Below are 72089 nucleotides of genomic sequence, written 5' to 3'. Positions count from 1 at the left end.
AATAAATCCTCTTTTGAAATTCTGTTCAATAGAACTCCCAATTATGACCATCTCCATGTCTTTGGTTGTCTTTGTTATGCACAAACACTTAGTGCTCACCGCGACAAATTTTCCCCCCATGCCACTAAATGCGTCTTCCTTGGCTACCCGAGCACATATAAAGCCTATAAACTCTACAATCTCCAAACTCAGTCCATCTTCTACTCTCGCAATGTCACCTTTCACGAACACACATTCCCTTTCCAAGATCTTCATAACACTCCACCTCCCCCCACCCCCATTGTCCCTCTTCTCGTCCCTGACCCTATTATGTCCCCTGATCCTCTTGGCTCTTATGTTTCTCACGTCTCTCTTTATTCCCCTACCCTCGCGCCATCACCCAGTCCATCTCCACCATCTCCTCGCCCTCACCGCACTATTACTCGACCTACCTATCTTCATGACTATGTTTGTCCCACCTTACATGCAGAGCCCCCGGCATCTACACCTGCTTCGCCGGCTTCGGGTACTGCTCATCCTTTGTCTGATTTTCTTTCATATTCAAGTTTTTCTCCCTCACATATTACTTATTTGAATGCTCTTACATCTTGTCCTGAACCCTCTTGTTACACTGCTGCTATCCGCCACTCTCATTGGTGCGAGGCAATGACTGCTGAATTTCGTGCTTTAGAGGATAATTCCACCTGGACTCTTGAGCCACTCCCTCCTGGTAAGAAATCCATTGGGTGCAAATGGATTTTCAAAACCAAACTCAAAGCCGACGGATCTGTCGAGCGTTACAAAGCTCGGCTCGTTGCCAAAAGATACACTCAGGATGAAGGCCTTGACTACCATGAGAATTTTTATCCGGTCGCCAAAATGACTACGGTCCGCTGCTTCTTGGTCGTTGCAGCTACTAAAAATTGGATTATTCATCAGCTCGACGTCAACAATGCCTTCTTGCACGGCGATCTTGATGAAGAAGTCTACATGACCTCACCTCCCGGCTATTGTCCTAAGGGGGAGACCCGCGTTTGTCGCCTCCGCAAATCCCTCTATGACCTCAAACAAGCTTCCTACAACTGGTTTTTTAAACTATTCTCTGTGCTTCTTGATGCAGGTTTTCACTCATCTTAGGCAGATCATTCTTTATTTACCCTCACCACTTCCACCAGCATCGTTCTTGTTCTTGTTTATGTTGATGACATCCTAGTTGCTGGTAACAACCTTTCTCAAATTGAGATTTTTAAGAAAATCCTCTCCACTCACTTCAAAACAAAGGATCTCGGTTCTCTACGCTCTCCCACAAGCATCTTTCTTAATCAACGCAAATATGCCCTCGACATTCTCTCTGATAGTGGAAAACTTGGTGCACAGACTGCTCTTTTTCCTATGGAGCAACATTTGAAGCTTACTACTCAAGCTGGAAACCTCCTCCCTAATCCTGGCCTTTATAGTCGTCTTGTTGGTCGCCTTATCTATCTGACCATCACCCGACCAGACATTGTTTATACAGTCAACACACTCAATCAGTTTATGCACGCTCCTCGGGTTCCCCACATGACTATTGCTATCAGAGTTCTCCGCTACATCAAAGGTTGTCCGAGTCAAGGCATCTTCTTTCCTTCATCCAATAGTACTCATGTTTCAGCTTATACAGATTCTAATTGGGTCAGCTGCCCCACCACCTGCCGCTCCACCACCGGCTACTTTATCCAGTTAGACACCAGTCCGATCTCATGGCACACCAAGAAACAAAGTACAGTTTCTCATTCTTCTGCTGAAGCTGAGTATTGTGTTATGGCTGTCACCACCTGTGCACTCACCTGATTAAAACAGCTTCTCACTAATCTTGGTGTTCCCCATCCCGAGCCTTTTACTCTCCATTGTGACAATCAATCTGCTTTGCATATTGCCCACAATCCTGTGTTTCATGAGAGTACCAAACACATTGAGATTAATTGTCATATCATTTGTGACAAAATTTGCTCGGGGCTCCTCAAAACTGTCCACACTTCTACAAATGAATAACTTGCGGATATCTTCACTAAAGCTTTAGGGCATGAACTTTTTCATCATTTCTCACGCAAGTTGGGCATTACGGATCTTCATGCGCCAACTTGAGGGGGAGTATTGACAGCTATCCATTGACAGCTTTCTTACCATATCAAGACTTGCACAATTTCTGTAATTAGCTTGATTTTCGGACTCCGTCACATTAGTCTATTTTCCTTTTGTATAAACTTTCCTTACATAACTTATTGTACGACTATTTATTTGTACATCTTAATATGAAATAGACAATTTACGTAGTCCAATTTTATCTCCTTCTCTCTTAACAAAGGATATGGGGTTGCATTTTATGATTCTGGAAGGTGATGCTCAACAAGTAGTTCAAGACCTTAATCAACATACTGAATGATGGGATAGTATGGGATTGATCTTACATGACACTAGAGTAATATTATCATGTATTAAACAATGGCAAGTGGCCTTTGTAAGAAAAAGTGGCAACTATTCTGCTAACTGTCTAGCTAAGGAATCTCTTGAGCTAGCTGAGGATGTGATTGAACTTATCGATAGTTTAGTTTTTTAATCATTTTCCTCTTCTGTTCTTGATATCAATAAAGTTTGATACTTTCCTTTCAAAAAATCTAGTGATGAATAAAGAAAGGAAAACATTGATGAAGAAATTAAGGTAAGAGTTGATGGAGGAAAGTTATATATATTTTTTAAATAATTTACTGGATTTATATACCTTAAAATTATATCTAGCATTATTCTGAAGATAAATCATGATTTTTTATGTCTTAATTTATACTGAAATGCGTACACCTATTTTGAATCCCCAAATTCCTATTTGACCTTTTGGTCAAACAAAAATCTCAACAACATAATAAGGGAATGAGAGATGTGCTTTCCAGGTACATACAACTCCACATACAGCCAATCTTCCTACTTAAAATATTATAAGTTGAAGGCATACTTTCTTGGTAGGGAAGCTAAGGTTAAAGCGGTTTCACTCATTTTAATGATGTTATTTTGTACTCATGGGCGCATTAGAAAAATATAGCAGCCCTTATCTTTTTGGCTAGAAAAAGAGCAGACCTGCTCTCAACTTTTGGGTTAATGTTTGGTTCTCTACTAGTCTCTCCAGTATAAGTTACTTGGAAAATGTTATCTTACAATTCATGCAATCCTCACGATATATATACTTAGCTGAGTTTTAAGTTTGTTTGGACGGTGAGATACGAAATTTTTAAAACTTCTTATCATTTCATTTTTAAGTATTATTTAAATACAAAATAATTTTTAATTTTTAATTTTTTTATTTAATCATTATGTAATTATTATCTAAACACAACTAAATATAATTTTTTTTCAAAAATCAAAAAGCGCCTCAGGACTCTACGAGGCTTCTAAAAAAAAAATGAACATATGGAAACACAAATATAGTCAAATGGATAAGCAGTGCACTTCGCTTGCCGGTCTTAATCAATGACGTCCAGACATCCTAGGCTCAACTACGAGTCCTAATACATGCAAATGAAAACAAAGACGATAACCTTCATTAAGCAAAAATCACTTAGCGATGAATAATATTCGTCAAGCAAAAATTGAAAGTAGCAACTAAATGGCCCGGTTGTCAATTTCAAGCAAATGTTGGGATACTTGACTCGAGTTTACAACTCTCAAACTCATGCTTTGGATCATTTATACTAATTAGTTTGGTTTTTGGTGAAAACTTCTCATAATAATGGTTGGGTTTCTCTGGAGTTAAGCAATCAGACCCTCCATAAAACAAGGCTATCACGACCTCGCAACCAAAGCAGTCGAGCACAACTCTCATCACAACAAAGGAGGTAGACATACTCCTTCACCACAGCTGTTGAGAATACAGGATACAAGTTCATCTCCAATACTTACGGCTGCACCAGATTAATAGAATGAGAAATATTCTGTTATAGTTTGTTACATGAGCTGTAGTTTATTGCATGAGCTGGAAATTAACTTGCATTATTTTATTCATCTGTAAATCTGATATATATATATTAGTAGTTGCCTAGTAAACACACGAGATACATGAATATGAAAACTTCATCTTCAACCTCTGTTTTCTCCAGTATTTCTTCATCTGCGCTGCTATCAACATGGTACCAGAGCCATGAATGAAACTTCTTCCAATACCGACTCTGAATCTGATTCTTCAATGTCTTCCAATCCTGAAACCAACTCCCCTGAAACCAACCCCCACCATCCCGCCAGTCCATACTATATTCAACCCGGAGAAGGAGCTTCCTCTCCCCTAGTTCCCGACCTCCTCACTACGGAGAATTATGTGACCTGGGCGCGCACTATGCGACGTGCTCTCAACATCAAAAATAAACTCGGCTTTCTTGACGGAAAAATCCCAAAACCCACTCGTGACTCTGATCCTCTTCTTGCCCCATGGGAGCGCTGCAACGATATGATCATCGCCTGGATTCAACACTCTGTTGGTTCAGACCTTCGCTCCAGCATTGCACATGCTGACTCGGCAGCCAACGTTTGGAAGGATCTTCGTGAGCGATTTTCAATCCAAAATGCTCCTCGCATTTTTCAGATAACCAAATCTATCTCATCACTGATTCAAGATACCGATTCAGTGAGCCAATACTTCAACAAGCTCAAATGCCTTTGGGACGAGTTGGAAATCTATGAACCAATGCCTTCGTGTATCTGTGGTTCACTCAAAACCTTGCTGGAAAATACACATCGCCACAAGGTAATGCAGTTTTTAATGGGTTTAAATGACTCTTACGACTCTATTTGTGCTCAGATTTTACTCCATGATCCCTTACCCCCGTTGAATCGAGTGACTTCTTTGGTTCAACAAGAGGAGCGCCGAAGACAATTACATACTGTCCCTGCACCACTTGCCATGGTTGCTCGAGCTCCTGATCAGCGTCAATCATCACGCAAAGAACGGCTGTTCTGCACCTATTGCAACGTCCCTGGTCACTCTCTCGAAAGGTGTTTTAAAGCAAATCCGAATCTCCCAGTGTGTGCTCACTGCCGTATCCCAGGGCATACAAAGGATAAATGCTATCGACTCAATGGATTTCCACCTGGACACAAGACCAATTTCAGATCCAAATCTTCAGCAAATCAATCTTCTGTCGAGCAGGACCAGCTCACCAATGGACCACCTATTACTCAGGAGCAGTACAGCCACCTCCTTGCTTTGCTCAAACAATCATTCATTCATTCTTCACCAGCCGTGAACCACGTGCAAGCTAGTTCCACTACTTCTAACACGTCTCCCATGTCTGGTATTTCTTATTCAAATTTCACCAATACACATCACAACACCACTACCTCCTGGATACTTGACACGGGCGCTACAGATCATATGATCTGTAGTCCCCATCTCTTTACTCACAATCTCACAGCTGTTAATCACACCATCAAGCTCCCTAATGGTCACAACACGATAGCCACACACATTGGTGATGTGCATCTTTCTGCTTGTTTAATTCTTAAAAATGCCTTATGTGTTCCAGATTTCTCTTTCAACCTCATTTCTGCCAAGGCTTTATCGACTCACTCAAATTGTTGTCTAATTTTTACTTCTACCTCTTGTTTCATTCAGGACCTTTCAGCTTGGAGGACGATTGGAGTGGGGACTGTACTTAATGGCTTATACCATCTCCAGCTGCCCCAACCACATACCACGGCCTTACAATCTGTTTCTCTCCCTGTATTACGTCCTTCTAGCACAGCTTACACTTCACACAGCACAAAATTTGACATATTTACCTTATGGCACTATCGGCTTGGACATAGCTCCATGACCAAATACGTATTAAATGACATTTCAATTTTTAAATCCAAGCCTCATTTTGATCACAACAATCCGTGTGCCATATGCCCACTAGCAAAACATCACAAATTACCATTCCCTCAATCTGAAAATAAAGCAACTAAACCTTTTGAATTGGTTTCGGTAGACATATGGGGGCCAAATCAATCTGCCGCTCACGATGGGACTAAATATTTTCTTACTATTGTCGATCAATTCACTCGGTGCACTTGGATATACTTGTTAAAATCAAAATCTGAAGCTCGCCTCTCCCTTCAGAATTTTTTTTCTCTAGTTCAAAACCAATTTGATACAAGTATCAAGACCATACGATCCGATAACGGTGCCGAATTCCAAATGCCATCTTTTTACCAATCCAAAGGTGTTTTACATCAGCTCACATGTGTGGCTACACCCCAACAAAATGCCTTGGCCGAACGTAAACATCAACATATCTTGAATGTGGCCCGTGCGCTCAAATTCCAATCTGGCCTCCCTATGCAATACTGGTCCGAATTCATCATCACAGCAGTCTACCTAATAAACCGAACACCCACATCACTCCTTCATTACAAATCTCCATTTGAAGTTCTATACAATCGCAAACCTCCATACTCTCATCTCAAAGTCTTCGGTTGCTTGTGCTATGCCTCTACCCTCTCTCACACACGAACCAAATTTGATCCCCGAGCACGCCCATGCATCTTCATTGGCTACCCTTACGGAGTCAAGGGCTACAAACTCCTTGACATTCACACCAACCAAATATTCCTCTCACGTGATGTCATCTTCCACGAAGACTCTTTCCCTCTCAAACAAACCACCCCTCTTCCCTCCACATCTCAAACGGACCAACCTGCCCCCATCCCAGCTACATTACCATCTACCCCATATACATTCCCAGAAACTTACGTCGACAATACCTCTCCCTCAATTGACACCACCACATCATCTCCCACTATCACTTCCCCTCCCACCCAATCCACTCCACCTCTCCGCAGATCAACTCGGATCCGAAAGACTCCCAACTATCTCCATGACTTCCATTGCCAACAAGTCACAGCTTCAACCCAATCTTCATCCACGGTGAAAGCTCTTGATGAACACACGACCAAAGGTAAGCAAGTATCTTTTCCTCTTTCTTCTTTTTTGTCTTATGCTTCCCTCTCCCCTACCTTTAAAGCATTCACCACTTCCGTATCTCTTACCACTGAACCATCCACTTATTCCCAAGCCGCCAAACATCCTCTTTGGTGCAAAGCAATGGAACAGGAGCTCACTGCTTTAGAGCTTAATGAAACTTGGTCCATCGTTGACCTCCCTCTCGGCAAGAAGCCTATTGATTGTAAATGGATCTACAAACTTAAATTTCATGCTGATGGAACAATTGAAAGAGCTAAAGCTCGTTTGGTCGCAAAAGGATTCACCCAACGTGAAGGCATAGATTTTCATGACACCTTCTCGCCGGTTGCAAAACTGACTTCTATACGCTGCCTCCTTGCTGTTGCCGCCATCAAAGGCTGGGATCTCCAGCAGCTCGACGTCAACAACGCCTTCTTGTATGGCGAACTTGCTGAAGAAATATACATGAAGCCTCCTCCCGGCCACCCTGCAGCCTCCTCCAGCAAAGTATGTCGTCTTCAAAAAAGTCTATATGGCTTGCGGCAAGCGTCCAGATAGTGGAATTCCAAGCTCTCTTCCACCCTTGCCAAGTTTGGCTTCACACAGTCCAAATCGGACTACAGTCTATTCACCAAACAAACACCTACATCCTTTGTTGCACTCCTCGTGTATGTCGACGACATCATCGTGATGAGTTCAGATGTTACTTCCCGAGAAGCTGTCAAGCACTTCCTGGCAACCAAATTCAAAATCAAGACACTCGGTGCACTCAAGTATTTCCTTGGCATGGAAATTGCATGTTCACAACATGGTATTCAACTTTGTCAACGGAAATATGCACTGGATATTTTATCCGAAACTGGTTTATTGGCTTCCAAACCATCACCTCTTCCCATGGAACCAAACATCAAACTCAGCAAAGATGATGGAGAACCTTTTCATGACCCTGCATTGTATCGGAAATTAGTTGGCAAGCTGCTGTATCTCACAAACACAAGGCCCGACCTCAGCTATAGCATCCACTTGCTTAGCCAATTTATGGAAACTCCCAGAATACCACACTATAACGCCATTGTCAAAGTCATCAAATATCTCAAAGGAACCCCAGGACAAGGTCTGTTTTTTCCAGCTTCATCCAAACTTGCACTCGTCGCTTACTCAGATGCCAACTGGGGAAATTGTCCAGACACACGGCGCTCCACCATAGGTTTTTGTGTTTTCATCGGCAACTCCCTCGTTTCCTGGAAGTCCAAGAAACAGCACACTATCTCACGTTCATCTGCCGAATCCGAATATCGCGCTATGGCTTCTGTTGTATGTGAACTAACGTGGATTCGCTACTTGCTTCATGATTTAAACATAGACATTTCACAGCCAGCCACTCTGCATTGTGACAACCTTGCGGCACTCCACATTGCGGCTAATCCCGTGTTCCACGAGCGTACAAAACACATCGAACTAGATTGTCATCTAGTTCGGGACAAAATATTAGCTGGTCAGATCGTTACTGCACATGTTTCATCCTCAGCCCAGCTCGCAGACTTACTTACTAAGCCATTGCACTCCCCCACTTTCAATCGGCTGCTGCTCAAGATGGGAGTAATCAACATTTACTCTCCATCTTGCGGGGGGATGTTGAGAATACAGGATACAAGTTCATCTCCAATACTTACGGCTGCACCAGATTAATAGAATGAGAAATATTCTGTTATAGTTTGTTACATGAGCTGTAGTTTATTGCATGAGCTGGAAATTAACTTGCATTATTTTATTCATCTGTAAATCTGATATATATATATATCAGTAGTTGCCTAGTAAACACACGAGATACATGAATATGAAAACTTCATCTTCAACCTCTGTTTTCTCCAGTATTTCTTCATCTGCGCTGCTATCAACAATAGCAGTCAAGCCTAGCAACATGCAGGCTAAGCTCTGGGTAACAAGGAATATGTACGCCACCGTAACAATAGCATGGTCGAGTAAATATCTCACCATATTTACTGTCGAGCAAGCCTCCCATTACCTCAACGAGAAGCTTTAGTACGTGAATGCTACCAGCACTACCTCTTGCCATAACTGAAGCCTATGGGTCACCTCTAGAAACAAGCCTTTGAGCTCCATAACGACCCTATAAAAGTTGCATTCAAGAACAAGTCGACGAGCTCAACAACTTCCTAAGATGGACCCAGGGGATCAACGAGCTCCTTGATCGACCACTTAGCTCAGGTTACAACAAACACACTCAAACTTTAACACTAACATAAAAACATCAATGCAAAATTGTCTCGAAGGGGCAAGAAACGATCACCAAGAAAGAAATACTCGCTCTTCACTAACGATAAATAGTCAAACGAGCATCAGTAGGCTCAGTTATCATATAAATACTCGTAAAAAAAAAAAAAAAAAAAAAAAAAAAAAAAAAAAAAAAAAAAAAAAAACATCTTAGATGCCCATTCTCAAATGCCCTTATAAAGATTTACATGTCCTCGTGGTCTGTCCTCAAAGATCTTCATTGCATCACACGAGAATGAAAAACTAAGGATAAGTTACCATAATTTATTTTTCTATAGCTTTCATAAACTATCTTTATTATAGTTGACTTGAAAATTCTCAAAGTCTTCTTGTTAAACAATTCAACATTAAAAATTACGGGCATATGTTGGATATAAAATGAACTAGGTCCAGTTTAATGGAAGTCCATTACCACAAATAAAAGGAAGAAATAAGATAAGGAATAGATAAAACTAAAAGATGTTGACTTAGATTAAAAATGATGAAAGTGATATAAAACAAGTAGGACTCAACTACTCCAAATAATGAAATAAACTTTTATAAAAATGGAAATATCTACAAATCAAGGCAAATTCATTGGTTCTCTCCTCAAGATTTATACAACGAATGCGTCTTCTTCAACCTCCCTTCAACATTATTTTTCTCCATTATATTGAGAGCAATGTAAGGTCATGTGAGATTATAAAATATCAAATGTAGCGGATTTTGTCTCCAAATAACTTATGAACATAGATTTTTATGACAAATTACGTAAATATTTATATCTCTCTCTATTTACATTCTATATAATATATTTATTATTTATTTCACGGATGAGCATCCGAGTATCATATCAATATTGAAACCATTATCGTGAACCATTCAACTATATTATTAGGCTTTGACCGTTCAAAAAAATGCATCCCCAGTGAGAATAAATAGTAATTTTCTACTTAAACATACCTGATCAGCTAGCATTTACTATTTTGTTAGGGCCGTGGATGTAGCATGAGAATAGCTCCCGAGGAGAGCAATTACTCTTTTTTATTTGTTTTGATTTTTTTATTTATTTTTTCATATCTTTAAATATTTTTTAAAAAAATTATAATATTATTAGAAAAATACTTCTTTTATTAAGTAAAAAAAAAAAAAAAAAGAAAAGATTAGCAAAATCAACGGGATTGATCCTCGGTAAGAGTATCTTTTCTCACTTTGTTAAGCTGACATTTACTATTTTGTTCAGATCTTGATAGGTGGATATGCAGTGGGCCACTTGATTTAGATATATTGCCAATGTAGGCTAGATGTCACTAAAGACAACTGTCCCTTTGAGATTCCAAGGAACCAAAATCCTCTGGGTCTGGAGAGTACTTATCTGTGCACGTAACACGTTTCCATCATCCGCTTAGGGTGGAAAAAGAAGAGCTTTTCTTGCAACTTTTCCATAAAGGAGATAGATAGGGACAAAGTAGCATATGCAGCAGTAAAATGAGATCGATGTTGGGGAAATTTACAAAAGTTGACCATTAATGATGAAAAAGTTAGCATTATAATATATATGTTTAATTTGTGATATATGCAGGTAAAATAGATAGACCAACCAAATTAACAGATCAATAGCTCAAATGATTGCACTTAGTAAAATAAGTAGAGAGAGAGTGAGAGTTGGATGCATGAGGATGAATGATTCTAATGATTCTTGCACAGAGACAGCCATAAGGCATCTTCAACGAGGCCCAACCCATGCAGTTGTTAAGACCACCAAAGCGTAGAAAGAAAGGAAAGCATAAAAAGAAGAGAGGAGACAGCAAAGTAAGGCAGTCCAATTCTAGCATCTGCAGTGTCACCGATCGGTCATATATAAATATTCAAAAATAATCATATATATATATATAAAATAATAATATGACTATTAAATATATCTATTAAATTTATTCACTCATAATTTTTTTTTTATTTTTTCTTAATAATTAAGAAATTAATAATTAAGGATGTTTAAAAAATGTTTTAAAAATAAAAAGAAAAAAATAACTCATTTACACTAACGTGCACATTTAGTAGACATATTTAATAGGCACCTTAGCATTGTCATATATATATATATATATATATATTTGGCTAAATTTAGTAGGGATGCTACCCACTCTACAAGGCGAGGTGTCGTATCCAGCACCCCGCCCTGCCCTAGCGGATATGGGATTTCCATCTAGAATCCAGCCCTGTATCCAGAGGTCGGGGCCAGTCTTGGTGACGGGGGAGGATTTGGACCCCCTAGTCCATCCCCCCACCCCTCCCCCTCTCTCGATCCAATGCAAATGGGCACAAAATTTCTTTCTGAGCCCAAAAATAGCCCAAAACCTATTTTTAGGTCATTTTGGATCCATAAAAATCAAAGTATTTTAAGCTATTATAATATTACAAATTAATCTAAAAATATTAGAAATTATCAAATAATTGAAATCAATAATATGAAAATATTACATGGCAATTTGACTCAAGATGACTTTGAATCTTGAGAATCTGAAATTGGAATTTGGGGATGGTGGGCAAGTGAGAATGTGAGATTATAAAACTTGAAACACCAATTGGAATACAAATTAGAATTACAAACAATATAATGATTTATATCTATATATATGTAAAAAAGTTAAAAACATAAAACTATAAATACAAACCAAGTGAGACTATCAAAGATTGCAGATTAAATCATTGGGAGTTTGGAATAGGGCTGGAACTTGGGCAAGGGAGGGTGTAAGACTATAAAACCTTAAAAAGAAATAATAAAAAAAATCATAATTATAAACATTATATTGATATGTGATAAAGTTAAAAATTAAAATTACAAACCAAGATGAGATCATTGTGATTAGGCATCATGTGAGAATGAGACAATGAGATCATTGTGATTGGACAAATGACAATGAGACAATAAAAGCTAAAAAAGAAAATACAAGAAAACCAATTGGAATTACAAATAATAAAAAGCATATACATACTAAGAATACATGAGAGAATCATTATACAAATCAATAGTAATGGTGAATTGAACGAAATAGTCATTTTGCTACCGATGTAAACGTAGGCGCATTTGTGAAAGTTCACCCTACAACAATTAAATTTGAATATAAGTAATAAAACAATATATTATAAACAAAAACAATATTATAGCAATATCAAAGGTAAGAGCGATTAACGGATGCAAGTTGTGAACCACCCGTCTCTTCCTCAATCTCCACAAGGTCTATTGCATCTGGAATACGATTTGGCTACCTTTTGATCTAGTTTTGAATGCAAATTAATGCTTTCATAGTGGTAGGAGACAATGAGCTCCATAATGAGGCAAGAGAGAGGAACCTGGCTCTGATACCATATGAAATGATCACTTATACTAAAAGCTTAACCTGATACGAAGAGGTAAATTTTATTATTTATTTTATGTCTTTACAGTCTATGTAGGCAATGAGGCAAGAAAAAGAGAGAGTTGAGGGAGTTTGAGAGGGGTGCGGGAGATATGCGGACCAAGGCCAAGCCCCACCATCTGCATTAGGCAAACAAGGCCATTGTCGATCCGCCCTGCTGTGGTAGAGGTAGGGTTGGGTGAGTTAGTAGGGGGCGATGCCTCGCTACCCTCCCCTAAAACTTAGAAAGAGGAGGAGCACAAAATTTGACATTTTGTATTTTGAAAATGAAATCAGTTTTATTCCAAATTACTATATTATCGTTTCTTTGTTATTTATTATATAATTCAAGTTCGTAAAAGTTTATTAAAAATTATTAGTTAGCTTTCATGCCTAACCTCACGTATTTAAACCACTGAGGGGGGTGGGAGCTACGGCTCCCCCCTCCCTCCACCCAGTTTGTTTAGGTTAGTTTTGCTTGTTTTCCAGTTTTAATAAGCGTTGGTTGGCGGTGATCATGGTGGCCGAAAAGTGTTTTCACCACATGGTCAAGGACATGGAAACCGATTACCTTTTTTCTTTCAATCGGACGGGATGGAAGCGTTTTTACACGATGAAGATGGAGGGCTTTGATGTCGCTGGTCTAGGGCTTTGAAGCCGTCTACCTTTTATTTCAATCAGACGGGATGAAAGGCATTTTACACGATGGAGGTGGAGCGGTTCGATGTCGTTGTTTTGGCCGTGAGTGTGATTCGGTTGAAAGAGTGACCACCATGGACAACCACGTAGCTGGGCGTGGTGGTAAAGGGGAGGGTTTCCAGTGTGTGTAGAGCCATGGATTTTGAGTTCAGAAGCTTTGGTATGAATGTTGTTCTGGGGTATTCTCCCGACGGGTTCATTGACTCTGTTTTATCCATGGAAAATAGAGGTGATTTTTGGGATGAACGGCTGAAATGCATGGGGGTTGATGGAGGTTTCTGGGGTAAAAGTCCATGTTGAACTTACGATGGAAATTCTCTTGGTTGGTGGCTGGATTGGGGGTGACGCACCGTTTCTTTTTTGGTCTTGTTGTTGGTTTGCTGTTTAGTTTTTGTATTAGTTGATGGAGGTTGTTGTTGGTCTCTGGCTTTTGTATCTGGTCTCCGTCTCTTCTAGCCGAAGTGGAGAATGGCTGGTTTTTGGAGGTTTTGGGCTGGTGTCGGTGACGATGACGGAGCTAGCATTGGTGAGAAGCCGGTTGCTCAGCGTAGTGAAGAACTGGGGTAAGGCTGGGCAAACGGCGGCATGAGGGGAGGGCCGGGCCGATCTTTCAATGATCTTGTGATGAGGCCTTCTCGTACGCTGGTGCAGGAGACTCGGCGGGGGAAGATGCAGAGGAAGGAAAGAGGAGATACGAATGGCGGCGGCAGATGTTGTTTTGGAAACCCTAATGGGTTTGGGTCGAACCCCCACAAGTACTTAGTCTGGACTTTTGTCACAGACTGGGCCATCTAATTTTACAGCCCATAAGCCAGTTTTATTTGCTTTTTGTATTTGTTTTGTTTGTTTAGTTTAGTTTAGTTTTTTAATAAAAAAGAAATAGATTTGTGTCCCACTCCTCTTTTGGAGGAAGAATGTGGGTGTTAGTCATACTCCTCCTTTGGAGGAAGGTAGGTGTTTGTACTCTTCCTCCTTGGGAGGAGAGAGTGTGGTAGTACTCCTCCTTCTTGGGAGGATAGAGCGTGAGTGTACCTCTCTTCTTTGGAAGAAAGGTCGTTAGCTCTGTTTTGATAGAGCGCTTTCTCTTTTGACTGCTGTCAGGAGAGAAGGTGTAGAAGTTTAGACAATGTCCGTCACAAAGAAATTTGTTGACGGGGAAGCTCCTGAGTAGTTGCGTTAGTTGACTTATAGTATGGTTTTCCTGTATTGATAAGTCACAGTTGTAACTTCGTTTATGAATGAATGCAGATTCATATTCCCATAAAAAAAAAAAAAAAACCTCACGTATTTAGCAATGCGAAACAAATGTTACTTAATTTAGACAAGAATGTAAGTAGTAAAAAATTATTTCTCATCTCTTAAACGGGAAATGACAAAAGATCAACGGTTATGTTTGGGGAGTTAATGAAAAAAAATATAAGGCAACTGGATTCTATAAAGTTTCAAATGGAAAGTTTACACGTTGTTGTTAGTTTTAGTTATTTATTAATTAATAAGCGCCAACGTAAAATACAAATTCGTATCCATGTATAGTAAGAACTAAGAGTGTAATTGGTCTGATTTTAGATAAAATTTAAAATCAAATAGGTATATAACGATTTTGCATTTTCAAAAACTGATTACGCATTGGTTATCTCCCTAAACTAATACATCCGATTTTACCAGTTGGGGTCCGGCTTTTCAGTTTTAATAAAATGTAAATTTGTAAAAAAATAAAAAAATAAAAATAAAAATCTGTTTATAAAAAAAAAAATTTTAAAAATTTAAAATTTAAAAAAAAAAATGCCAGAAAAAAAAAGATAGGGTATACAACCCTTGTATTGATTACTAGACCAATGCCTTTTAGGTTCTTAAGTTCATGCAATGCCTCAAAAGACTCCAATACACACAGCAACCAATGCCCTGTATTCCTCATTTGACCATGTTAAATATCAAAATATTTATTCCTTGTATCACAGCTAGCCATAAACAAGAATGAGGAGAAGATCGTATGGATCAAGGGTGTTAGGCTATGAAATGCATGTTTTGCATCGAGAGCTGTATCTCTTTAAAAAAAACATTTGAATCTTGGGATGATATATACTTATGGTATATGACAATATGTGCCACACTGAAATACTGTTAGACATCAAATGCACCATTGAAGGCCTCTTTTTTTTTTTTTTTTTGAAATGTGAAACACTGTTACATTCATTAAAGAAGCGGACAATTACAACTTTTGACCTGTAAAATACAAATCAAATTCTAACATTTTCTCGCTCTCCAGCCCACAAATTTCTTTGCAGCTGACAGGGTCTTGTCCAATGCCTTCAGATTAACAGTCTGAAAGACAGGCCTCCAGACTAATCATTTGAGAGACTTAACTCCGTCTTAGACTACCGTCTAAGACAGTCCACACAACTCCCCCTCCCATGGAGTGGAGTACAAAACTCTACGGACCCTTAGTCCTAGAAACTGTTTCCTACTACTACTTAAAACAAACTAAAAACTGAAAATACAAGAAAAATCTTCAAAAACGAGTGATACACTGAGCAAACTATAAATACATGGGCTGAAGCCCAGCCTAGCCCAACAAAAGCCCGGCCCATCGGGAGAGCCACTTAGGGTTTCATCGCTTATTCCAGCTGCTCCCTCTCCGTGCCGCGTTCTCCCTCCAAGCAAGTGCAGAGGCCACCAAAAGCAGAGTTCTCCTCCAAGCTCACGGCTCCAACACAACCTTATACATTAAAGCAAAGCTGAAGAAGCACAACAGGGCCCTCCTCCTTTCTTTTCTACTGTTGTGCAGTACATGAGCTGCTGTACCGACCACCACGAAGCACGGAGAGCACCCCGAAGCCTTTCTGACGTGACCCTGAGTCGCTACTCGTACCACCAACTCTTTGTTCTTTCAAAACAGAGCAGCACACCTCTCTTTGTCTTCTTTGGCTACGGATGTTCCTCTCCTCAAGGCGGCGCCATAACTAGGGAGCAAGAACCTGTCACCCTTAAGCCACCATAACCCCCAAGCACTAACTGGAACTAAACCAAAACAAGAAAACTAAAAAAACCGACAAAAAAAGAAGAAAACGGGAAAAGCATGAAAACACAAGAGGGGAGGTGGGAGCGCTCCCACCTCCCTCTGGGAAGGTTTTTTTGATAAGCTTTCTAGAGAGAAGGAAGACTCTCTCTTTCTATCGGATGGGAGCTTTTTTCATTTTATACCATTGAAGGCCTCTTGATGTAGAAGCAAGCAAGCGAATAAACATATAAAGTCTTCAAATCACTAATAACAGTAAGTTGTATGCTGAGGTGGCAAAATCTGAATCCATTTATTAAAATTCAAAGAAACGTTATTTCATCATGTTTAAAATTAAACTTTTATTTTATAAATTATAATAATATTATCTTATATATAATTATAATTTATATTATTATATTATATATATAAATTATATATAATATATTTTTAAAAAATAAATTAAAATACATATTGAATAGAATAGGTTCGATGCTGTCCAATCCTAAAAAGCTTATTCTAGCCGGTTTTTCCATTATGGAAACCAATTCCGAATTGATTTTTGAAAATTTTTTACATCCCTAGTAACAACTTCAAGCATGAAAAATGTATGCATGAGGCTGAAAATCAATAAAAGAAGGTTGACTCGATACGAATGACTCGAACTTGATTGATGATTCATTTTACTTATAAAGGTCAAGTTAGGGTTGATTCTTTTATGATTCGAATCCAAATAACTTGACACAACAAGAATTACCACCCCGGCCTGTAGTTTAGTTTAGGGCTACTTGCAAATTTAGTATCTCAATTAAATATAATAAAAACAAACATTTATGACAAATTATTTACAACAAAAATAACTATTTACAATAAAAATAAATTTATTTTAATAAGAAATAATAATTTTTACAGAAAATAATTAACCAAAAATAAACAGTTTTTAGATATATGATAATTTGTTTTGAAATTTCTAAGAGCGGTTCATAGTTTACCCTTAAAAAAAGTTGATTCCATTATCTTATCATCATCAAAAATCAAAATGATGTTAACATATAGTATGATAACCTTTCCTCATGTGTATTAGTCGATGCAAATGAATAGTGAAAAAGTGTTTGATTTAATGGAAATTAGTTACCTATTTCAGATAGATGAATTATATTCCTGCTTTTTTGACCTCTTAAGTGTGATTATTTGAGCTTTACACGCAATCCAGATTTGTTTTGTGTTTGTTTGTAAAAGATTTGAAATAGTTGCAATCTGTTTAAAGTTATAAATATATATATATATATATTTATATGTACGGATGATGCTAGCAGGCCGTCAGCATTTACCGTTGGGGATACCACTAGTTATAATATAAAGAAAATTTTTTTTATCATTTTTTTGTAAAAGTTTTTTTAATATATATATATATATATATATATATGAAAAAATGAAATAATATTTACACTTGTAGAAGTGTAAGGATCGCGCATTTATTATTATTTTTTTAAAAGAAAGTAAATATTAAATTTATATAAAGAATTAATTTTTTAATAATAAATCTTAATTTATTTTTCAAAATAAATATATAGTATTTATATAATATATAATTGTATCTAATATTATTCTATAAAATATTATATACATACAATATTATACAGTAAAATGTCAAATCTATCCCAAATAAATTATTGATAAGACTTTTTTTTTTTTAATTTTTTATACAAACCTCAACTTATTTTATATATTCTAAATTATATTTTAATTTATTTTATACCTTCAAATATATCTTAATGGAATTATAAAACACTGTTATCGGCGTCCAAACTCACCGGGGGAGGGGGGGTAAAGAATCTAACCAAGTCGTGGCCAATTGCACGGTCATCGTCCCCACAGTAACTGCTGGCTATCTCTCTCTGTTTTCTTAACTTACCGTCCTGCTTTTGCAATTAATGCAAGGTCCACCAGCACCACTACCTTGCTTCATGCATTTATATTATCAAGCCCACCTCTCTCCCTCTCTCTCTCGCTCTCTCGTTCTGATCCCAATGCTTCAACTTGTCAAAACACCAAAGGTATCCAATCTGCCTACTGCTACCCAGACGCGTACCTTTCAGTTTGCATTTTGGCACCACTCTCTATAATCCATCTCTTCCAAAACGAACTTTTCCTTCAATGTTTGCATGCTTCTGATTTCAAAAAAAATGTTTGCATGCTTCTGTTTTTGGCCATTTCACTCCTCTTGTCCTATTTTCTTAACCAGTTTTTTCTTTTATTAATGTTTTCAGATATTTAGCTGTTTTTCATAATTGGCATATGCGTAATTGCTTTTTATTGCTTACGGTTGCTGCTTAGTACCGTTAAGCTTACTTGGTGGCATTTGTAATGAAAGATCCTCATGTACAAGCAACAGATTCTACGTTTATTTTATTTTCGTTTTGGGTTTTAGTCCTCTTTGGTGGCTGGGGAAAAAATAATTAATGTTAAATCAGTTGTGTTTATGGATTTCATGCTTTCGGCTGCTTTGATTTTCCGAAGGTAAGCTTTTAGCTCAGGTAGACTGATTGTAAGAAAATTTTTTAAGTTCTTAAATTTCTAAGTTATTTTGTTTACCGCAACATTTTCTCAGTATACAAACAAGGAAGCGTTCATCTTTGTTTAACCTGTTTGGTTTTGTTATTCTGTTAACAAAAAAAAAAAAAAGACTCAATAATTGCCTCTTTCCGCTCTGTTTCCGGTTATTCTCGAGCATTTTCTGAGTAACTTCTGGGTAACCAAACGGCACATTAGGCACATTAGCACTGTGGGTGTAGTTTTCCTTTTTCTTTTTACAAAATTTCTGTAGTGATATAATTAAGAAACATTTACTTTGATCTCTTATGCTCTTTTTTGGGTCTGTTCTTTGATACGAGTTTGACAAAATTGTACCTTTCGTTTGTCCTTTTCTGCTTTTCAGTCTTTGCCTTTATCTCTTTTGGTTCTTCTCAAGTTGGATTTTAAAAACTTGCAAATTTTTTACATTCTCTCTCTCTCTCTCTCTCTCTCTCTGTGTGTTTAAAAAGTAGTCCCAGGTCCAATCCTCCGCCCTGTTTGCTTGCTAAAAACCGAAAGGGAAAACCAAACGTTAACTGAGGTTTTTTTCTGTCGATGAGTTTTCAATTCAGTTAAAATTGTTTTCCTATATTTTCTTGGCTGCCAAACGGAGGTTTACAGCTTTCAATATGGATCTGTTGCGAAATTTTGTCACTGAACGCAATGATTTCTGTCCTTAGCTCTTTATGCGGATCTATGTGTCCGTGAAATATCAACTTTGACCTGATAGGTAGGTTTTATGAGGATTACTTGGATATTCTTTTTCTTGTTTTTGTTCTTATTTATTCGGAAGCAATAATAGTAGCAGACATCTTTTTTATGTGTCTATTTGTAAGTTTGTCTCTGATTTTGTTTGGTTGGTAAAAAAAAATGCTTCTTGATCTTCGCAACGAGGAAACTCTAGTTGCCTCTTTTTTTGTTTTTTATGAATGGCTCTAGCTGCCTGTCGAATGTGCGTTTTTGTTGTCTTTGGAGATACCATTAGCATGATTCGTAATTTATCTTGCTTGATGAAAAGACGAAGTTATTTGAAAAGTCGCCCTTTCTCATTCCAGGTGTGTTCTTAGTTTTTCTATTGATTATGGCTACAATGCCTGTTTTACGGAGTTTGTGCTTGAATGGCTATGAATTATCACCACTTGTTTTGTGTTGATGTGAATCCTAATGGAGCGCAAATGATCATGAAAGCCTTAAGTGTATTCATTTCCTCATTCACATGGGTGGCTTTTCAATACAATTACGGCCATTACTTGGTTCTGTCATACAATACATTAAATTATTCCATAAGCTGATATTTTCTTGTTTTGTTCAGTTGGAACTAATGCTTGATTCCGTGACTATGGATTCAATTATTCAATAAATTAACATTTTCTTGTTCTGATCAGTCGGTTCCAATGTCGATTTAACCTCCAACAGCTTGCACATTTGACTCGGATAAAATGAGGCCTGTTTTCTGAAGATTTGTGAAGTGGCTTGTAGTTTGACGTGTTGGAATCTTTGCTGTTTGGCTGGTCTTTATCGCTTGGTTGACTATTATTGTGATCTCAGAATTTCATGTGACTTCTGGCAAAGGAGATAGTCCCCTATGTATGTCTGATGTAATGTCATCATTCTCGGGCTGAGCTAATGGGGGGTTGCGTTTCAACTAGTACTCAAAGTACTTGTAGTAGCAGGAGCAATGGAGAGATGGTCTCTTCCTCTTGTTTTTGCGGGCATAAGAGAACAAGAAGAACATTCTCTGATCATATTGTTAGCCTCCAGCATTTAACATCCATACCAAGCCGGATTTTTATGAATGGAAAGAGCCGTACCTCTTGCATATTCACGCAGCAGGGCCGCAAGGGTATAAATCAGGATGCCATGATTGTATGGGAAGTGAGTTATGCTCCTTAAATCTTAGTGATAACTACTTATATTTGATCAATTGTTCATAGTCTGGATTTAAATTTCTTCAGGATTTCATGTCTGAGGATGCGGTATTTTGTGGTGTCTTTGATGGACATGGTCCACACGGCCATCTTGTTTCACGCAAAGTGAGGGATGCCTTGCCGATAAAGCTATCATCATTCTTGCATTCTTGTCAGTCAAGGTGGGATGGATCAAAGACAACTTGTTTCAAAGGGAATCTCAATAAATCCGATGCTGGAGATTCAGAGCAGTATTGTTCTGCGGAGGATAGATTGAACTCCATATGGAGAGAAGCTTTTTTAAAGTCATACAAGGCAATGGACAAAGAGCTGAGATCTCATCCAAATTTGGACTGCTTTTGTAGTGGCAGCACTGCTGTCACTTTAGTCAAACAGGTGCACCTGAAATCACTATCCATACTGGTCCTTAATCCACTAGTGTTGCTTCTTCTTATTTGCTTTTATTTATAGGGTTCAAACCTTTTTATGGGATATATTGGGGATTCTCGAGCAATTATGGGATCTAAGGACAGCAATGATTCCATGGTGGCAGTCCAGTTGACTGTTGATTTAAAACCTGATTTGCCAAGTATGTCTTTGATTATTCTATTATGTTAATTTCCCTGAGTTATGGGGTTGCTTTTGTGCTTAATTCCGTTGATGGGATTCAAATTTCTATAGGGGAGGCAGAAAGGATTAAACGGTGCAAGGGTAGGGTTTTTGCCTTGCAAGATGAACCTGAAGTGTCTAGGGTATGGTTGCCATTTGATGATGCACCTGGATTAGCAATGGCTAGAGCATTTGGGGATTTCTGTTTGAAGGAATATGGGGTGATCTCTATACCTGAAGTCTCTCACCGGATACTTACAGAGAGAGATCAATTCATTGTTCTTGCTTCGGATGGGGTAAGTTCTTTATTCTCTGTTGCTTGCATTTATTTATTTTATTTTTTTCCAACTTCTGCATTAGTTCAATTGACCTCCAGTAAATCCACTGCCAAGGGTAGACCTATAATTTGAGATCTATATTTGCCATTGCCAAGTCCTTTATTCAGCAGAATCTAAGAACTGCTTTCTTCCTTATTCAATATCTACAGAACACTTCAAATCTCCATGCAGAAGGAAAAAAAAACTATACAATTAATAATGACCCCTTCTTACTGATAATCCAGTGACAAATAGAGAAAAATATTTTTCTTATTTGGAGCATCAAATGAAAAGGTTTCCTGAATTAACGTTTGAGCAATTAAATTAGAAAGAATCTTTCTGTGACCTATACCAACAAACATGAAAGGTCGGATGAATGTGTCTGGGCTAATGAACCCACTGTTTGACTTTTTAGGTTGGTGTTGAAATGAAGTGTCAGGTTGGCTACTTTTGATGTAGGAATTTTGTGATCAAGGGATTGTGATCTGAAATTGTGCAGTTTGATTGATGCTCTTGATCTGTTTAATGGCTTCACAAAACTTCTTTCCTTCAAACTATTGACAATTTCTTTGTATCATTGCTCTGCAAATTCGTGTTTCTTGGCTCTTGTATCTGTAAAATACAATAATTTCGATGTGATTTTCTTATAATACATATTGTCTGTTATGTCAGTTGACAGTGATTTCAGATACGACATTAACATTCAGATGGCCACATATTCATCATCAGTTATGTTTGAAAGAAGCAGCATGTCTATAAGTTGCGACATTGAATAGTTAAATACCATTGTTTTTTAGGGTGTTTTACAGTTTTTAACAGGTAGGGTCAGCTTAGCTGGTGGAAACCCTCCAAGCAAATTCTAGAGCACTGTCAAGTTATGTCAGCTTAGTGTTCTCGTGATGCTCGGTTGTGGAGTTCCATGGATAAGGATGAGAGTGAAAATCAATTTCAAGTTATTCCATCCTTACATGAAAAACTGGATTTCAATATTATTTTTTAAACCAAATAAGTTCAGTTGTCAAGTTGGCAAATACTTAAGACTGCTAGTACTCAGCTTCACCAGTCGACCAAATTGGTCTGGGTGTGAGGACACAACTGGGCTGACTTGTTATTTGTATGTGTACATGCATCTGGACAGATGTGGATGCTAGTGTGCTAGAGATGTTCGTGCAGACACAGTCAATTTAGAGTTGAATAGCTTTTTGGGAAATTAGCTTAAAAAGGGGAAATAGTTTATTGCTCTTTTAGTAATGCTCTACCTCTCAGTCAAGGTTTTTGGAAACAATTTAAATGACTTCCACAATTTATTCTAGGATTCTGTACATGCAAGTGCCATCAGCGTCTATTAGATTGCTGAAAATGAAATCAGAAATCTTATTCAACACTTAGAAGGATGCATGCAATTCCCCAGAACAATAGACCCTCAAAATTGTAGGTAATTAGATTGTAAACCTGGTGGAGTATCGTAATAAAAAAAACAGAGATCTAAAGCTGCATTATGTTCGTTCTTACTTTGTATTCTAGTTTGTATACCCAAAAGAGTTCTTTCTGGCATAGATAGTGGTATGTCCAATATGGAACACTTGATCTTGAGTTCACAGATAACGGCTGTTTTTCTTCAAAACTCTCTAGTGACTGTCTTTCGAATGCTAAATTTCCCTATTTCTGCAGAGATTAATCTTTTGCTCATTTCTTTGAGTTCACCTTGATTTTTAGTCTTGAAAGAATAGTATTTATTTCTTTTCATGCTCAATTGTGTTATCTGCTAAAGTTGTTGCCACCACATCATTATTCTATCAACTAGAAATTTTGTGAGTATATCAGAGGTAAGGAATTCCCTTAGATGAGTCCCAGTAGATTTAGATATAGAATATCCACTGGGATAGGATGATTTCTTAGATATATCATAATGACGAAGCAGTAAGTTAACTGGAACAATACAAATTATTTTTGAAATTAAAAAATTTAGAGCTGGTGTTGAAGAAAGAAATTACATGGCTTTCGTGATAAAAAAATTTATGTTGAGATTTCAGTGTCCTCGAGGAAGGGTGGTAACTGTTGAAATCATTTCATTGGTTGATTGCTTGCCAGTTTTCCAGAGAATTTTGTCCGTTTATTCTTTGAAGCAATTCTGATTTGGTTCATTACAGGTATGGGATGTCTTGAGCAATGAAGAGGTGGTTGAGATAGTATCAACGGCTCCAACCCGGTCATCAGCTGCAAGAATCCTGGTGGACTCAGCTGCTCGTGAATGGAAGCTCAAATACCCAACTTCAAAGATGGATGACTGTGCAGTGGTTTGTTTATTTTTGGATGGGAAAATGGATGCTGAATCTGATTATGATGAGCAAAACTTTTCTTCTGCAACCCTTCAGAGCAATCATTCTGGTAATGCCATTGAATCAGATGATGGCCAGAAGTCTGAGCCATCTTTGCAAAGGAACTTTACGGTCAGATCATCAGAAGAAAATGATACATATGGAAGACTGCCTGTTGACGTGGAAGGGAATGAGGAAACAGTAGAAGCTGAAGATCAGAATTGGTCAGGTTTGGAAGGTGTCACCCGAGTGAACTCCCTTGTTCAACTTCCTAGATTTTCTGAAGAGAGGCCAAACCTTGAAGTTTTGTGATTTATTTAAAGGTGGTATGGGGCTGGTTCTGTTGTTTGTGTCTTGATGTCCTTTGCACCTTGCAAAATCAAAGAAAACTTTCTGGGTTTGTGGCATTGTCACTAACGTTTGTGCTGTACATTTAAAGCGACAATGTTTGTTCTTTTGTATTGCTGGAAATTTAGTGGCAGATCACTTTCATCAAGGAAAACCTAAATCAGCATGCTCAATTTTGTGCAATATATATACAATTATTGTATTGAAAAGTTGCATAAAGTAGTCACGTATGCATTGTTGTGTTTAACACTATAATTAGGAGGTCACCACACCCTGTCGGTTGTATATGTTGTGTTATTTGGAAGATCATGCAATGCCTGGTTTGTGTATATTGGTGTTCCCTGAGAGAAGATATGCCCAAATTAGTCTCAAACACAAGTGGAGTTTCAGGTTATCACCTAGTTACATTTTTATGTTTATAAATAGTTCATTTTGTTTTACGACTGTGAATTTGTACAAATTGCATTTGATTCTTTACAATTGGCACATTCAAATTTTTCAGTTAACTCAATTGTTACAGGCCATGTACCAGAATTTCTGCTGGCGCTTCTGCACTGTGAAGACAAGGACAAAGTAGTCTTTTGACAACGGTGAGACCACACAAATGACCAAATGCCTTTTTTAATTTAGGAGGTATAGGGATTTTCTTAACATCTCAAGCAAGTTCTCAACCGCAGAGATCATCATGTCCACACAATCTTTGTTACCACTAGCTCATTTTGAGCTTCTTTTTTTTTTTAACATTTTTTTAATATATTTAAATATTTTTAAAAAATAAAAAAAATATACCAATACACTTAAAATTACTTCCTCATTAAATAAATAAAAAAATTGCAAAGCGGTCACATGGAGCTGTCAAAGTTAGTGGGCATAGTAGCCTTTTTCTAAGTGAATACTAATAAAATAGTTTGTGAATAATGTGAATTAAGATATTTTATTAAATTTTAGAAAATAAGAGAGAAAAAATTGAATAAAAATATTATAAAATTAAAATATTGTTATGATATAATTTTTTAGTATTATTTTTGTTTTGAAATTTAAAAAAGTTGAATTATTTTTTGTATTTTATTTGATAGTTTGAAAAAGTTATAATGACTATATAATGATTAGATAAAAAAAAGTTCAAGATTTAAAATTAAAGAGTTTTTTTTTTTTTTTCTTTTTAATAAAAGGCCGTTTTATTCATATGACTCTCATAAGAGAGGAAGAATACAAGTAGAAATTTCATCCAGTACAATAAGAGAATTGTTCAGACCCAAGGCATCTTGACCAAGGGCATGAGCAACTTTATTGTTCTCTTACTGTGTGCTGCACAGACCATGAATCAAAGTTTGTCAAAAGAGATCTTGCATCTGCTAGAATCATTCCAGTGAATTGTTAAGCTCTTGGACTACTTGCAAAGAAACACCTTCCATTATAATGTCCCTATAGCCAAAGTCTTGACAGAAGATTATAACTTGTAGTGAAGCAACTGCCTCAGCCAAAAGAGGATTGGAAAATAAGCTTCTGGACATCCTCAAAGTAGCCTTGATATTGCCCTCCCAATCTCGTATAACAGCTCCAATCCTCACCTTACAGTGTATACTATCAAGAGCAGCATCCCAATTCAGTTTGAAAGTTCCTTGAGGAGGTGCTTGCCATGTATTACTAGCTACTCTGCTAGGCATGGTACTGCCCGAGTGTTCAGAGGAATGAAAATAAAAAATAAGGTCCTTTGCTTGCTGCAGTACTAGAGTAGAGGGATGAGCAAATTTGTTGTTAAAAATAAACTCATTTCTTCTTTCCTAGATCAACCAGCTGATCAAAGCAAATTCCTCCATCTCATTTTGATTTAAAGTAGCAAGCATCTTCTCCACTTGATCTCTAAAGACCTGACTGTGAGATCCACATTTTTTAATACTAATAGCACATGTTCCACTATTTCAAGATACTGTTGGCATACTGGACATTCAAAACTAGCATCTAAAAAACTGTTTATGTTTGAGTTATATATGTTTAGACGATGGCATCTAAACGCATTAATAAGTTAAATAAGTTTAGGTGATATGAAAACCATCTTAGGAGGATAAACTTGTAAGATCCATTCATAAGGCATGTCCCACATCTTCTTCCTCATTTATACACCATTCATAAAGAGCATCCTGCAATATATGCCCATCTTTCATATTCCTTCGACTTGGAAGCCCATTTCTGCAAGCTCTCCATGCAAAGATTTTGACTCTATTGGACACCTTCATCTGCCAAAGTTTCCTCCATAGCTTACTCTGATCTTCTGCATTTGAACACTCACCATCTTGCTTAGATTGCTTCTGAAAGAAATCATATGCACTCTTTACACTAAAAGTCCTAGACTTTTCATGCTCCCAAATGATACAGTCAAGCCTACTCTCTAAACTAAGCAGCACTTTGAAGACCTCTTCTGTTGCTCGAGGGGTAGTAATTTTCTAACCTTTTCCACATTCCACCACCTTGTTTCTTCATCAATGAGACTAGCTACTGTTAGAGAATCATGATTGTGCCCATGAGAGAAGCTTTGTATAAATCTATGCCTAGGCAGCTAATAATCAGTCCAAACATTAATGAACTTACCATCCCCAACTCTCCATTTTCATCCATTTAACAAGAGTTTCCTAGATTCCTAAATTCCTCTCCATACATAAGAAGGCCAAATCCCAATTTTGAATCACATAAACCTAAAGCTAGAAAATACTTGGCCCTTGAAGAGCTTGTGCAGTAGTGTTGTCTCCATTGTCATAATCCTCCAAGCCTGCTTTGCAAGAAGGGCTTGATTAAAGATTCGTAAATCCTTGATTACTTCTATCATTATTATTAACTATAATATCTGTTATTATGATTATTGTTATGACTATACGTACGTACCTATTGGTATTATAGTTATTATTATTACTACTATCATTAGAATTTATTATCAATATCATTGTTATTGGTATTATTACTATTATAAATTTATAATGACGTTATCATCATTAAAATTATTATCATCATCACTATAATTATTGTTATTAGTATTACAATATCATCATCATTATTATTAGTATTATCCATACACAATTATTATTATATCATTGTTAATTATTGTCATTATTTTGATTATTATATATTATTATTACAATTGTTGTTTGTTATTATTATTGATGTTGTTATCATCATAATAAGAGTAATACTACTCATAATCGTCTCATCATCCTTTGATGTGACATTATATGATTGAAAATTATTTTTATATTTCACTTGTAAACCTATCATTTAATATCACATTATGGGATGATGAGATGATAATAAGAAAATGGATGATAAGCAAATTTTTTCTTATTATTATCATTATTGTTGTTATTACTATTATTATTATTCTTTATCATTATAATAATAAATATTGAAACAAATGTTATCATGACCATTATCATTAAAATTATTATAATTGTAATTATTATGGATGAATCATGAATGGGGTGGAGTTGAAATTTTAATTATACTAACAAGTGCACGAACCGTGTTGAAGTATAGTTTAACAAGAATGAGGTCTTAACCCACATAAACTTGTAAAAACGTAAGAAACCAATCAAATATCTTTCTATAATAATAAGTGTCTATCCCATTGCTACAGGAATGAACAGTAAATTTCTCATTCCATTTTTTTTATTCGTGTGTATTGTGTAGTCTCTTTTTTAGCCCTCGTGTTGTGCTTTTGTGACCATATAAAAGTAGATGTTTTGGTCTTTTACTGCAACCATGTTAAACAGTCAGCATGAACATGAAAAGAGAGAAGGAGGCGGGCATGGAGGCTCACATCAGACCTGCAGATGGAGAAAAACCAGATGAAAACAAGGAAATTTGGAGTAATATTTCTGAAAAACAAAGGACTTATTTACAAGATGATGAACATCAAGGATGATGGCTGGAAAATGGTGCACGACATGGAAGAAAAATAACCAACCAGAGACTAAAAAGAAGTGCACGGATTGGGGCTAAAACAGGGCAACAATCAGACCAACACAAATGGAAATGCAAGAGGATTTTACAAACTTGAACACAAAATAACCAAGGGAGGAATTAAGAGAGAGAAACAACATGGAGGCTCACAGCTTTGGGGGAGAAAATAGGGCACGAAAATGGAGCTAGAACAAGGAAAGGTTTGAGGCCAAAAACAACCAAAAATGCAAGGGTTTACTCACAAGCTTGAACACGAAAATACTAAGGGAAAATAAGAGATAAAACCGAACATGGAAATGGGGCCAAAAAACAGAGCAAGGTATCACGGACAGATCAGACGAAAAAGAAGAGGAGTTTCGGCAATCCCATTTTGCAGATAAAAAAACACGAAAATAAAAAGAAGAGGAAGAAGAAAAGCAACCGTGCACAAGGAAGTAGAAAGAACAAGAAATGAAGGAGAAGAAGAGAAGCAGCAACAGCAGTACACGGATTTGCAGAAAAATAGAAACCAAACAAGAAGATTAAAGTGCAAGGAATAACCTAATGAAAACGGAGGAAGTAAGCTGCAGCAACACCGATTGCAAAAGAAAAGAACACAATAAAAATGAAGAAGAAAAAGGAATGGACGGCGTGCAGGAGAAGAAAAAGAAAACAAACAAGAAGAAGAGTAGTGTGCGGCATGAGAAAGGAGGAGAAGAAAAGAAATTGAAAGAAGCCCTAAGGCAAGGCCGAAATGCACCATTTAAGGAGAGAGGGCTGGGTGAAAACAAGATTTAAAACCCAAGAGCTACACGGCTGGGCCCAAAACGGGATTGAAAACCCACTAAAAACAAACTCACCTAAAAATAAAAGGGTTCAACAAAGAAAAATAGTACAATAAAAACATTACAACTCAATATTAATAAAATAAAATATTTAAAGTCCAACAATAAAATAATTTAAAGCAAAGATTAATTTAAATGTAAAACAATAATTAATATCAAGAAAGTACATTAAAATAAATTTTACAATTTAAAAATCATAGATTAATGAGTTAAATTTAAAATAAGAGAACCATTGCATGGAAAGTAATATAATTAGAACAATTTAAAATTTTAAGTAGCCCATCTAAAACTTTTATCACAAATGATTTATAGTATTTTTTTTTTCTTTTAAATTAATACTAATTGTTAACAAAATTTTTATGATAAAATAACTTCTGACATGTTAGATTATAGTTTAGATTATAAATTTCATAAATTAAAAAATATATCATGTCTAAATTAAAAAAATGTATAATAATTTTGAATCATAAATTAATCCTACAAATTTAACAAAAATATTTTAAATATTGACATTTCTATACTCTTGATGATAATACATGACTCTTACAAGTCGATCATGCGTAGATAAATATGGGTTTGATTGTATTCATGGTTAATCAAACTTGATTTCATATTTTTTAATATTGACCATGTTAGGCTAATATATATTTCTATATAATAAATGTGACATTGTTTTATATATTCTTCTTCAACATATAAATTTATTCATCTATAACACTAATATTACATTAATGGAATGGGGGTTAATTCATTTGTAGTCATCTGATCATTTTTTTTTCTTATATTAATGGAATTAGTTTTTTTCCTTTATATTTTACGGTTCAAGCAGTTAGTTAGGATATTGTCTTATTTTTGTTATGAGAACATGAAGTTAGATAATTTATTAATCATTTTTATTTTGCAAAAAATTTAAACTAGGCAAACGTCCCTTGGACGTTGCTCTATTACTAGTAAACTAAATAAATTCTAATCTAATTCAAAAAAAATGAGTTCTAAAATAAATAATAAAAAAGAAATTAAGAACTAAACAATAAATGAATCAAAGCAAAAAATAATTAATTTAATAATCTAATCAAAATATAAGAATTAAAATAAATTCTAAAAATAAAATTAATCTAAACAATGAATAAACTATTAATGGGAAATTATCTAAGGTTTTGGAATCCACCTCATTAATTCATAGTAATATATTTATGATAATTGATTATTCCCTCAAGTCTACATAATAATCTAAAAATCAATCTTATTATCATGAAAAATATTATCGTTAAAATCTTTTTTTGAAAGAAAATATCTAAAGTATGTTCTTCTTCACTTAAAGGTATAAAATCAAGTATATGTTAAAATATATCACAAAAGATATTAGATTTTATTTATAAAAAAAAAATGGATTATGAATCAAGCTCTCAATTGATTAAGATTATATTAGATGGCTTTATAAACAAGCTTCTTCCCTATGCTTATTCTTCATTTAAATAGAAAGAAAGATAAAATGATTGCATTTTAATTTTTACATTATGTACTTGACATTCTGTTCAAGATACTATATCATATATTATGTTTGCTTTTCACTACAATTAATATCCATATATGATTGCTTATATTTGTTATATAATGTATTATATGTCAGTTCATAGATAAATTGCTTTGGAAGTGACACATTTACAAATTTAAGAGATGACGAAACTACTACTCATCTGAAAAGCTAATCACATATGGCTTGAAATATTAACTTATCTAGTAACACTGATCTCCCTCCTCTTAAGAGATTTTCAATGCGATCCTATTACAAGATCTTTTCAGGATTTTCTAATTATCATACATTGTGAGGTGACTAGGTTGTTGTGGGACGAGAATCTTAAGGGACTAGTGTAGCATTGGTTATGCCCGGAAGAGTAGTGGATATTTTTTAAGTGTTGGACAGGGCTTAGGGATCATGTTCACACCGCCATTGTATGAAAAATGATCCCTCATTATATCACATGGTGTTTGTACACCGAGAGAGAATGAAAACCATGAGCTGCTGAGCATTCCTTAGAAGAGCTAATTCCTTTTTAACACATTGTTTACTTGGCTTCGGTCATTGTTTGTAACGGACAACTTTCATAATTTGCATGTATCCATCATTAGTGCTTAGTGGTTATTACTTATTAGACGTATTCTATATATATATAGACCCTCTGTGTACTTGGCTATATTTTTTTCTATTAATAAAATTTTACTTTTACTTAAAAAAAAATGCTAAGGAGAGAGAGAGAGAGAGAGAGAGAGAGAGATTCATATGTTTTTTTAAAAGAATTAGAAGATGGTCCGCTCAAGTCGAAACAATTCGGGAAACAAGAATTTGTTCTGATCTCGGACCCCTTTTATGGAAACATGTAGAGCTGTAATCAATCCAAGTGGAGTCAATCCTTTTTATTATAAAGTCGAGTTAGATTCAAATCACCTAAGTTCGAGTTTGAGCCAGCCGTGCCTAGCTGAGCTCGATATGATCAAATACAAACTTTAGTCGAATCAAGTTATTACTTTAATTTTGTTCATATCCTATTAAATATTTTTAATTTGTTTTGAACAAGAGGATAATTAAAATACCAAATTACAAAAAATATTATAAATTTAGGGAAATTTTTAAAACTAATATATAAACTTTATATTGAATTATAAGATTATAACATTTTTATGCTCCCTCCAGGACTTGGTAAAAATTCTTAGAGGTTGGTTTAAATGGTAAAGGCTTTGATCTTGTTAATATGCTCTTTCCAGGTCTAAGGGTCAACGAACTGGGAGAACGTCCCCTTGAATTACTCAAGTTGCAATTGCAAGAAACTCCTTGATAAAAATGTATAAACCTCCCAGATTAGTCGAGACTTTGTTCTTGAACACTAGGTATCAATTAAAAAAATATTTTTATGAATATATTTCATATATGTTTCCTTCGTTGTAATATATGAAACGACTAAGCCCTACATACTACTATTATACATATTATAAAATAGCTAGTATAATTTAATTACTTAGTACTTAACTAACGTATAATTATGGACTAGATATAATATATAAGAATGAAATCGACACCGGGGGTCCCTCTCTCTCTCGTGGTTCTTTGGAGTGCGAGTAGGGTTAGTGCCATTGTCTTTCGACAATCGGCTTCGTCTCACTGGTTGAGATTGTAGATTGGTTTCAGTTTAAAAGCAAGGATGGGTGAAGACGACCTAACTAACCAGTGGGAAAAACTCACTTTATCAACGGAAGAAACAACTGTCCTTCAAGTCAAGACTGAGGGGCTTCATGATGCATCCTTCCGAGGAAAACTCTGCATCATTGGCAGAGTACTCTTTGAAAGAGGGGTCAACAATGAGGCATTTAGAACCACCATGTCGCAGATATGGCGACTAGAAGGCTGGGTCCAGTTCAAGGACCTGAACGAACAATGTTTCCTTATAGAGTTCCAGAGTAAAAAAGATAAAGAAAAGATTCTTAGTGGTAGGCCATGGTGTTTTGATAGGAACTTATTAACCATCCAAGAGATGGATGAATCGATGTCCATCAATGCTGTTAACTTCCAGTATGAGCCATTCTGGGTCCAATGCTATAATGTTCCTCTGGCTGCTATGAATGAGAGGATAGGGAAGAAGATAGGGGAGTGTCTCGGACACGTTATCAGAGTAGATGCTGACTCTGATGGATCTGCGTGGGGTCGCTGCCTTCGCATCAGGGTGGCTGTGGACCTCCATAAGCCCCTCCTTCGAGGCAAATGGTTAGGCTTTGAAAAACAAAAACTTTGGATTTCATTTAAATATGAACGCTTGCAGAATTTTTGTTTTCATTGTGGAGTCCTGTTTCATAAAGGAAAAGAATGTGTAAGACCATACTATGAATCTCAAAGTGAAGAAAAAGCAAAAATGCAGTTTGGACCGTGGCTCAGGACACAACCAATCAATAACTCGATTTTCAATAGGCGTAAATATAGGGGAAAGGGGGAGAATGAGGAACAGAAACCCTATAAACCTGCAAGGGAAAAAGATGTTAGGGGTGGGAAACCTGCTTAGCAGGAGGAATATAAGAAGGAAAACACCACTGAGGGTGTAAGGGATGAAGAATAGGAGGTGGAACAAAATGGCCTCAAAAGGGGAGTAAGACTAATGGCCAGTATACAGGAGCAAAGGCCTTAGTTATATGATGGACCTTGACCTTGAGATGGATTGAAATAATATCCATGCCATCAATGCTAGGGATCTGTCCTTTAGTACAACCCAAGCTACCAGTCAAAAGATGTTATGCTCACAACCAGATGTCAATCCTTGTATTAATGAAGACCACAAACCTACACTGTCACTGAAGGCCAACGTAACTGATAGGGCCCCTACACTAACCAGCAGTCATATGCAAGATAAGAGCAAGAGTGGTAGATGGAAAAGAATGGCCAGAGACAAAGAGCACACTAATAGTACCTTGAGTGAGATCACCAATATACAACAAGAGGGTAGTCAAAAGAAGAGAAGTACACGGGGTGGAAAGGAGGTGTTTCATCCAGCTAAAAAGACAAGATTAAGTGGAGGTGGAACTGAGAATTAAAATGACAAGGCAGTGGCTGGATTCCAACACTGCCACCTCAAATGAGCCTCCTGTCATGGAATTGTTGAGGGCTTGGGAACCCTCGAACAATTCGAATCCTTAGGAAAATCACTAAGGAAAAGTGCCCCAATTTAGTTTTCCTTGTGGAAACTAAATCCAATAAGACTAGAATGGAAACAGTAAGACAAGCTCTCAAGTTCGATGGGTGTTTTGTAGTTGAAAGTGTGGGCCTATGTGGAGGAATAGCAATCCTATGGAAGGAAGAATGGAAAGTCAGAGTTATTAATTATACTAGGTGGCACATCAGTGCCATAATCATGGATAAAACTGATTGTATACCCTGACAATTTACTGGATTTTATGGGCATCCTGAAACAGGCAAAAGAAGTGGGAGCTGGAAATTATTGAAGATGCTGAAACCTGAACCAAGGATACCCTGGGTGTGTGCAGGTGACTTCAATGAAATACTACACCAGAGAGAGAAAGTAGGAGGTCAGGGCAGGCCCTACAAACAGATTGAGAAGTTCAAACAAGCTTTAGAACAATGTGGTATCCGAGATCTCACTTACTCTGGCCAAAGGTATACATGGTCCAATAATAGAAGGGGGGAGGGTTTTACAAAGAAATGATTGATAGAGTTATGGCAAATAAAGAATGGTTGGAGCTATTCCCATCTGCACTGTGCAATGTGCTGGCAGCAGTTAAGTCAGACCACTCACCCCTAAACATCTCCATACTTCATAACAATGGAGGGGGAAGTAGGAAACAAAGAATCTTCAGATATGAGGTAGCCTAGGACCTCAGAGAAGATAGTGCACTCGTGCTAGAAAAAGCCTAGAAAAGGAATGGAATGGGAGGTGACTTAGCTGAATCATTGAGAGTGAAGTTGGAATCATGTCAAAAGGGGCTAACCAGGTGGGTTAAAAGCCACAACCAAGATGAAAAAAAGAAAACCACTCAAACCTGGGCCAAGATCAGTAGGCTACAAGACAGAGGTGATGGGGAACATATTACCTTAATGAAGCAACTGCAGAAAGATGTTAAACTGTCCCTGGCAGAAAATGACATGAAGTGGAGGCAGCGTGCAAAACAGCATTGGCTCAAAAATGGAGATAGAAATACAACCTATTTCCATATGCAAGCAAACCAAAGAAGGAAGACCAATGCCATCACAGCCATAAAGGATGGTAGTGGTAGAATTGCCTCTAACCAAAGGAAGATAGGTGACATTTTCACAGGTTCTTTTTCTTCTCTTTTCAGTTCTTCAATGCCTATTAACATTGATACATGCCTCAATGTCCTTAAGCCAAGAATCACTCAAGCAATGGGAGAGGGGTTAGTCCAACCTTTTACTATGGATGAAGTCAAAAAGGCCACTTTCCAAATGAATCCATTGGGATTCCCTGGTCCTGATGGATTTCCAACTCAGTTCTACCAAAAACATTGGGAGTTAGTGGGTAGAGAAGTGAGCGAATTTGCCCTGGGTGTTCTGAACCATGGAGGGTCTCTGGATAAGGTTAATGATACCTATATTGTCCTAATTCCAAAAGTTAAAAACCCAAAGAGAGTAACAGACTTTAGACCCATTAGCCTATGTAATGTCCTGTACAAAGTGGTCTAAAAAACCTTGGCAAACAGGATGAAACTTATTCTACCTCAGATCATTTCAGTAAACCAGAGTGCATTGGTGCCAGGGAGACTTATTTCTGATAACACCCTTGTAGCCTACGAAGCTCTCCATTCAATGAAAACAAGGATAAAAGGAAAGAAATGTTTTATGGCACTCAAGTTGGATATGAGTAAAGCATATGATAAGGTGGAGTGGGTTTTTGTGGAAGCTGTGATGACAAGAATTGGCTTTCCTCCTCAGTGGGTAAATCTGGTCCAGAGATGTATCAACTCAGTGTCCTACTCAATTATGGTGAATGGGGAACCTCAACAGAGATTCACCCCTACAAGAGGCATTTGTCAGGGAGATCCCATCTCACCCTATATTTTTATCCTATGTGCAGAAGTATTGTCAGCTCTCTTGCATAAGGCTGAAGAGATGGGGAAAATTACCAGTGCTCCCATAGGAAGAGGTCCAATCAAAGTGAATAATATGTTCTTTGCAAATGACAGCCTGTTATTTTGTCAAGCCTCACCAAAAGAGCTTATTAAAGCGATAGAGATTCTGGACACTTATGAACAAGCCTCGGGTCAGGTGCTCAACAAGGACAAATCATCAGTCTTTTTCAACAAGAAGACTATGAAAGAGGGACAGGACTTGATACTACAGCTAGCAGGCATAAAATCTAATGGATCTTTTGAAAAGTATCTAGGCCTTCCTACAGTTTTAGGAAGAGCTAAACTAGCAGCTTTCCATTCACTCATAGATAGAACCTGGCCCCGAGTAGTGAAATGGAAAACCAACCACCTATCTTCAGCAGAGAAAGAGATCCTACTAAAGGCAGTGCCCCAAGCCATTCCTACTTACTCAATGGGGATGTTTCTACTGCCACATTCCATCACTCAAAGGCTTAATCAACTCTTGAGGAAATTCTGGTGGAGCTTCAATGAAGACTCCTCAAAAATCCATTGGGTCTCGTGGGATCAACTAAGCTCAGCAAAGGATATAGGTGGCCTTGGTTTCAAGGATTTCAGAATGTTCAATCTAGCAATGCTAGCAAAGCAAAGCTGGAGGATGATACAAGACCCCAACTCCCTTGCCTCGTGTGTTATGAAACAGAAGTACTTTCCCACAGGAAATCTTCTAAAGGCAAAACTAGGTTCGAGCCCTTCATATGTGTGGAGAAGTATAATGGTTGGCCTATCAATCCTCAAGTTTGGACTTAGATGGAGAGTGGGAAATGGCAACAGCATCAACTTATGGTCTGACAAATGGATTCCATCTCTCCCTCCCTCCCTTTACATACTTCTCCAAGAGAAATGGACTGTTGGTGTGAAAGAGTGAGTGATCTAATTGACCCTAGACAGAGAAGCTGGAAAAAAGAGCTTTTGGTAGAAATGTTTTCAGAACCAGAAATCCAGGCCATATCATCGATCCCTATCAGCTTAGGAGGGAGGGAGGATAAGCTGGTTTGGCAATTTACATCAAATGGGAAGTACACTGTCAAGAGTGGATACCATCACCAGAGACAAACAGAAGCAGAAATTGAAGGGGAACACTCAAGAAGGCAACTGGATTCAGCAATGTGGAAGAAAATATGGCAATTGAAAGTGATTCCAGCAGTAAAACATTTCATTTGGAAAGCCTGTAGTGAAGCCATTCCCACCCTTGCTAACCTAAAAAAAAGGAGAGTAGTGGAAGATAATGTATGCATGATTTGCAAGTCTGAACCTAAAACCACTAGCCATGTCCTGTGGGGCTGTGTAGCTGCTAGAGATGTTTGGAACCAGGGGTGCATAAAGATCCAGAAAATGACTTATCATAGTGACCAATTTTTTAGAATCTGGGCCATGCTAGCAGAAAAGCTAGAGAAAGATGAACTTGAAGAAGCAGCAGTTACTATGAGGGGCATGTGGACCCGAAGAAATGAGCTAGTGCATGGGAAAGAGTTCAGACACCCAACTAGTTTGCCTAAGGGTGCTAAGTTAGAGGTCCTAGCCTTTACAGAAGCACATCTGTCCAAGGAGATCCCTCTGCAGAGAGAAGAAAGGAGAGCACAGGCATGGTCCAAGCCTACTATAGGAACTTTTAAAGTTAACTAGGATACTGCAGTAAGGGTAGATACAGGTAGAGTTGGGTTAGGTGTCCTAGTCCAAGACCATCAAGGGCATGTCATTAGAGCTTTAGGGAAGCCAGACCACTAAACGGGAGATCCTATGAAGCAGAAGCACATGGCCTACTACTGGTAGCAATCTTCTGCAAGGAGTTGGGACTCAATCATATCTTGTTGGAGGGGGACTCGAAACAAGTAGTTGACCAACTTATTGGACAAGAAACTGACTGGAGCATGGGAGGGTGGTTAGTTGAAGACACAAAGCAAGTGTTGGCAAGTGTGAGAGAGTGGAGAGCAGGTCATGTCTAGAGAGAAGCTAATTATGCAGCCCATGTCTTAGCAAAATCTGTTGTTTTGTTGACAGAGGATTTGTACAACATTGAAGAATGCCCTACGTGCATTTGTTCTATTGTAGCCTCTGAAATGTTATCTATTTGATTAATGAGATCAGATTTATTTCAAAAAAATATATATAAGAATAAATCACTAGGCATAAGTAACTAAGTTACATGCTATATATTTAATTATAAAGGCAATTATTTTTTTGATAAGTAATTATAAATGCAATTATACTTATATTATTAAATTTAATATGTATAGAGCAATTATTTACGTATGAGTTCTAATCAAGTCGAGCTAATGAGCCGAGTCAAACATAAATAAGTAGGTCTTAATGAGTTTTAACCGAATCAAGCTAAATATATGTTATTTGCTAATCGAGCAGATTTTTACTTTCACAATTGAGTTTCTTATTTTTTGTGCACGAGTCGAGCTCGGTTCGCATTTAGCCAATGAGTATTGGGCCAGCAGTCGTACCAAACAATTCATGCCCTAGAAATAGGAAATAAAAACTCCAAAGTCCAACTTGTTTTTCAGAATAGTGTTGAGTCAAAGTTTCTAGTTGAACCGGAATGCGGAACTAGACAACCCTAAATTTGAGAATGGATTGATTTGTTTTAAATTTTCAACAAATAAAACAAATGACCAAACCAGGATTGAGAAAAAGGGTTGAACCCAAGGCCTCGTTTACTTTCAAGAAATATCTCAACTCATCTCATCTATTCATTAAAACTTTCTCAAATTCCTAAATAAAATAGAATAAATAATTCAATTTTTCCAAATCCTAAAATAAAAATAATATTCTAATAATATTTTATTCAACTTTCATCTTATCTCATTATCCAAACCCGAATATCCATATGCCGATTTGATACAACAATATTTTTTGTGTAGAGCTTAACAGATCTGGGTGCAAATTATGTTTAAAATGGCAATCAAGAATTTCGATAGCTTTTGAGTGTAATCTAGAAAAATAGAAAAACGGTTACTATCTAGCGTCCAAAATAAAAGGTAACCGATGCTTCCATTCATTTTTAGTCCTATAGCAAACATATTAGAGCATTGGCAATAGTCCCGCCATTGCCCAATGCAAGTCTAAAATAAATAGAATTCTACATAAAGTTGTTTGCAATGGCCTAGTCAAAGTTGGTAAGTTTGACATAAACGCTACTGTTATTCTTAAGAGCTCTTCAAGTCGGGCGAGACACTGTACAAGGAGCAAACAATATTTTATCAATTTTCTGTTACCCGCTCCTCTCTCTTTCCCTCAGATTCTCGTTCATTCTTCAAAATCCTCCAAGTCTCTTTTCTCTTTCTTTCTCCCGAACTTGATTCTTTCTTCTTCATCTGTCGCCCTTCTTCAGCCCGCAACCCCTATTCAGGTCCAGCGGACCCCATCGTCTTCAAGCTCTCCAAAGTAGCCGCCCATCAAAGCACACAAAAAAGAAGGAAACACAACTCCGCACGCATGGCAACGGTCCCTGCTCTCCTCAACCCCTCTTTCCTCTCCCCAAAACCTCCCGAGAGAAGAACCGTTATCTCCCTTCCCAACCCCTTTCTCACCCTACCTCTTCGTCCTCCTCCTCGTCGTTCTTTTTGTAGGCTGCAACAACGAGTTTTAGCAACTAGACCAATTGCTTCGTCAGTAAAGGTTCTACTCTGATCGTGCCCACCATTTGTTTGTCCATACAATGTATATATTCAACCGCTCCTTTTGTTCTGTTTAGGAGCATTTGGGTCGTCTCAGGAAGACATGGAGTGATGTCATGAGTTTAAACCACTGGGTTGTGCGCGACTATGACCGTCTAGTGAAGTCCGTGAACGTTCTCGAGCCAGAGATTAAGAGGCTTTCTGATGGGCAGGTTTCTGGGTTTAAATTGGTTTTTGCTAAGCTGTATTTTTTTGTTTTTGATGTACTACTTTATAAGGGGGTTGCATTTGTTGTGATAGCTGACTGCAAAAACTGAGGAGTTCCGAGGCTGATTGAGGCAAGGGAGAGACGCTGGCCCATATTCAAGCTGGTTAAACTTCTATTTAAGTTTCACAGTTTTAGGCAGCTGAATCTTAATTTTTTTTAAAATACTATTGATGTTTGTTTAATTATAATCTCTGAAGAGGCATTTGCTGTTGTTCGTGAAGCTGCAAGGAGGAAACTTGGAATGCGTCACTTTGATGTGCAGGTCTCTCTCTGTCTCTCTCTCTCTCTCACGCACGCACGCACGCACTCATATCTGCTTAAAATGTGCAAATCGGCTTATATATGTTTCACATTTCACGATAGATTATTGGTGGAGCGGTGCTTCATGATGGATCTATTGCCGAGATGAAAACAGGGGAGGGAAAGACATTGGTATTCACATTAGCAACATATCTTAATGCCCTGAGTGGTGAGGGTGTTCACCGTACGTGGCCTATCATAATCTTTTTTTTGATAGTCAATAAGAGAATTTTATTCCAAGTAAATAGGCATAACCCAAGTAATCAGGAAGTATACAAAAGAATACACCTAAATACAAGCTAAAACAGAACACGAATAGAACAGAAAATTACAAAAGTTCCCACCCCTTACAAGATTCTTCACCCAAAGACTTAAAGTACCATAGAAAAACTCCCTAAGTTCCCCCATAGAGAGTTCACAATCTTCAAAACACCTTCCTTCCTCTCCAACCATAGGCACCAAAATAAACACAAGGGTATCATTTTCTGTTTAGCATAATCTGTTTAGCAGATGGTTTTATTTTCTTTGAGAATTTAGATTACGGTATGGAAAGTTTCTACATACTAGAGATAAAGCATAGTTTTAGCATTATCTATAGGTGTTTTTTTATGTGCCAATTATTTGAATTTAAATGCTTGGGAAAGGAAAAGGTAATATTGCTATAACAGCAACAACAAAAACAATAATAGCGATAACAGGGAAAAGAAAAAAAAAAAACTAGCTACATAGGAAGAGTTTGTACTGTCGATCATCAACCATTTCCATTTGGTTTGCAAGATGCCATTTCCTGAAAGACAAGTCATGATTAATTTTGCTTCTGGAAGGAAGTTAGTTTAATATTTCTAGCTAACTGCATCAAAAAACTATTTCACATGCTGTAGCAGCAATTGTAATGATCCATGCAGTCCACATCACGCTGTAAATACATGGAAAACATAGCGTCCAGGAAATTTTATAAGCATTGGAGGGGAAGGATTTTCCACCTATTAGTCTCGTTAATGGGGTGTATAAGATTATCTCAAAGTTGCTTGCCAATCATATGAGTGCTGTTATGAGCAGTTTATTTCAAAATCTTAGAATGCTTTTATGAATGGGAGGCAAATCTTGGATTTGGTTTCAATTGCCAATGAATGTCTAGATTGTTGAATCAAGGAGAATACACCTGGGCTCTTGTGCAAGCTAGATATGGAGAATATTTATGATCATGTTAACTGGGATTTTTTGTGTTACTTACTTAAGAGGTGTGATTTTGGGGAGGGATGGATTTCTTGGATTAGGCATTATATATCTATTGTCGGATAGAGGATTGGAGGAAGGAATTTTGGCTTTTGATGAGTAGAAGATGAGTCTATTTATAGAGTTTGATCATCAACTATTAATTACAACTAAAAAAGTTAGTAAAAGAATAAGGGTTGGCAAAAATTAGTTCATTCAAGAATTGTAGATGATGATTGGTTGTTTTATAAAGTTGTTGGCATGTTTATTGACTTCAACCACAATTTTAAATATAAAAGTTGGGTAGAATAAATGTTGGTATGTTTATATATGTGATTGTTGGGTGAATGGTTGGCAAAATATATTTATTGAATAATTAAGTCAAGGGAAAAAATAGTATATTTATAATAATTTGTAGTTAAATAGTTAAATAATAATTTATTTAATAAAGTTATTAACTAATATATGAAGTGTATTTGTAAAATATTAAAAAAAATATTATTAAAATATATAATATTTTATTATTATTTAGACTTTAAGATAGCTAGTCCAATGTGGACTAATCTATCTAGAAATCCATTTTAGAGTTAAAAATTAACATTCTAGCTAAATTATAAACCTCTAGGCCATTGCCAATACTCTTATAAAGAGAAATGTTACTCTCCATCCTAGCTATACTACTCACTTTGTCCTATTGACATAGCACCAGACACGTGATTTATTAAAATAAAAAATAGAAACAAACATGTTTTATTTTTTAACCTCTCCAAGCATAACCCTCTGAACCCACCCCTCCAAAGTAAACTTCTGTCTCGTGCACTGTACCCTCAAAAATTTTCCTACAAAGAATTGGTTAAATCGTTGATTTTTCACCAAGAGGTATGGCTCCAAAGGATTGTTTGCACCCACGAGGTATTGAACATTGTACATAAAAGATAGTGATACCCCAAGACCAAAGCCTTCACTTGGGCCTACCCATTGGGGTTAAAAATAAAAACAAACATAAAAGAAGTAGAGAGAATCTATGATTTCAATATTCATTATGAGTAATACTAAATACAATCGTAAAATGCATAACTGTCATGCAATCGTTTTGAAAAAGAATAAAATTCATTTTTAAAAAATAAAAAATAAAAAAATTCATATTGATCCAGTATTTACTAATTTTTTTTAAAAAAAATTACACAATATTTGCAAATCCATGATTGCAAATATCATTTATCATTCTTCATTTTGTATTTTCAAACTTTATTTTGTTTTATATATAAAACTAGGTACCAAGTGGTGATGCCATGTCAATAGGGGCAAAATGAACAGTACAACTGGAGCAGCATAATAGCAATTCTCTATATAATCACAATTTATAATTGTACCATTTATAAAAAGAAAATTATATTTAGCATCCTCACACTTCACACACCACATTTATTTTAATTTTTTTTTCATTTTTTTATAACAAATATGTAGTATATAAATGATAAAGAGAACAACTTAATTAGTTTAACAAGAATAAAATAAAATAATAAATAATAAAAATAAAAAATAATATTAAAATATATAAAGTGTGTAGTGTAAGATGATGTGTAGCATTACTCATCGAAGGGCTAGTCAAACAAAATGAACAAGAAAATTAACCAAATTCAAATTTTACTAAATTTGTTATACATGCATCCCAAAATTAATCAAATTAAATATGTCCATCAGCATCTACTAGAGAAAAGGTATTTCATGAGGGTACTAGTCATCGTTAGCAAGCATGCACAATGGAAAATGCTGTTGCCCTGGACTTAGGATATAAGAGTACAATGTTGGTTCTATGACTCAACGTAAACAAAAAAAAAAAAAAAATACAGGAATCCTACTTAGGCCATTACTCAACCTTTTAATTCCACTTCTTAGTCTCGATCGGCTTCTTCAATTTCTTCATCTTCTGGCACCCCGCGAAGGTAGAGAACATTGTTACATCTGCAGATGGGAAAACATTAAAAGATGCAGTGAGATTTCTCAACATTAAGCTTTCAAGTTCATGAGTTCATAACTTTTTTAAATTGCGAATAGATGATTAGCATTTATCTTATTAGGATAAAGGGGGCAATAGACTTCGATCTCCCATGAGATGGAGATAGAACGGCTAGGCTTTTAAGTATACTAGCAATACTCAGAAAACAGACATAAATTCGACAAAAAAAATTAAATGCACTAGATTCAGCAATTCTATGGATGGAGCCAATGTAGAAATTCAATTAAATTAAGAACCACTTTCTGTTCTACTTCCACAACAGTAATTCATGGTGCTCACAAATCCTTGTCGCAACTTTGATTTTCCCATAGGAACTGAACATACTAGCCCTGGACAATTTTGTGTTCATAAATTACATGTGCCAGTGACTGTAAAACCAAAAAGATGCAATACTATACTTCCATTCGTAAAACATTACACACAACTTTGTACATTACTTTCAAATTTTTCTTAGGACAATGTTGAATACTTTTTTATGGAGACAAAATTATTTTCAAATACGACAGTGTAAATTCATACAGAGAACTTTAGCATATAGCATCTCCAGACACCTTCTCTTAAGCTCTCATGGGCATCAAATAAAATGTGATTTAAAGCTATTGCCCAGAAAAAGGTGTTCTGAAAAAGAATCTTCTGAGTTCCTCTATCAATCATTCCGATTGTTTCTTTCCCTCCAGATGGCAACACAAAAGGCATATTGGGACCATCTTACATATTACTGCAATCTGCAGGATACCCTGAAGACTTCTCCAGCTAGCATGAAGATCCACAACACATGCTGATCCAACTCTGCCAAAAATGTCATCCAATAGGGCCCTGGCAACCTCACAATGAAGCAGCAAATGGTACACTGTTTCACCACTTCTCCTATGTATACAGCACAAGTCGGTCACTATAATTTTGCATTTCCGTAGATTGTCCATGGTCAGAATCTTCCCTAGTGCAGCTGCCCATACAAACAGAGCAGCCTTTAAAGGCTTCTTGCTCTTCCAAATGTTCCTTCAAAGGAAATAGTTACTCTCCTGATTAGTGATGATCCTTTAAAATGAACTGACAGAGAATTTCCCTTTAGAGGGACTCCATGACATCTTATCTGCTTCTTGAATTCTTGTTCCAGTAGAGTTCAAAAACAGAAGAATTTGGTAGGCACCCCACCCCAACTTCCCAATCACGTGACACCAGAAGAATTGAACATTCCACTAAATAGAGCCACTCGAAATCTCCAGTAATTCAGCCACCAACTCCTCCTAACTGCACACAATGCACAGTAGGTAAAGCATTCTTAAGAGCTCTATTGCCCCACCAAATGTCCTGCTAGAATCTGATCCTAGAAACATCCCCACCACAAATCTGGTGTGTTGAGAAAAGGCACCCCCCCCCCCCCCCCCCCCCCCCCCAAAAACAAAAAAAAAAACCCCAACCCTTTCTAATGTGTTTTCACAGGCCCGCACCATAAACACCTTGTACCTCCAAAGTCCAAAGAGCACCATCCCCCCACCCCTCCCCCAACGCCCCCCCACCACAACCCAACAAAAAAAAAAACAATTACCCCCATATTTGGAATCTATCACCACCTTCCACAATGCCTCCCCCTCTAGCCATTTCCCAAGGAATGCCCAGTTGAACATCTTTAGATTTCAGATCCCCCGCACACATCATGAGATTGGGGAGCATAACTTACCCAATTGACTAGATGAAATTTTAATTCTTCACCAAGTCCACTAAAAAGGAAGTCAAATTGGAGTTTCTCAAACCAATTCGCCCCCCAACCAGTATAGGAAGCAATGAGAGAAAATTCGTAGGCGAATTTGAAACAGTACTCATGTTTAAGGTGATCCGCCCACCTTTCAACAAATACAACCTCTACCAATTTGCCAACCTATGCTCAATCTTCTTGATTACAAATGTACCTAGCCTTGAAGGACACTCCTAATGGGAGGCCAAGGCACTTCATGGGCAGAGAGATATCTTACATCCCAACGAACTAGCCAAACTCCTTGTATTGATAACATTCCCCAACGGAACCATACTCACGTATCAATCAACTCTTGCTGTTTGATAGCCAAAAGGTTAGAAAATCAGATGATGAAAGGGTCTTCGTTCTGTGGATCTAGGGTCCAGAATATAGATGAAATGGTTAGGGCTCCAATTGTGTAATAGCTTGAAAGTTGGGTGTAGTAACAAAGCTGGAAACTCTGAAAATGCTTGCTAGAGTTTTTTGGCAGAAAATAAAGGCCATGATTTTGAGTACTAGGGAGACTTTGTTACCTGAAAAGTTGAAAGACTTTACGGTTTTATGGTAAAGGATCTGATTTGGGGTAAAGGACTTCTCCCTTGCAAGTCTTCAGGTCTCAAAGTGCCAAATACTAACACTATTAAACTTCAAACTTGCATAAACCCTTCCTTGTTTTGGAGAGCAAGAATGTGTAAATCAGAAGAGTCTTTGTAACTATCCAAGGAATGCCCAAGCCACATCAGGACCTATTCTCCAAAGTCCAAAAGGACTAGTCAAAGACTCAAGGTTACAATTGGATATCCTTGGAATCGTTATAAAAGCCTTGAAGTTCTCCTTCCCAAGCTATGTAATTTACCACCTTCCTATACACAATCACACAATCCGGGATATTACAATCTTCCTTGCCAGCCATCATTAAATTTATTTGGAATAGGCAACCAATGACTCGGAGAGTCTTGAGAAGAAACTTGCGACAGGTTGACACAATTCACATAATGTCCTTTGTCATCCCCGTCATCTTTATCGTGCATTCTTTTCTCTCTTCAAGATTCTCTTTAGCCTTGATAATCTCAACTTTTCTTGCTTGTATTTGACATCCACCACTCAACATCGCAATAACCTACTTTGTTCACTTTTTCCATGGCTACAAGGTCAACTTCTGCTTCCTTGACATTGGTATGAAGTAGATTGCTTTCACGCAATACAAAAGGACAAAAGAAGAGTCGACTCAAAAGACAATTGTATAAGGGTTGAGAGCAGCTAAAGACTTTTAAAAAAAAAAAGAGGTCATCACTTGAATCTCTTGACTAGTGATGAAATTCTCAGCTACAAGGGCATAACTAAAGCAGCATTTATTGACGCCAACCATTGCTTCATAGAATCTGGCATTGCTCAATCAGAAAGTTAGTTGGAACCTTTCTTCTCATGACAACAAAAATTGGCACGGTACATCAAAATGCCTCTCCCAACTTGGAAGATGGACAAGAGAAAATTGTCCACAATAATATTCCAGCAAATCCTGAATATTATCCCTATAGTTCGCCATCTAATAAACCTAGAAACATCTGTGTGCTACATTAGAACGTCACAAGTTTTTGATATCATTAGACATTTTCATATGTACTCATTGATCCTTTTCAACATACAAGGACAAGGACAAGGACTAGGACTCCTAACATGACTTAAAACAATTTCATAGTAAATCCCATAAAAGACTCTTAATGTCACTTTAAATTCCACACTCATAATGGGGAAAGTCGTGGGCATAGGTTTCAGAAGGATGGTCCTTTGTGCTTGATGTAGAGTATTTGGAAGGAGTGTAACACCCAAAGCTTCAAAGATTGCAAAAGAACTTTGCCAGAGTTAAGAACTTTTACATTTAAATCTTTGTATGAGTGCACAACAGTCCATAACAATTCCCTGATTTGAATCCAACAAAATTACATCTTGAAATCAACTAAATTGGAAAGTAGCCCACATAACAGCAACGAGTCAATTTTCCAGGACTTAATCAGTTTCAACAGCATTATTAATTTCCTAGTGAGACCACTTTCCTTAGCTCTTGCACAGGGAGATCCAAACCAACAGAAACACACAGATGCAATTCCATCAACAAAAGAGCATAGGGTTCTTCAGTTTTGACATCAATACCTACTAAGGAAGATTAGAAGTTCATATAAAAGGCTCTTGAGTTTTTATTACACAAAAAAATATAATCTATCAGCAAGAGAAAGCAAACATCTGGGTTTTCAAGAGAGGTACTCTCAAACAATAAGTATTCCATGTAAAACTTAATTCAGAGACGTAGCATTTGGTTAATGTCACCTGATCAAAATCTCTCCCAGATTTCCAGTGAATTGCCCATCAATATATTCCTCAGTGTTTGCTAGCTGCACATAAGATTTCATACATATTATCATTTTAGCAGTTACTAATTTTTTTTATAATTAATTTTAGCAGTTACTAAAATAATTAAGATAGAATCAAACAACAAACATCTAGATGTCTCTTCATATGAGAAGCTAAAAATAGCTCAGTATATACAAAAATATACTCACGATCAACATGGTTTAAACACACAGGAACACAGGATTACCAAGACATGAAATTTTACAAGAGCTCTATTTGTATTACCTAAATAACCAACTACAGACAGGAGTTGCCAACCAACTTGAGATGTAACAGAGATCTTTTTTGTGGGCAGGTGGGGGGAAGAGCCTAAATTCCATCTTTTGAGGTGGTAAGAAAATTGAATTGTCTTTAACCAAACTATTTTGGGGAAATGGCTATGGTGTTATGCCTATGAAAGAGACCACCTTGGAGAGTCCTAGAGGACACAAAGTTTGAGAACTTTGGAGGAGATTAGAGTTCTCATGAGGTAAATAGGACTTTCAAGGTTGGGTTTTCAAAATAACATTAGAAGAGCCTGTATGGATTTCTCCTGCTTTACTAGATTTGGGTTAGGTGATGGGTCCATGATCTGATTTTAGCATAATGTGTGATATGGAGATCAATCATTGAAAGGCGCCTTCTTGTTGTTATTAAGAATTGCTTGTTTTAAGTATGCTAAGTGGCAAATCACTGTCAACTCTTGGATGATTATCTTCGGTGGTGAGTTAATTTTGTTAAGTAGGCCAATAACCAGGAGGTGAGTCTCTTCACATTGTTCCATAAATGATTTTGTTCGAGTTGGGTGGGAATCAGGATGGGGACGTGAATCATTTTACAAGTTATGCGCTCATGATAGGTCCGCTAACACTTGGAAGTTTAATTCGAGGAATAAGGTTCCTCCAGTGAATTTTTATGTTTGGACAGCAGCTTTAGAGAAGATACTTATCATGGATAATATGAAGTGGCACAATGAAGTGATAAATCAATGTTGCATTTATAAGAATAGTGAGATGGGGGAATTGATGCACACCATTGTGAAGTTGCTAGCATCTTATGGAACCTGATTTTTGCTTGCTTATTTGGGATAAATTGGGTAGTGGATCTCCTGGCATGTTGGAAAGGGCATTTCAATAGTCGTCAGTTATTATTGTAAATTACAATCCCCTCTTGTTTAATGTAGCATATTTGGATAGAGAAATGAGTATAGTTTTGAAAATCGCAAAAATTCAGTGTTGGACTTGAATTCATTCTTTCTTAACACTTTGCCATTAGATAGTGGTCCACATAGTGCTCCTGCTTTTTATATTTTTACTTTTGAAGAATTTCTAGTTCTTTTTCCTTTTGCTTATTAGGTGTATCTTTTGTATACTTGTGTTCAGGTGTAACAAGTTTCTTCATTCCAAATAATTTATCTTACTAATCAAAAAAATATTTAACACAAAGGATCAAAGTTTGGGAACAGTGACACTGAAGAAGACAAAGAAGTGAGTGAAGGAGAGCAACTGTAACGCCCCAATGGAAGGCCCAAACCACATGGCCTATACTCCAAAAGGACTAGTCAATGATACAATTGAAGGCCCATTGGAACCTTATAAAGAGCAAGAACTTCTCATTCCCAAGCAATGTGGGATCTCATATACCACCTACCCTCAATTTGAATCTTATCATATGGGGGTATCACAATCTACCCCCCTTAAATTCCCAACGCCCATGTCGGGCTTGTCCGTTGTAGGTGACATGACTCAAGTCCCACATTTCTGGTTGTGATAGGCTCTTATACCATTTGTAATGCCTCAATGGAAGGCCCAATCCACATGGCCTATACTCCAAAAGGACTAGTCAATGATATGATTGTAGCCCTATTGAAACCTTATAAAGAGCAAGAACTTCTACTTCCCAAGCAATATGGGATCCCATACACCACTCATTTGTAACACCCCAATAGAAGGCCCAATTCACATGGTCTATACTCCAAAAGGACTAGTCAATGATACAATTGGAGCCCTATTGGAACCTTATAAAGAGCAAGAACTTCTCCTTCCCAAACAATGTGGGATCTCATACACCACCTACCCATATCCTTATCATATGGGGTATCACAATCTACCCCCCTTAAATTCCCAACGTCCTCGTCGGGTCTGTCTGTTGTAGATGGCATGGTTCAAGTCCCATATTTTTTGTTGGAACCTAGCTCTAATATCATTTGTAATGCCTCAATGGAAGGCCCAAACTACATGGCCTATACTCCAAAAGGACAAGTCAATAATACAATTGAAGCCTCATTGGAACCTTATAAAAAGCAAGAACTTCTCATTCCCAAGTAATGTAGGATCTCATATACCACTTACCCTCAATTTTAATCTTATCATATGGGGGTATCACAGTAACCCTCTAGACACCCTTACCAAAAAAACTCAAAAATCTCAACATCACATTTTTTAAGGCTCTTAAGTTTTTAATAACTTGTATAACATTTGTAGAACAATGAGTTTCACTTCATCTACGAGAATTAGGACTCCTAATTTTGCTAACGAACCAAGAACCCAATGAAAACCAAACATTGGAGTCAGAAAAGATAAACAAAAGTACTCGGTGACTCGTGGAAAGTTCTAGTCTTGACTCAACCAAATATCACAAAAATTAAAGATCTTCACTTGATTACAAAACTAACAACAATAACTTGTGAAATAAAAACCCAACTGCAAGCTGTTAACCCTAGACATTTAATGCCTTAATCTTCAAAATCATATTAAGACTTGACCCAATAAAGATATTGCACGAGCCATAAAATAAATCTTGGAACTTAGAGAGTCACCGAATAACAGGAACTCAATCTTCCATGGCTTTATCATCAAGACTTAAATCCATCTACATTTTTTACATAATTTGATATTCTCAATTTATTGTCGTCATAGTTAGTTTCAGTGGATATAAAAAAAAATGTTAGAATGGATATGGGTTCTACATTCTTTAAACCCGTACGTCGCACAACCTAAAAATTAAGGCCTCCAAAGTGTCCGAAAAACTCAAATTGGCACAAAGCTGAAGAAGGCATACAGAAACAAATAAAATAGCGAGTAGCACCTGTAAGTTCATGTATGAATCCACAGAAGCAAGAAAACCTAACAGAAAAACAGAATAGACACAGAATTAGAAGAGAAATAGAACCCATTAAGTACATGTATAACCAAAACCCCTTCGATAAGGGAAGTAAATTGAAAAAAAAAAAAAAAACAGAACCGAGGAGAAACATAATATTTGGAAAATAAAAATTACAAGTAGTAAGAAGCGGCAAACCTTTGTACTCCATTCCCCATTTGAGTTTCACAATGACTGGCTTCCCAGTCAAATTGTTCAAGAAAGGTTTTGGGTTAACTGGTATGCTCTGCAATAGTAATAAAAATGAACATTAAGAAGGTGATTTAAATTTGGCTCTTTTCTCAGTTTTCGTTAATAAAACGATAAGAAGGACAAAAAAATCCGCGTTGTAACCGAGCAGAGTTCGGACTGAGAGAGGAGGCGGGGTCTGATGAGAAAGGGAGGCTTTCGTTGTGAAATTGATCCGCGATGGAAGCATAAGGTCCGATACCTCCGCCACAGAGAGAGAGAGAGAGAGAGAGAGAGAGAGAGAGAGAGAAGTACCATGGTTGCGATGACGTTGAAGAAGCGACGGCCAGGGAAGACGGCGAGCTCTGTCAGAGTCTCAATGCGGGTTCTGATGTCGGAGACTACTAAACCCTACGTTTACGAAGTTGTGGGAAAATGATTCAACTTAGGGCAGGTTTCGAGCCAAAGAATTTTTTCTTCAAATTTAAAATTCTCCTATTATTATTAAACTTTTTTAAAATTTTCAAATAAAATATAATAAATAATTTAATTTTTTTAAATTCTAATATAATTTTTTCAAATCTTAAAACAATAATATTATTAAAAATAATATTTTAAACTCTCATATTAAACTCAAAATTCTCATCTCTACCTCCAAACCTTTCTCTAGGTTACGTTTGGGGTGTTGAAGCTAATTGAAAGAGTTGTGAACAGTTATGAATAGAGATAAAATGAGTTTGTAGATTTTATTGAGATGAATTTGATGTGTTTAGATATATAAAATATAATGAATTGTTAACTTTTGAGTAGAAAGTTGAAAAAAGTATGGTCCATCAATAATTGATTTTATTAATAACGAACCAATGATGGTGAAAATTGATTTTATTTATATGTTGTATTTGTAAACACAATTATTATGATAAATGATTTCCAACACCTTTAAAATTAAATTTTTTACAAGAATTTTTTAGAAAAATTTATTTAAATCAAAAATTTTAATAAAATATATAATATCAACTTATTATTCCTACAAACTATTCTTATGTCCCCATTTTGTTTCCAATTTTGGCTATATATTATGATAACAATCTGCAAATAGGGGTGTTAAAAAAAACCGGAAAACCGGACCGGACCAAACCGGACCGGACCGATTGTGCCGGTTTTGGGCCGGTCCGATCCGGAACCGGTTTTTATAACTAGGAAACCGGCCGGTTCCGGTCCGGTTTCGGTTTCACTTAACAGTGGACTGGCCCGGACCGGCCCGGACCGGTACTATTTATATATATATATATATTAATATTATATATAATATGTTTTATATTATATAGACTTTTTATATAAAATAATATAAATTATAATTATATATAAGATAATGGACTTATAATTTATAAAATAAATGTTTAATCTTGAACATAAAAATTTAATTCATCATATGCTTTTAATATATAATATTATAAATATATATTATTAATAACATTTTATTATAAGAAGTAACTAGTAAGAACTAAGAAAAAAAAAATTACTCAAATAGTCAAATATTATTACTAAATTTTGAAATAATCACTAATAATAAATAGTCAAATATTATGACTTAATACTAAATACTAATAGTCTAATATTATATTACTAATTTACTATTAATATTATACTTTCAGACTTTCAGTCTATGTATAAACTATAATAAACTAATACTAAAGTTTAAACTACTATACTAATTTTAGTAACTAAATCACTACACTAAATAATCACATATAAAATAATCACTATAGTCTATTAATAATATAGTTATAATAATCACTAATATTTATAATCATACTAATAGTCTAATATAGACTTATAGACTTATAGTATTAATACTATATTGCATTGTTATATTCTTTAATTTATTATGTATAACCATGTAGTCTATTATATATATATATATATATATAGTCTATTATATTAATACAATTTAAATTGTATGACCTAATACTAAATACTAATAATCTAAAACTATATTACTATTAGTATTATACTTTCATCCCATCCCTCTTTGGTCTGCAGCAATTTTTGTTAGTTTGTTACTATACTAATTTTAGTCTATTAATAAATATAGTTATAATATTCATCCCATCCCTCTCTCTCTCTCTCTCTCTCTCTCTCTCTCTCTCTCTCTCTCTCTCTCTCTCTCTCTCTCTTTTTAACAAAATCGGTGGCACTCTGTTTTAGACCAGACAACTCTGATCCGCATGATTTTTATAGGTCTTCTGTAGTTGTCAGGCGCCGCATAGCTATGACACTACTTTGTTCTTGTCTCTTGTACAGAAATGCTTCACGAGAGATGATTCGTCATAATTTTCTCTATAAAAGAATTATTCAGTTCATCTTCTTTCGCATCTCATCTTCTTCACTTTTCTGAAATTAGTCTGCATTCTTACTCTACAATCTCTTTCTGCTTTCTCATTTTGCAATGGCTCAGCAATCTTCTCATTACCAATACATGAGGTATTCTGCACCTCGTTCACCAGTTGTTTCTGCTTCTTCCGTAGGTGCTATTATGCAATCAAATAATGATCTGACTAATAAGTCAGAAAATGAACTTATCTACGAGCTTGTGAGTCTCGGTACTCGATACTCATCAGCCATTGTCGCATATTCTCAGCGACTGCAATCCAGGACTGGTGGGGTTGACCAACTCCACGAGAAAATTTCTATCTTTCAGAGGCTTCTTATGGAATCCAACATGAAGATAGAAGCAGTAAAGCGAGAGAACAGAGATTTAAAATCTTTGCTTAACTCTTCTTTTCGAGTGGCTACTCCTTTAGATAGGAGAGGCATGCAGATTTTTGAAGAGCAAGAACGTTTAAAGATTGAGGCAAAGAGCCTCAAATTTCTGTAATTTTGCTTTATGATAATAAAATAATACTTCACAAATATTTATATTTGTGTTTCTATCTTCTGGTATATGTTTTATGTACTCCATTTTATTTCTTTCAGGGATTTTCATATATATGACATGATCCAATCACTCATAGAAATATGCATTTAATCATGTATATCCAAGCACTACCACAATTAGGTGTCATGATCTCACACAATATAGACTAAGTTATATTTTAAATCTATGTTCTTAAGATATTTTCCAAATGTATATTTTGCTTAGGTGTCATGATCTCACACCTTATAAAATATATATATATATAGACTAACCTAACTGCTAGTTCACATATATATATATATATATATATTTTTTAATTTATTTATTTGATGAATATTATTTTGGTAATAACCGTAGTATATTCTTAGTTAGTGAAAAAAGAAATCTATTGGAGTTTAACACGATCCGGCAATGTGATATATTTTTTCTTTGTTAGTTTATTTATTTGATGAACATTATTTTAGTAATTTGCTAAATTACTACTTGTACGTGCATGTGGCTTAAATAATATTAATATGTTTTTTAAATTGCTTGGTCTATTATTTTATAAAGTGTGTGATTGCTAAATTGCTTGGTCTATTATTTTATAAAGTATGTGATTGTAATCTAATATTAATGCTATTTGGACTTGTAATTTGTTAGACTTTTGGACTTGTAATTTGTTAGACTTTTTTATTTGTATTTTAGACTTTTGGTATTTGGATTTGTAATTTGTTAGACCTTTGGATTTGTAATTTAGACATTTGGAATTTGGACTTGTAATTTATTGGACTTTTGGACTTGTAATTTTGGACTTATTTTATTTCATAGCAGAATTTTTTTTTTATTGTAGATTTTATTTTCTTGTAGCAGTTTTATTTAAAGGCTTATAAGCTTAGAACATATTTTTTTTACACTAGATTTCATATTTCAGTTTTTGTGTTGTAACAGTTTTTTATATAGTAGAATTTTGTTTAGATAGCATATTAACAATTTATAAGGCAGATTTTTTGTAACAGATTTTTTTTACATAACAGATTTTTTTTATAAAGCAGATTTGTTATAGCAGATTATTTTTACATAGCAGATTTTTAAAACAGAATTTTTAAATCAGTTTTTTTTTTTTTTTTAAAAACAGAATTTTTTAATGACAAATTTATATTTTATTAAAACCGGAAAACCGGACCAAACCGGACCGAAAACCGGTAAAACCGGAATACCGGTTTATAAGGAAAATAGGTGCGTAATCGGTTTTGAAAAATACAAAACCGGTACCTACCGGTTCGGTCCTAGATTTTGTCCAAAACCGGACCAAACCGGACCGGTTACACCCCTATCTGCAAATCAGTTATTTCACCTTTTTTTCGTTCCAAAACTTTATTAATTAAATATATGTAAATTATAATAAATATTTTATTGTAATAAATATTTTTTTCCACACCAATAATTATTTAATTAAAAATTTTCAAATTATACTAACAGGTTGTTCATTTTAAGTTTTTCGAGAACAGAAATTTTTTAATTAAAAATACTCCTAAAAAAATCATTATATTCCAATTATGAAGACAATATTCTCATACTCTACCCATTATCAATTTTTTACTACCAGTGTTCTCATAAAAGTGATAAAAGTCAATATTCAAGCTTCTACATAACTTTTCACCCAACTTCAACGTCAGTTGTATTTCTCATTTAAACATTGAATTGATGATAAAAATTACCTATATATCACAACACAAAGCTTCCAAATTTCAAAACATGTTTGACACGTATAAAAATGGCCATACAATACAATGGAAAATATTATAACTATCAATCCGCACTCCTATGTGCCCATATAGGTTGTGCGATAGATTTTCTAGTTGCAGCAATGGCTTATGCCACCCTAAATGACATGTCAGGAGTATGAAATATATGATACGAGTTATCTACATTTGTCTGGCCTTCATAATGATCAGGATTGGTAAAACGATGAAAAATGCTATCATCGGGTGTAATCGTATGAATAATGTTGTATATAACACAACATTCTACAACAATTCATCGTTACTTTGTTGGCTTGTATGGGTTCATTTATCGCAGAATTTGAAATCCTCTTTTTAACCCACCGAAACTTCGCGCAATAACATTCTGGAAGGAAGAAAACCGATAATTGAAATAATTTTGATATCCACAGAATGAGTGATTGTCATGATGTTCAGACCTGTGATATCGCACCCTAGGATATGGGGGCAGAAATACCTAAGTACACGAATAGGCAGAATCTACTAAGTAATAATAACCTGAAAATTATTAAAAATATCAATAATGTTTAAGAAATATTAGCCATTCAGGAATTAATTAATAAATAATATTTACCCTTAGGAGGCCATGGAAAAGTGATCCCTGGATGAGTCAGCGCATCCATAAATATCAGCGCATCATGGGCAGTGCCCTCCCACCCAGCATATGTGAACATGAATCTCATATCAAAATCAGCTAGAACATTTTGGCTAACTCGATGATGCTGAGATATATACACATTAGTTACCTAGGCGGGCGCCTATGCGTCAATATAAGTCTCGTCAATTGCACTATAACATTTTTGCAATCAAATGGAAATTGTGATTTCACAAATTGTTGGTATGCTATTAGACCGACCACACTATAAAGTGTCAACCGCATAGCTTTCCTTGACCCAAAGTAAGAATTTTATACCTCAAATCATGAATAATGTCTGGGATTGCTTTCAATATAAGGCACCACACCAACGACATGTGTAGGTGCAATCATTTGAGGTGCAAGGCGACATAGTGCTCTCATTATTGCGCCGACATATTGATTAACGGTTTCACTCAAATGTTGAAACAGGTCACTTGTGACTCGCTGAACTATCTCATGTCCGATGGTAAATGCAAACATTGCAACGACTTCCTCCACGGAAACTTCTCTTGTTGATTCCAGAATAATATCCGTGCGTAATGTATTACATAACTCTTGGAATGCATAAACTTCTATCCGGAACATGTTTCTACAACTCTTGGGATGTCCATTGAGGATTTGCTATATACTCTCATCCACGTAAATCAATGTTATGCTGCAGTATTCACTCAACCACTTGCCCTATAGATTCCTCCTCTTCTACGGCAGCCAATAGAATGGCTATGTGATCCTAATATGTATTACCTCACCTCCTCCATTCTTGATATTCATCCCACGTTTGATCGAAGTCACTACTCGATGCACCTTCGGTCATGTTGTTGGCCTCCACCTGGGACTCATCATCTGAACTACTTTCTCCTTTCATTATGCGCTATATCAAATAATTAGGTTAAGAATACTTCGTCATGGCAATCATTATTTCAAAATAAACGTGTCCATAGGATTGCAGTGAATATCTAAAAAAATATTTATTATACTAGTGTCCATGAGCCATCTAATATATAACATGTAAATTATATATGCCAAAAATAATATAAAGACAATAATATATAATAAGTTGCAATTTAAATAACTGAGAACTTGAATTAAACTATTAGCAAATTATACAAATAATCTCACAATAGAAAATGTCATAACTCAGTTAATGTAAATAAAAGCATAAATGGGCCACATCAAATTTAAACATAGATAAACTAAATACTATACAAGATAAACTCAGTGTGGCATTGTCCTACGCTACATCACTGCAACCCACTCAGTGTCTGTAAATAAAAGCATAAATGTTGCATCAAATTTAAACATAGATAAACTAAATACTATAGAAGATAAACTCAATGTAGCATTGTCCTACGCTACATCACTGCAACCCGTGGATCCAACCAATTCTGCGGTTCGGTTGCATTTCAAGGAAGAACTCCTGCGCATCCTTAGTCATCAAAATCCCTACTATGCATCCATAATGATCCATAGGCAGGGGTGGGTTGATATCATTTAGAAACTTAACACATTTAGCTACCATAAAAGATGATGAAATGGATGTAGTCTGATCAGATCCTTCTCCTCCTTTACTGCACTTTCTACTACAATGCTCATCGAACATCTTCTTGTCTAGCTTAGCTCTTGTGGCGACACTAGCTGCTATAACTTCCACAGCTTTGCTAAGTTCTAGAGAAATGCTACCCCAGAGCGGCTCCCTTCTGCGGCGACAAGTACTCCCTGCCTATCTACGGGGCAGCCCATCTATGTCTATGTCCACCTTATCTATGTCAATGGGCGTGTTTGTGGCAGTTCCCAGTACAAGGCCCTGTGCCCTCAGCTCCTCTTCAAGGTGGTCTTCCTCCTCATAGGTGGGGGGTTCTTGCGTTGGATCTTAGTGTCATCTATCAGGCATTGCTCAATGCAAAAATAAAAATATGCAATCCAACCCCCAGGTCTCGAATAATAGTTACTCGTTGAGTACTTGTAAGCTATTTAGAACATAGATGTTTATCTAACTAAGGATTCACATAAAAGTTAAATAATATCTCAACAATCGCTGTCATTGCAACAATAATAAGGTTCATGGAAGTTTAACTAATATTCTAACATGGACAAATATAAAGGAATAAGTTGAAAAGAGTCCAGTCAAATTTAAACCAACATGCAATCCTACCACTCACCTTGTTGCTGGGTTAATCACTAACCACCTCTACATCTAGTGTAATGGATCCATGCCACCCCCATGCATGGTAATAGTGAAGGTCACGTACAATTTTTGAGTGTCAGCTTTTTAATTTTAATTGTAGTCAAGTAATTGGGTCTTGAATGTAAAATTTCTTTAATACGTTACAATTTATTTTTAGAGAATTTTTAGGAGTAACATTTTGCCTTTCAAAAGAGAAAATTTGTTAACAAGTTGGAGGGGACATTATGCTGGAATTGAAAGAAAAAATGATATTGCATAAAGGGCTGCTACTACTATGCTGCCTAGGTTTGATAGTTGGGCATGCCCGTTAGTGCAAATTGCATTCTAAATTTTTCCTATCTCCTAAACTTAATTGGAAGTTGATGGATATATGATGGAGAGGATGTTTGAGTTGTTCAACTCATGATCATCAACTTCAAATTCATTGTATACTTGAATATATATATATATATATATATATAGATGCATACATGCATACATGCTCACCATGATCAAGTTACATATATGTCACGTACATATATTTTGTGTAGCAAGCTGGTAAACCACCATGCATGCCTGTCCCTACATACTTTGAAGGTTGAACTATGGAAAGACATCTCATTAGAAAAATGTCAAACACTCGGTTCATATGCTCAAGATAAGTTATCTTGCTTTAGGTAGTATTACTAGACTTTTAATTTTGTGTAGTTTGTTCTTATTCTAATTTTTTTAATTTAGTATATATAGTTTTTACAAAAAAAAGACTGATTTTAGAAATTGTGTGATTCCCAAGGTTTTTCCCTTAGTATATAGGGTATGTACAATATTCAAAATGATAATGTAAACAATATGCAAAATTTCTCTTAAATAAGAAAAAATACTTGAAAATGGTCCGGTGAAAGTGCAATCATACCTCTCCGCAAGCACGAATGAAAGATCTAAGGTAGTAACGTTGTAAAATAGAGATCAAAGGGGGAAAAAAAGTTAGAAACCATTTTAGTTCGACTAGTAGCAGATAGTTTTTCATTGGAACTTGCCCAGTTTTCATATTAACAATGTTATAAAAATAATTAGACATGCATGTAAGATAATCCAAATAAACTAATATAAGATAATATTAGATAATAAACTAATAAACTAATAAGATCATCCAAATAAAACAGACATGCATGTATAACAAATAAGACAAGTAAGATAATCACTTCAACCGTGACTTTGGCACTCTCTTCTTTATTATATTTCTTTCCTTTTCTTCTTGGCATATTATTTACATGTATTGGATATATCAACAATGTGTACTGGTAATATATGTGGTGATTTTAAATATATTTTATTGCTGGCAATGTGCTATACATGTCAATTGTTCAATTCTAGACATAGGATAAGCACAAGATGTTAATATATAATTAAATAATGGAAACCTCTCTTGCAATTTAAATAACTATTCATTTACATAGTAGATATACAATATGTTAATATATAATTACAAAAAAATGTGAAATGAAATATTCAGGGGAATAAAAAATTTATGCCGTAGAAAATGCATGATTGATAGATTACCATTAGGCAGCAGGGGAATTGTTGGTTTTGTGATCCCCTAGAAAACTCAAAGGAAAATAGTGTATTGAGAGACAACAAAAGTTCGTTGCCTTGCTCTCTTCCCTATAGTTGCATCAATTCAAAAGTGTAAAAATTTGGGAAATTTCACCAAAATGGATGTTTGACAGGTTTTAGTAACATTGTTGGAGCTGTAGGTGTGTGCAGAACTATGTCTCGGTTGATGGCTGGTTTTTCCCTTGATTTTCAGTAGTTGATCACACAAATAAGTAATTTTAGTCAAGTGAAAGATGAAATTGAAGATAGAAATGCAAATGGGCTGATTTTAATTAAAACAGAATGCATAGTAGAAAATTTATGTACTGACGTGTACAGCCAGGAAGTTGGTTGTATTCTTGCTTCAAAAATCCTTTCCTTTAACCATAAGCCCAACTACACAAGCAAAAGATACTAGGGTTGAAGAAAAATTGGAAAGAAGCATCATTTTTGTGTAGACATGGCATAAAAACAGCCTTTTAAATAACAGATGCATCTCTTGGTAAGCCAGAAATTTAAAGAGGAAAACTAACTAGTTTGAGTGAATCTTTGGTTGTTTACTTGGCTTATTAGCTTGGAAAGATAACTCACAACTAGACACTAATTTCTAAGGACTTGACACACAAAAATAGGTTGATTTGAACTAAAATGGAATGCTTGGGAGAAAATTTCTACATTGACATATACAACTAGCAAGTTGGTTGTATTCTTGCTTCAAAAATCCTTCTCTTTAACCATAAGCCCAACAACACAATTAAAGGGTACTAGCATTGAAGAAAAATTGGAAAGAAGCATCATTTTTGTGTAGACATGGCATAAAAACAGCCTTTTAAATGATGCATCTCTTGGTAAGCCAGAAATTGAAAGAGGCTAGGAAAACTTACTAGTTTGAGTGAAATCTTTGGTTGTTTACTTGGGTTATTAACTTGGGAAAATAACTCACAACTAGACACTAATTTCTAAGGAATTGACACACAAAAATGAAGGGTTTAACTAAATTAATAAGGAACTCAAAGAGAGAAAATGAAAGCTAAATTTACTGCAGAAATTGAGATAACCTAGACCAAAGAGAGCAGAAATGCCAGAAAATCATGTTAGTTGTCACCCCTTCAAGCTGTAGGTTGCTCGAATTTTACTTATTTCTAACTTTCCTTTGGTTGGTTATACACTTATCTAAGCAAGTATTAGATGAAAAACCTAAGAACAAATGAGGTTGGAAGACATCATGATAGAATATGTTGCAGAAAAATTCAGAAGTTGAAACTGTTTTGCTGCTGTATGAGAACTAAGAGAGGGAAAATGATGGAGTTTCATTACAAATTGAAATATATCTTCTTCCAAATTAAATTTAAAGTAGAGTTCCAGCCTTATAAGGCAAACCTAATAATTTCATATATCAACCAAACTACAACTACCTATTAGCCTCAATGTCTGCATAATCTAAATTTTGTCAATATGTCAATACCAATCAAATGATGCAGATCTGATTTACAAAATAACAAGGCCCCATCAGCTCAAAGAATAACAAAATCCAAAATAAATAACAACTTTTCTTAAGCAGGAAATAAGACTTGAAATCAGTGTAACTATTGTCAAGATTTCAATACCTCTCACATTCTTGCTCTCTTTTGTCTTATATTACTCCTAGTTCCCTTACTAAAGCAATTTATGGTGGTGCCAATTACTAGTAAGGCACCCTAACCCAGTATATATGCAAATCATCCATCTGCATAGAATAAGATCAAGATGTTGATATCCAAGCAATTAGTTATTTCGTACCACGATATTCTTCACAAACATCCAAGAATAATGAACAAATTATTAAAAAAAAGTTGAGTTGATTTGTGCTTACCCAATAGGAATGCGTTCTCGGCCCCATGATGTCGAAACTAGTCATTGCAAGTGCTAGGTGTCCGAACGCAATGCGAAGGTGAATGACAGAAGTGGATCTTATGTGTATTATGCCTTTCGGCATGGTTGCTTTATAATGGAGGGTTCAACCGCAATCAGATCACAGGGGCACAGGTTTGCTGTGTGAAGATCTCGAATCCGAATCTTCATCAACCAGTTACGGTGCAGGCTTCACCACAACATCAATCAGAGCTGAACCGCGTACAGCACCTGTGATAGCATGTGGCACTGAGGAGAGTCACTACTTCCACAGTGACCTGTCAATTATGCATTTTACCCTTGGAGGTTGCAGACTTGGCTAGAGAGAGAGAGAGAGAGATGTCAAATTGAGGAGATGCAACCACAGAGAGAAAGGAAGAGAGAGGTCAGGGTACTCAAAGGAAGCAAGAGGTCCGCTCAAATCGTTGTAGAGAGATTCGGTTGGAGAAAGCGTTGACTTGGGGAAGATAAGGGTGAGGGTCATTGACAGAGAGGGAGAGAAGAATGGTTGATGGGAAAAGTTATTTGAAATGAAAGATCAATCATGCTACAGAAATCTGAACGTTAGTTGGAGGGGTAGTGATAGGGTTACTACTGTATTACTACCCATCTACTACTCAAGTTCATTTCAAATTTTTTTATTTTTTTTATCATTTTCTTTTAAGTATTTTTTTTAACATCCTTAATCATTAAGAAAAATTTAAAAAAATATATAACTTTAGTAATACTCACTTCCTTAATCATTAAGTAAAATAAAAAATTAAAAAAAAATCAAATACAAAAAGAGTAGTAGGGTAGTAACCCTATCATTATTCTAGTTGGAGTGTTGTGCTTGAGTATTGTTTAACGTGTTTGGGGGTTGAAAACACTCCAACCATACGAACCCACCTCAGATTTCTCAAGTATTTTTGTTATCCAAACTGGCCCTTTAGAGCATTCACATTGAGTTCCCCATAAAATTCTCTATAATTTAACTAAAAATGACATTTCCTAAATTTTTTTTTAAATTTTATTCACCTTTCAAAAATATTCTACATTTCATTCCCTATACTTTCTCTATTCTATTAAAATAATATTTCTCTATTTTTTCTTTATTACTTTTTTCTCACTTTTATTTACAAACTTAACTACTCAATACTTTTTTATTATGTTTTGAACTATTACTCTAGTAAATATTTTAAACAAAAATTTAAATTATTTTTTTGTGGGTATGATAATATTTTTACAATTATTTTTTTATATTTTCATAATTATTTAAATTATTTTTAAAATTATTATTTAAAACTATGATAAATATGAGTATGATGGAAAGTATAGATGATTGAAAGGATAATTTATTTTATGTATTAAAATAAAATATTGATAAAAAATGGTTTAGAAAATAAATAGTAGTTTCCCAAATATGGAAAATCACTATTCATTTCCTAAACTTTTTTCCTAAAATAGAGATCCAAATTATGGAAAATTTGGTGTTTTGGGATACCGAATGTGAATACTCTTAACGTAATGTAGACCGTGGAGAGAGTCTTTACTTTTTTATGCTTTTAATTATGGACCTTCGTCATGATTCTTTAATTAACTAAATCAAATTTAATTAATTTTTTATTTCGAGAAAAAATAATTTTAAAAAAATAAGATTCTAAAATTTAAAAATATGAACCTCAATTTATAAAAATTCTAATAGTAATGATTTTTAAGATAGATTTTAATTAGTATTTAGACAACCATTCTCAAAGGGTCAGTTGAGTTTATTGAAAGGAAAATGTTATATGTACTTAAAAAAATTTAGAAAAAATTTACTTCTCCACGTATCAGTTATTAATATGTTAAAAATCATGAAATTTGATTTTTAAAAAGAAAACTAACAAGATGAATCTTATAAGTAAAATTATAAATAAAAGTGTAAATATACGAAGCAAGATTGGTCTACTGGTCAATAACAAAGTTGGTCGGAATCATTATTAATTTTTTTTTAAATATAAGCATTAATTTTTTTTCATACTTTAAATTTTCTAATTTAAAACTTTAATTTTATAAGTTTTATTGTGAACTTGTGTGTGAGGGAGTATATCAGTTTTAAGTTTCTAAGCAAATATTAATTTTTATGATATCTTTTAATAAGAATACTTTGATATTACAAATTAAAATTAAATATTGAAATAATTTCTAAGGTTGTTCTGTGGACAGATTAGTCTATATATTTTAATTTTCAAAGCATAGAACGCCCAAATTTTTGTCATCCTAGAAATATAATTGAAACAGAGGAAGATGGATTATCGACCAAGTAAACTTGGTTTCAAACGCTGCTTTGAACTTGATTCAATTGGAGCTAGATGAGTGATCCAGTGGAGGTAACGTAGGCAGAGGAATAATGTTCACCCAACTTCTTTTTCAAACATGAAACATGAGAAATTGAATGAATTTTGGAATAAAAGGGTAAATTCAATCCCAAAATTCATTCGATAGGCCACCTATGATGACCCGCTTTCGCTTGTATTTTCGCTGAAATGGTTGTTTTTATTTTAATTTGTGACGCCCCCAAATCCCCACGCCCGAACACGGGGAAATTGAGACGTCCGGATGGTGACAACCCGGGTCACCATCCCATCGACGGGTGCCGAGTGTGTGTCAGGCAACAAATGTGTACAGAGAAACACGCAGCGGATAAAGAAAGTCATAACTAAGTACCAGAATTTTTCTTAACGTAATACAAGCTGTTTAAAACGTACATAAATAAAATATTATAAAAAAAATACAAATACATGTTTAAAAACAGATAAAAAGCACAGCATCAGCAACCCGGCGGAGCCGCATCCTCGGGCTCAGCCTCCTCCTCCTCTTCCTCGAACTCTGCACCAAAAGCTACGGAACCAAAAATGGTTCCGCAGGTAAGTATAACCCAAACACTACCAGATAAAAACACATATAGCTCAAACAACATGCATGCAAGAACAACCTAAACACATGCCCCGCAAAACCACATTTTTTCCACGCACGCCAAAACCCATATGGCCCACAAAACATCCAAGAAGTCAAACCTCGCCATTATCCCCGATAATGGCCCAAACCACCATTTTCCCAGAAAATAGATCATAACCGAAAACCATACCACACCCACACTGTATGCACCATGATCTCCCCTAGGGATCATCCGCACACCCTGGCTCAGTGCCACACCGTAGAGAACGGCTACGCGTGTGACACCTAAACAAGTGATGCCCAGACTCACGTCACACGCGCGAACCATCTGGGCCATCCTCTAGCCCTCACCAGCGAAAGGCCACGGAGTCGGTGAGTAGGGCGATGCCCGGTTCCGCGCCCTGCGCGTTCGTAGCCAAGCATCCCCTAGCCCCGCTCCCGTCATCGCTCTCGACAACACAGGGGACGTCACTCAGTATTAACCACTCCCGAGTGACCAGAGGAGTTCCGATTACGCATACACCATGATCTCCCCTAGGGATCATCCGTATACATGGCCCTGTACCACACCGCAGGTAACGACTGCGCATGTGGCACCTAAACGAGTGATGCCCAGACTCACGACACGAGCGCGAACCATCTGGGCCATCCTCTAGTCCCCGCCACTAGAAGGACCACGGAGTCGACACGACATCGTCACCCTATCGTGCGATCCGGTCGTCGCCCTGCGACAACCCAGGGGATGTCACTCAGTATTATTCGCTCCCGAGTGACCAGAGGAGCTCCACCGTGATAATAACCCATCCCGGCTTGGGCTCGTGAGACACATGCAACCAAAGACCAAAACGCTGATAAACATGAATTACACAAATAAAGCAAAACGCACATGTACGCAAATAAAATGCAACGCACGCCACACGGTCCAATCAAATCAACCAGTCACAACCAACCAAACAAACACTCCATCCTCAATCCATCCGACCCCCGAAACTCCTCGGACTCAGTCCGGAATCAACAACCAACAACAGATAAAATAAATAAATGCTTAATTAAATAAAACAATTGAAAGAGCAATATACATTAAAATCTGAAAATAGGGTTTGGAAAATACTTACAGCGCTATACGGTATTTTTAGAAAGCTCGCGGCGTTGCTAACGGCGGAAAAACAGCAACGTCACAGTGAAAATTCACTGTGGCCGTGGGTCCGAAAAACCCACTTTTGAACGGGGACAAACTAGGACACGGGATTGATAGGGAATGGTCTAGAGGTGGTTGTGAAGCTATAGGAAGTGACGGACGGCCGTGGGTGGCGGCGGAATGGCCGGAAATGGCCAAAAAGGGCAAATCGGAAAACAAGCTCGTGGGAGCTGCTCCGGTGGTCGATGGAGGCCGGAAATGGGTGGGTTAGGACGGCAAGAGGTCGGTGATGAAGTGGTGAAGAAATGGTGGCCGGAGGTGGAGCGACGGCGGCGGATCGAGCTGAAAACCGTGCGGCCTTTGGAGGGCTTTTCCGGCCAAACGGCCGGCCGGATGGGGGAGGAAACCGGTGGGGAGGTGCGCCGGAGGTGGACGAAGAGGATGGTGGGGGAGGTGTCGCCCACGGTGGCCGGACGGCACTGGGTCGACGGTGGGAAGGGGTTCGGCCGTGGGTGAGGAGAGAGAAGAGAGAGAGAGCACGGGGGGGGGGGGTCCGAACGCGGGAGAGAAAAGGAGAGAAAGAAAAAAAAAAAAAAAAGAAAAAAAAGAAAAAGAGGGAAAAAGGAAAAGAAGGGAAAAAGAAAAAGGAAAAAAGAGAAAAAGGAAAAAGATGTGAAAAGAGATGAGGTCCAATCCTCACTCCGGGAAAACGAAACAAACCGCCAAAAAGATTAAAATCGCAAAACAACTAAAAGAAATAAAACACAACCTCAAATAAAATAAATTAAATTAAAAACCAACTTTAAAAACGCAAATAAATTAAAATAAATAGCTAATATATTAATTAAAATAAAAACAAATATTTCAGCGAAAATACACTTAAAAACGGGTCATCACATAATTTATTGTGCTTTAAAATTGGTTTTTTTTTATTTAATTGATGTTGTGTTTTATTTCTTTTAGTTTGTTTCCTTTTTACGGTTTTTAAATCTCGTTGCGGCGATCTAGTTTTGTTTTTCCAGACTGAGGATTAGACCTCATCTTCCTTCCCTACACCTTTTTTCTTTTTTTCCTTTTTCTTTTTCCTTTTTCTCTTTTTTTCTTCTTTCTTTTCCTTTCTTTTTCTCTTTTTTCTTTCTTTTCTTTTTTTTTTCTTTTCCCTTCCCGCGTCGACCCCCCCGTCTCTCTCTCTCTCTTCTCTCTCTCTCTCTCTCACGCAGGAGCCCTTTCAGCCTCGACCCGCCGCCGTCCGGCCACCGTGCGGCTCACCGCCCACACCGGTCGACTCCTCTCCCTCCAGCGCACCTCCCCACCAAAACCCACCCCCATCCAGCCGGCCGTTTGGCCGGAAAAGTCCTTCAAAGCCTGCACGGTTTTTACTCCGATCCGCCGCCGTCGCTCCACCTCCGGCCACCATTTCTTCACCACTTCATCACCGGTCCCTTGCCGTCCTAACCCACCTATTTTCGGCCTCCAACGACCACCGGAACAGCTCCCACGAGCTAGCTTTCCTTTTTGGGAAATCTGGCCTCCCACCTCCGTTTCTGCCGCCACCCACGACCAACCACCACTTCCAATAGCTTCACAATCATCCCTAGACCATTCCCTATCGATCCCAAGCCCTAGTTTGTCCCCGTTCAAAAGTGGGTATTTCACAACCCACGATCATAGTAAATTTTCACTGTAACGTTACTTTTTCACCGCCGTTTGCAACGCCGGGTGTTTTCTAAAATTACCGTATAGCGCTGTAAGTATTTTCCAAACCCTATTTTCAGATTTAAATATATATCGCTCATTCAATTTATTTATTGCTGTTGGTTGGTTGATTCTGGACTGAGTCCGAGGAGTTCGGGGGTCGGATGGATGGAGGACGGAGTTGCTTGATTTATTGTGTTATGGTTGGTTGTTTGTTTTGTGCATTGATAATTGCATTTGCATGGTGCATGCACGTGTATTATGTTTTATTTGAGAAATGCTGTTTTGCTGGCGTGAATGGTTTTTGGGTGCGTGTGTCTCACGAGCCCAAGCCGGGATGGGTTATTATCTCGGTGGAGCTCCTCTGGTCACTCGGGAGTGGATAAAATTGAGTGACATCCCCTGCGACGACCGGATCGCACGATACGGTAACGCTGTCGTGTCGACTCCGTGGTCCTTAGAGTGGCGGGGACTAGAGGATGGCCTGGTCAGGTAAGCGCTGGGCGCGAGTCTGGGCATCACTCGTGTAGGTGTCACATGCGTGGTCATTACCTGCGGTGTGGCACAGAGCCAGGGTGTGCGGATGATCCCTAGGGGAGATCATGGTGCATGCATAATTGGATCGTTTTTATGGTTTTCGGATGTGGGCCATTTTCTGAGAAAATGGCGAGGTTGGTTTCGAGACTTTTGATCCATTTTCTGGGAAAATAGTGGTTTGGGCCATTATCTGGGATAATGGCGAGGCTTGGTTTTGAGGATATGTTTTTATGGGACAAATGAGTTTTTTTGGCGTGCGTGGTAAAAATGTGGTTTTGCGGGACTTGTGCATTGGCTTTTCTTGCATCCATGTTGCTTGAGTTCTATGTGTTTTTATCTGGTGGTGTTTGGGTTTTACTTACCTGCGATACCATTTTGGGTTCCGTAGCTTTTGGTGCAGAGTTCGAGGATGAGAAGGAGGAGGCTGAACCCGAGGATGCGGCTCCGCCGGGTTGCTGATGTTATGCTTTGTATTTGATATTATATTATATGCGTGTTTTGTAATATTTTATTTATGTACGATTTGCAATAGCTTTGTTTTAAACAAGAAAAATTCTGGTACTTAGTTATTGACTTGCTTTTCGCTGCGTATTTCTTGTGCACATTCGTCTCTTTTTCACACAGTTGGCACACGTCGATAGGATGATGACCCGTGATGTCATCATCTAGACGTCTCGATTTTCCCGTGATCGTGCGTGGGGATTTGGGGGCATCACAAGTGGTGTCAGAGCAGTTTGGCTCTGGGTAAAACCACATGTCCCGTAGGCAGTACCAGAATGCTTTTTAAAGTTGTGTTTTGAAAATTATGTTAAGTACAGCTATTTGATTTGTTTTATTTGTTTTATTTGTTTGAGCTTGTTTGTTTGTTTTTATTTATTTGGTTATGTTTTTGCAAGTTGGTTTCTTTTGTTTTCTGTGATGTGGTGTTGGTCTTTGGTTCTGTTTTTGTTGGTTGTTGGTTTTATTTGTTTTTGTTTTCTGAAAGGGGGTCAAAGGTTGTGGTGGCAGGAAAATAGGAAGGCCAAAGAAATCTACTCAGGAGCCACGGGACAATACATCAAGAGATGACTCCATAGCTCAAGCCATACGGCAGATGACGGAGTTTATGCAGTAAAATTATAGGCCACAACAGACAGAGCCTTGGCCACAACAAGGGGGTCCCTGGCCGCCACAAGGAGGGCCTTGTCCGCAACAAGAAGGATTTTGGCCGCAACCAGGAGGTCCTTGGCCATATCAGGGAGGGTCTTGGCCTTACCCAGGAGGATCTAGCAGCATGGTGCAAGCCGGGTGCACCTATGAGCGCTTCCTGGCGCATAGGACTCCACACTTCACTGGAGAAGAGGATCCGCTTCGAGCTGGAAAGTGGATCAAGGACCTGGAGAGAACATTTGAGGTGTGTGGATGCACCGAGGCGCAACAGGTACTCTACGCCAGCTATCTCTTGCAAGGCACTGCTTCGGATTGGTGGGATACCAAGAGAGTGATGCTGGAATCAGAATTGAGATCTTTCGCTGCGGTGACCTGGCAGCGCTTCAAGAAGGAGTTTAATGACCGCTTCTTTCCCGCATCGGTAAGGAAGCAAAAGGCGAGAGAGTTCTCAGATTTGGTCCAAGGGGGCGCGACAGTGGAACAGTACGCCCGGAGATTCATAGAACTTGAGCGATTTGCTCCTCACCTTATCGCCATAGAGGAGATGCGAGCTGATCGTTTTCAGGAGGGACTACGCCCTAATATATGCCTATGGTGGTCAGCCATCGGATATCCACTTTTCAGGAACTAGTGGATGTGGCCACCCTGGTGGAACGAGAAAATAATCTGAGTATGGGCTCCCCTCCAGGGCATAAGAGGCGGAGTTTTTCTGGTGAAGGAAGCAGCTCGGGTTCGCCTCAGAAATTTGTTCAGCGGACCGGGCCTCGACCGCAAGCATCCTCAAGTGTTCGCATGGGAGGACGTGTGCCTGTTTGCGGAGTTTGTAATAGAGCCCATGTGGGTGAGTGCCAACCTAGTGGAACTCGATGTTATAATTGTGGCCAGCAGAGTCACTTTGCCCGAGAATGTCCAAGAGCAGCTCAAGGAAGCCGTGGGGGTAGACGCGGTGGAAGAACAAACCCAAGACAAACAGTGCAAGCCCGGGTTTATGCTATCACACCCGGAGAGGTGGATGATGAGGCGCCAGCGACCCATGATGCTGGAGTAATTACAGGTATGGATTAATTTAATTTTAAGTTGGATTTAATTTTTGGTGTAATTGGTTTCTTCTTTGTTTTTTTTTTGGATTTCATGGGTTGATGTGTTGGTTCAGGAAGAGTTCGTTTGTATGAGTTTTATGCTTGCACTTTGTTTGATTGCGTCACAGTCGTTTGTATCTTCTACGTTTGCGCGGGTGTGTAATTTGGTTACGGAACTGTTGCCGAAGTCTATGGTAGTGGCTTTACCCGATGGTGAAATGGTGTGGTGTTCCAAGGTTACTTTGGGATGCCCGTTAAATTTTGAGGGAAGGTTCTTGGATGCTGATTTGGTAGTATTCAAGCTGTTGGGTTTTGATATCATCCTCGGAATGGATTGGCTATACCGATATTCTGCTAGTATTAATTGCAGAAGTCGGAAAATTAGCTTTCAGCTTCCAAATGGTGATTTTCTGGAATTTGCGGTGAGTGAATTAAAAGAAAAGCCGATAATTATATCGGCGATTCAAGCAAGAAGAGAGATTCCATGGGGAGCGGATGCATTCTTGGTTCAGATGGTGTCCACGCCGTCTGAGGAGAAGTCGTTGGCAGACATTCCAGTTGTGGAAGAATTTCCCGATGTGTTTGTGGATGACTTGCCCGGACTACCCCCTATTCGGGAAATGGAGTTTGTTATAGACTTGGAACATGGAGCGGCTCCTGTGCATAAAGCTCCTTATCGCATGGCACCGGCTGAATTAAAAGAGTTGAAGACTCAGTTGCAAGAGCTGGTAGAGAAGGGATTTATTCAGCCTAGTACGTCACCGTGGGGTGCACCAGTTTTATTTGTTAAAAGAAAGATGGAACCCTCCATATGTGCATAGATTATCGGGAATTGAATAAGGTGACCATCAAAGATAAATATCCTCTCCCGCGGATAGATGATTTGTTTGATCAGCTTCAAGGAGCAGCCGTGTTCTCTAAAATTGATTTGAGGTCGGGATACTACCAGCTGAGAATCAGAGACAAGGATGTGCCTAAAACTGCTTTCAGGTCGAGGTATGGGCATTATGAATTTAAGGTGATGCCGTTTGGGTTAGCTAATGCCCCTGCTGCTTTCATGGATTTAATGAATCGAGTGTTTCGACCTTATCTGGATTCCTTTGTGGTAGTATTCATCGATGATATTTTGATTTATTCCCGAGATGTTGAAGAGCATGTGTATCATCTTCGTCTGGTACTTGGGAAATTGAGAGAACACCAGTTGTACGCCAAGCTCAGTAAGTGTGAATTCTGGTTGGAAGAAGTTAAATTTCTTGGGCATGTAATTTCCCGAGACGGAGTGATTGTTGATCCTAGTAAGGTAGAAGCCATTTTGTCATGGCAGCGCCCAACTACAGTGCGCGAGATCCGGAGTTTCTTAGGGCTCGCCGGTTACTACCGAAGATTTGTAGAGGGTTTTGCTCACTTATCCGGACCTCTCACAGCTTTGACTCGGAAGAATACAGAGTTTGTTTGGTCAGGGAAATGTGAGAGAAGCTTCCAGGAATTAAAGAACCGGTTGACAACGGCACCAATGTTAGCGCTCCCAGAACCGCATAAGCCATTCGTAGTCTTCAGTGATACGTCTAAGTTTGGTTTGGGTTGTGTCCTTATGCAGGAAGGAAGGGTTGTACCCTATGCATCTCGTCAGCTAAAGGACCATGAGAAGAATTATCCGACACACGATCTAGAATTGGCTGCGATTGATTTTGCTCTCAAGATCTGGCGGCACTTCTTGTATGGGGAAGCTTGCGAGGTATTTACTGATCACAAGAGCTTGAAGCATTTGTTTTCCCAGAAAAATCTGAATATGAGGCAGAGGCGATGGCTAGAGCTAATCAGTGACTATCAGTGTGAGATCAAGTACCATCCGGAGAAGGCTAATATAGTTGCTGATGCTTTGAGCTGGAAGTCACACTTGGAAGATGAA

The 72089-nt window shown here is 37.0% G+C and overlaps 3 protein-coding genes across 3 annotated transcripts; 2 read left to right on the top strand and 1 right to left on the bottom strand.

The window, feature by feature from the left end:
- The first annotated feature begins 18845 nt into the window (after window positions 1-18845).
- LOC122307461 (probable protein phosphatase 2C 52) lies at window positions 18846-24584 on the top strand. Its single transcript, XM_043120354.1, has 6 exons — window positions 18846-19613; window positions 20269-20758; window positions 20839-21186; window positions 21262-21379; window positions 21472-21695; window positions 23867-24584. The coding sequence occupies exons 2-6, from the start codon at window positions 20510-20512 to the stop codon at window positions 24344-24346; spliced, it is 1419 nt and encodes a 472-aa protein (XP_042976288.1). The 5' UTR covers window positions 18846-19613; window positions 20269-20509; the 3' UTR covers window positions 24347-24584.
- A 14499-nt stretch (window positions 24585-39083) lies between these two features.
- LOC122308353 (protein translocase subunit SECA2, chloroplastic-like) lies at window positions 39084-39857 on the top strand. Its single transcript, XM_043121622.1, has 3 exons — window positions 39084-39444; window positions 39521-39655; window positions 39744-39857. The coding sequence occupies exons 1-3, from the start codon at window positions 39262-39264 to the stop codon at window positions 39774-39776; spliced, it is 351 nt and encodes a 116-aa protein (XP_042977556.1). The 5' UTR covers window positions 39084-39261; the 3' UTR covers window positions 39777-39857.
- A 2999-nt stretch (window positions 39858-42856) lies between these two features.
- Window positions 42857-51177, bottom strand: LOC122308430 (probable small nuclear ribonucleoprotein F). Its single transcript, XM_043121753.1, has 5 exons — window positions 51015-51177; window positions 50670-50757; window positions 50457-50494; window positions 47307-47371; window positions 42857-43191 (listed from the first exon to the last, which is right to left on the bottom strand). Exons 1-5 carry the CDS (start codon window positions 51015-51017, stop codon window positions 43122-43124), a joined length of 264 nt encoding a protein of 87 aa, XP_042977687.1. The 5' UTR covers window positions 51018-51177; the 3' UTR covers window positions 42857-43121.
- Between the last annotated feature and the right edge of the window lie 20912 nt (window positions 51178-72089).

The sequence above is a fragment of the Carya illinoinensis genome, chromosome 4 (genome assembly GCF_018687715.1).
Source record: "Carya illinoinensis cultivar Pawnee chromosome 4, C.illinoinensisPawnee_v1, whole genome shotgun sequence".
In the NCBI taxonomy this organism is placed as follows: domain Eukaryota; kingdom Viridiplantae; phylum Streptophyta; class Magnoliopsida; order Fagales; family Juglandaceae; genus Carya; species Carya illinoinensis.
Note: the sequence above shows the minus strand (reverse complement) of the source record. Positions and strands in the feature narration are given on the sequence as shown.

Excerpts from the sequence above, each read along its gene's own strand:
- LOC122308353 (XM_043121622.1), top strand. The coding sequence starts at position 39,262 with ATGGCAACGGTCCCTGCTCTCCTCAACCCCTCTTTCCTCTCCCCAAAA. Across the intron at positions 39,445-39,520 it reads CAATTGCTTCGTCAGTAAAG|GAGCATTTGGGTCGTCTCAG; the intron begins GTTCTACTCTGA and ends TGTTCTGTTTAG. Across the intron at positions 39,656-39,743 it reads AGAGGCTTTCTGATGGGCAG|CTGACTGCAAAAACTGAGGA; the intron begins GTTTCTGGGTTT and ends TTGTTGTGATAG.
- LOC122307461 (XM_043120354.1), top strand. The coding sequence starts at position 20,510 with ATGGGGGGTTGCGTTTCAACTAGTACTCAAAGTACTTGTAGTAGCAGG. Across the intron at positions 21,187-21,261 it reads CTGTCACTTTAGTCAAACAG|GGTTCAAACCTTTTTATGGG; the intron begins GTGCACCTGAAA and ends TTTTATTTATAG. Across the intron at positions 21,380-21,471 it reads TTTAAAACCTGATTTGCCAA|GGGAGGCAGAAAGGATTAAA; the intron begins GTATGTCTTTGA and ends AAATTTCTATAG.
- LOC122308430 (XM_043121753.1), bottom strand. Across the intron at positions 50,495-50,669 it reads ATGGGGAATGGAGTACAAAG|GTTTTCTTGCTTCTGTGGAT; the intron begins GTTTGCCGCTTC and ends TTTTTCTGTTAG. Across the intron at positions 47,372-50,456 it reads ATTCATACATGAACTTACAG|CTAGCAAACACTGAGGAATA; the intron begins GTGCTACTCGCT and ends TCTTATGTGCAG.